The sequence below is a fragment of the Oncorhynchus clarkii genome, chromosome 1 (assembly GCF_045791955.1).
Source record: "Oncorhynchus clarkii lewisi isolate Uvic-CL-2024 chromosome 1, UVic_Ocla_1.0, whole genome shotgun sequence".
NCBI classification, from domain to species: domain Eukaryota; kingdom Metazoa; phylum Chordata; class Actinopteri; order Salmoniformes; family Salmonidae; genus Oncorhynchus; species Oncorhynchus clarkii.
This window is the reverse complement of record NC_092147.1, coordinates 53,273,780-53,345,868: the sequence shown is the minus strand read 5'-3', so window position 1 is coordinate 53,345,868 and position 72,089 is coordinate 53,273,780. Positions and strand designations below refer to the sequence as shown.

Here is a 72,089-nt window from a genome sequence, read left to right as displayed (position 1 = left end):
GCAGAGTTTTAGACTGATCCAATGAACCATTGCATGTCTGATACATTTTGTAACAAGACTTCCCAAATGTCCCTAATTTGTTTATTAATAACTTTTCATGTTCAAAATTGTGCACTCTCCTCAAACAATAGCATGGTGCTATCTCACTGTAATATCTACTGGAAATTGGACAGTGCTATTAGATTAACAAGAATTTAAGCTTTCTGCCAATATCAGATATGTCCTGGGAAATTGTTGTGTCACTTACTACCTCATGCTAATCATATTAGCCTACATTAGCTCAACCGTCCCGTGAAAGGGACACCGATGCCGATCAAACACACATACGTTTGACTCATCATTGGTACTTTGTGTCAACTCGGGAAACTGTGTGTGTGTGTTTTTCTAACCTCAATACAGATGTGTTTGTCGTGGTATCTCCTGTAGAACATGGACCTGTTCTCAGGGTGTCGTCCTCACATCGCAGTATACAAACCTGTTGCTACACAACACAGATACATACAATACAATTAGTCTAGATTTCGATGGAAAGATGGTTTGTACTGAATAACATCAGATGTGATTAGATGATGCAGGTACAACCACTTAAGTCCATGGTAGGCAGGATAGATTTCTTGACAACTTGAAAGACATTAAACAAAGTTACATTTCAAATAAAATCTAACTTTTTTTGCCACATGCGCCGAATACAACAAGTGTAGACTTTACCGTGAAATACTTACTTACAAGCCTTTAACCAACAGTGCATTTCAAGAAGAAGAAAATATTTACCATATAGGCTAAAATAAAAGTAATAATAATAACACAATAAGAATTACGAGACTATATACAGGGGGTACTGGTACCCGAGTCCGTTGCAGGGGTACAGTCTAGTTGATGGTTTAGCTGTAGAACCTTTTGAGGATCTGGGGACCCATGCCAAATCTTTTCAGTCCCCTGAGGGGAAAAGGGGTTTGTCGTCCCCTCTTCATGACTGTCTTGGTATGTTTGGACTTTGATAGTTCGTTGATGATGTGGACACCAAGGAGCTTAACTCTCGACCCGCTCCTCTACAGCCCCGTCGATGTTAATGGGGGCCTGTTCGGCCTGCCTTTTCCTGTAGTCCTTGATCAGCTCCTTTGTCTTGCTCACATTGAGAGAGAGGTTGTTACTGCCAGGTCTCTGACCCCCTCCCCATAGTCTGTCACATCATTTTCGGTGATCTGTTGTGTCGTCAGCAAACTTAATGATGGTGTTGGAGTCTTGTTTGGCCAAGCAGTCGTGGGTGAACATGGAATACAGGAGGGGACTAAGTACACACCCCTGAGGGGCCCCAGTGTTAAGGATCAGCGTTGCCTACTCTTACCTCCTGGGTGTTGCCTGTCAGGAAGTCCAGGATCCAGTTGCAGAGGGATGTGTTTATTCCCAGAGTCCTTAGCTTAATGATGAGCTTCGTGGGCACTATTGTGTTGAACACTGAGCTCTAGTCAATGAACAGCATTCTCACATAGGTGTTCCTTTTGTCTAGGTGAGAAAGGGCAGTGTGGAGTGCGATTGATTTTGCGTCATCTGTGGATCTGTTGGGGCGGTATGCAAATTGGAGTGGGTCTAGGGTGTCAGGGATGATGCTGTTGATGTGAGCCATGACCAACCTTTCAAAGCACTTCAAGATGTGAGTTCCACGGGGTGGTAATTATTTAGGCAGGTTACCTTCGTGTCCTTGGGCACTGGTGGTCTGCTTGAAACATGTAGGTATTACAGACTCGGTCAGGGAGAGGTTAAAAATGTCAGTGAAGACACTTGTCAGTTGGTCCGCGCCTGCTTTGAGTACACATCCTGATAATCCGTCTGGCGCAGCGGCTTTTGTGAGTGTTGACCTGTTTAAAGGTTTTGTTCACATTGGCTACCGAGAGCGTTATCATACAGTCATCCAGAACAGCTGGTGCTCTCGTGCATGCTTCAGTGTTGCTTGCCTCAAAGCAAGCATAAAAGGCATTTGGCTCCACTGGTAGGCTCGCGTCACTGGGCAGCTTGCTAGCAAAACTGTTCTGTCGTGTAGAATCTGCTTCATCTGACCACTTCCGTATTGAGCGAGTCACTGGTAATTCTTGCTTTAGTTTTTGCTTGTAAGCAGGGATCAGGAGGATAGAATTATGGTCAGATTTGCCAAATGGAGGGCGGGGGAGAGCTTTCTATGCATCTCTGTGTGTGGAGTAAAGGTCGCTGTTATGGTTTCTGTAACCAACTGCAATTGTGGCAATCACTCACCTCCTTCCAAGACGTTATTTGAAAGTCAATGACCCTTGTGAAAAAAATGTACATCTTCTCATTTTTGTATTTCACTCCTACAGCCAGTATCCTTAGTCCTCTTAGATTTCCGTCATTTAGCAGACGCTCTTATTCCATCCTTCTTGCACCCACCTGTTCTTAGGATGTCATCCTCACAACAGATCAGCGCATGCAAACCTGGTGCTACACAAAATAGATATAGACAATACAATTGGTCTTGATTTCAATGGAAAGATGGAAACCAAGGTTTCTACAGAATAAGATCAGATGTGATCAAATCAATGTGTATTGGTCACATGCACAAGATACAGGATGTAGGCTAAACAGTGCAGTGAAATGCTTACACATGGGCTCTTCTAAACATCCACCATTACCTAAGGTGGCAATATCTGTTAATGATAATGTAATAACAATGTCCCAGTGATGTGTATACCTGTCTGTTTAGGCTGAGTCCAGAGGACAGTGGTCACTAGAATGGGCTGGGGAAGACACTGTAATTTATGATGCAGAGACATGTAAGTTTGTGTGTATAAACTTGTGTGTGACCTGGCAAAAGCTAAAGGGTTTCCCTTTGAAGTCTGATAGTCCTGTCCAGCTGGTCTGGAATCAGCTCAGGTATCTGCCACTATAAAGATATAACCTCATAAGAATGTGTCATGACATCATGTGTTGCCATGCACAAATTACAGTATTGTGATAATCAGATTCCATAAGAGACTAAGTTATTCACCAGATGCAGTCTTTACCAGTGTATACAGGTAACAAGTGGAGGACAGAGGAGCCTCTTAAAGAAGAAGTTACAGGTCTGTGAGAGCCAGAAATCTTGCTTGTTTGTAGGTGACCAAATACTTATTTTCCACCATAATTTGCAAATAAATTCATTAAAAATCCTACAATGTGATTTTCTGGCTTTTTTTTCTCATTTTGTCTGCCATAGTTACAGGCCTCTCTCATCTTTTTAAGTGGGAGAACTTGCACAATTGGTGGCTGACTAAATACTTTTTTGCCCCACTGTATATGCGTGCTGCCAATTCTCAAACTGTTGGAACAAATTGTGTTTGACCAAATTCAATGTTATTTCTCTGTAAACAAATTAACAACAGACCTTCAGCATGCTTATAGAGAAGGGCACTCAACATGTACAGCACTGACCCAAATCACTGATGATTGGTTGAAAGAAATTGATAACATGAAGATTATGGGAGCTGTACTGTTAGATTTCAGTGCAGCCTTTGATATTATTGACCATAACCTGTTGTTGAAAAAAACGTGTGTTATGGCTTTTCAACCTTTTCCATATGTGACTCACCACCTGGATTCGGTCTTATGTGGCAACGTTTGAATTTCTGTTTTTTACATTGGGATAAAAGCAGAGACTCAGAGCTACAAAATGGTATATCATACACTGGATTTTAGGAAACAATGGGAAAGTAATTCTGCTTTGAAAATTGATCAACTTGTAAACTCACTTTTGAGAAAACCGCCTTTCAATGTTTTGGTACTACTATTGGAGAGCCCTTCTTTGTCTACACCCATCTCTTTAACCTTTCTAGCACAGGCGTTCTGCACTTCGTCCAGACAAAAACTTGAAAAGTTCCATTACAGGTCGTAGAAACAAGTCAAACGATGTATGGAATCAATCTTTTGGATGTTTTTAACATAAAACATCAATAATGTTCCAACAGGAGAATTCCTATGTCTGAAGAAAAGCACTGGAACGAGAGCTAACTCTGTCGGGAGCACGCGTCACGAGCCTGAGACACTCTGCCAGACCACTGACTCAAACAGGTCTCATGAGCCCCTCCTTTATAGCAGAAGCCTGAAACAAGTTTCTGAAGACGGTTGACATCTAGTGGAAGCCGTAGGCCAAGCTTTGAAAAACTACAAACCTCAGATTTCCCGCTTCCTGGTTGGATTATTCTCAGGTTTTCGCCTGCCAAATAAGTTATGTTATACTCAGACATCATTCAAACAGTTTTAGAAACTCCATAGTGTGTTCTATCCAATAATAATAATATTATGCATATATTAGCATCTGGGACAGAGTAGGAGGCAGCTCACCCTGGGCACGCTATTCATCCAAAAGTGAAAATGCTGCCCCCAATCCCAAAAAGGTTTTAAGGGTTGATCCGTGTGTTTTGTACTAAATTGCCAGCTACTTCCAGACATCTGAGAGAGAGAACATGACTTGCCATAGCAGTTCTGATTAGGCTGTTACAGTATGTTATCCAGAGCGTTGGTGACTATAACAGTGCTGCTGGCAACAATTGAATTACGCTTTGTTGCCGACGTTTATTGACACTGGACATTCAACGGGTGTTGGGCATTCACATATTAATCAGTTATTTTGTGCTCTGGCACACTAAGACGAGCATCTTTTGTTAAGACATGTAGCTAGATAGCTAGCTAGGTAACCAATGAATCCCAACGCATTACGTAACGTTAGTTAGTTGGCGAGCCAGCTAGCTAACAGTACACTAACTTCAAATGAAAATACTTTGTCATAATCACAACTCATGACGTTACTACCCTGCATGAATCAACCAGGTTCTATGAAAGTGATGAGCATACACATAACGTTAATTATCAAAACAGCCAGCTAACGTTAGCTAGCTAACAGTACACTTTCACTTGCATAGGTTTATGCAGTTTTACTACACAATATTTTTTTTTTAAATGAGATTACCTAGACATACTTACCAGCTCCAATATAGAGGTACATGCTATATGGCAGACCAATCCCAACTAATCTCTCGGCATGTCCAGTCCACTCATTATCTCAGCCAATCATGGCTAGCAGGAAGGTTGCCGGCTTTTTCTGTGGCTAAATCAACCAGGCTCGTAATTTAACAATTGTGTTTGTATTTACAGATGGCATACAAGTTTGATATTAAGGCACATGAAAGTTTACATGTGCGAGAAGGCATTTCTGCAACAAAAAAAACGCATTTTGATAAAAAAAAGAAAAAAAGTTTTACTTTCAAATGGCTCTCCTGTGAAGTTGTGACTTGCGACATTCACCTAGTTTCCTGAATTGGGTCACATATTGTGGATTCAGAGCTATCTAGCTAATAGAACTGAAAGGGTTTTCTTTAATGGAAGATTCTCTAATGTCAAACATGTCAAACATGTAAAGTGGGGTGTACCGCAGGGCATATCTCTAGGCCCTCAACTCTTTTCTATTTTACCAATGAACTGCCATTGGCATTAAACCAAGCATGTGGGTCCGTGTATGCTGATGATTCAACCATATATGCATCAGCAACCACAGCTAATGAAGTCACTGAAACCCTTAACCTCTCTGGGATATGTGGGACGGTAGCGTCCCACCTGGCCAACATCCAGTGAAAATGCAGAGCGCCAAATTCAAATAAATTACTATAAAAATTACACTTTGATGAAATCACACAAATATACCAAATTAAAGCTACACTTGTTGTGAATTTCAAAAATGCTTTACGGCGAAAGCAAACGATGCTATTATCTGAGGATAGCACCCCAGTAAACAAAGAGAGAAAAGCATATTTTAACCCTGCAGTCGCGACACAAAAGGCAGAAATAATAATATAATTCATGCCTTTGACGAGCTTCTTTTGCTGGCACTCCAATATGTCCCATAAACATCACAAATGGTCCTTTTGTTCGATTAATTCCGTCGATATATATCTAAAATGTCCATTTATTTGGCACGTTTGATCCAGAAAAACACTGGTTCCAACTTGCGCAACGTGACTGCAAAATATCTCAAAAGTTACCTGTAAGCATTGTCCAAACATTTCAAACTACTTCTGTAATACAACTTCAGGTATTTTTTGACATAAATAATCGATAAAATTGAAGACGGGATAAACAGTGGTCAATACAGGATGATAACAAAGTGTAGCGAGCATTTCTGGTCACGCCAGAACAGTACAGTACACTTCAAGTAACCCTCGTTCTGGATGGCCGTACTACTTCATTACACAAAGGAAAAACCTCAACCAATTTCTAAAGACTGTTGACATCCAGTGGAAGCGATGGGAACTGCAACTCTTAACCAAGAGAGACTGGCATGCATAGTATTTATATCAGCCCTCTGATTACAATGAAGAGCAAGACGTGACGCTCTGTTCTGGGCAGAACTTATTTGGCAGGCGAAACCCCGAGGACACTCTCTTATAATTCTATATTCCCAATGAAAAAAGAGTGAAAAGAGAGTGTCCTCGGGGTTTCGCCTGCCAAATAAGTTCTGTTATACTCACAGACATCATTCAAACAGTTTTAGAAACGTCAGTTTTTTTCTATCCAAATCTACTAATAACATGCATATCCTGGCTTCTGAGCCAGAGTAGCAGGCCGTTTACTTTGGACACGCTTTTCATCCGGACATGAAAATACTGCCCACTGTCCCAAAGAAGTTAACAAAGAGTTGCTGTCTTTTGGAATGGGTGGACAGTTATAAACTGTCCCTGAACATCTCTAAACCTAAGAGCATTGTATTTGGTACAAATCACTCCCTAAGTTCTCGACCTCAGCTGAATCTGGTAATGAATGGTATGGCTGTTGAACAAGTTGAGGAGACTAAATTACTTGGCGTTACCTTAGATTGTAAACTGTCATGGTCGAAACATATAGATTCAATGGTTGTAAAGATGGGAAGAGGTCTGTCCGTAATAAAGAGATGCTCTGCTTTTTTGACACCACACTCCAAAAAAGAAAGTCCTGCAGCCTGTAGTTTTGTCTTACTTCATTATTGTCCAGTCGAGTGCTGCAAGGAATGAACTAGTTAAGCTGCAGCTGGCCCAGAACAGAGCGTCACGTCTTGCTCTTCATTGTAATCAGAGGGCTGATATAAATACTATGCATGCCAGTCTCTCTTGGTTAAGAGTTGAGGAGAGACGGACTGCATCACTTCTTCTTTTTATAAAAAAAAATGAACATGTTGAATATCCCAAATTGTTTTGCATAATCAACTTACACACATCTCTGACACACACTTACCCCAACAGACATTCCATCAAGTGTATTTTCACAGTCCCCAAATCCAGAGCAAATTCAAGAATGCATACAGTATTATATAGAGCCATCATTGCATGAAACTCTGTTCCATCTCATATTGCTCATGTGAACAGCAAACCTGTTTTCAAAAAACAGATAAAGCAACACCTTACGGCACAACGCCTCTCTCCTATTTGACCTAGATAGTTTGTGTGCTTAATATGTAGGCTAAGTGAGCCTTTTGTTAAAAAATAATAATAATCTGTCCTTGAGCTGTTCTATTAATATTCTGTATTATGTCATGTTCCATGTTTTGTGTGGACACCAGGAAGAGTAGCTTCTGCTTTGGCAACAGCTAATGGGTATCCTAATAAAATATCAAATTCCCAAATTACACTTAAATGGCGACAGAACCATGTATTAGAAATCTGGTCGCTGTGATTTTATTGTTGTCTTTGTGTCTTGTCTGTAGATTGAGCAAGATTTAGCACTGATGTTTGGTGATGCAATTTCCTCAAAATTCCTGGGGAAATGGCCTACTGTCTTCAAATAGAAGGTCATCCTGCAGGGTCATAGACCAACAACCGAGCTGATATACAACGAGTTCACAGCTGAGGTGGAAAATGGTACAGTCATACCACTTTATACTGTAATATGATGTTCTACGATGAGTATGTGGGAGGCAGACATGTTTTGAAAGTTTTCTGTCAGAATTAAAATGTGTGTTTCTAGGCTGGGAGAGTGACAAGTAGTCCATTCTCCTCCTCGTCCATCTTCTGCCTCCCCACGCTCAATGCCGCAACAAGCTGGGAAAAATTAACATCTTGTGAAACAGCTGAATATCTTGTGAAGTTCCTATGGGTCAGGCTACAATTCAACACAAATGTGTTATTGATCCCCTCCTTCCCCATCTTGCCCTTCACCCCTCAAATGTATTAACACTTACCCCAACAAAGAACACTATCATCAGCTCTATTGCTATAATACCTCTTACTAGTTACACTATAATTTTAGCAGTATAAAACTGTAATGCACATCAGAATCACTACTATCTGGTTTGTGAGACTTATATTAGATGTTTTGAGCTTTTGACGAGCTTTCAAAGCTCACTTTGTTTTTGGTACCTCATACAGGTACACTTTTCTACAAACAGCAATCTACGACATACAACTAAGGCGAATATAAGGGTAGCAGAGCTGAGGGCCAGAATGTTGCATTTAACATATCTGTTTGAGACACAGAAACGTTTTGTTTTGCTTGCAAACGCCACCAGGCAAATGCCAATAGCCTTGTAAAACATATGAAGTTAATCCAATGTCTTTGTCTAGGGAAATCTCTGCATTTGAAGTGTGGTCAGGTTGGTTGTTCACATGTATTTGGCACTTTTTCTGGATGTAAAAAGCATCTTAACAAGGCACATGAGGAGCGTACCGAAGCATTTTCTGATAATGATGGTGAAGGCTCCTCTACAGCTGCTAACAGTTTTGCAGCAAACAATGTTGGTGATATGCCAGCACCAAGCTCACATTGTGATTCAGCTCTGTATTAGAAGAGTGTGGTGGATAATGGTGCCACAACAATAGCTCAACTCAAAGCAGCAGGAGTTGGTGAAACAACAGTGAACACTTTAGTCAGTTCCATGGGAAAGATAGTTGATGATATCCACAGTCAAGCTAAAGAGTCAGTGAATACGTTTCTGACTTTACAGGAAACTGGCAACAACGATATTGGGTGTAAAATTTTATCAGTGTTTTGGGCAAATAGAAAATCCTTTCAATGTATTGAATTCTGAAACCAAAAGGTTTAAATATTTCTGAAGAGAAGTGGGGAACTGTAGATCCAGTTGAATATGTTCTTGGCAGAAGATATGACACGCGATGCAATAGAACCACTGGAACATATGACCAGGTTATTGTTAAAGATAAATTAATGTACAAATGAATGCACATACCCATCCATACGTGAAGTCTATTTATAAAAATGCGCACAAACAAAAATTTGCAGCCTTGTGGATGGTTCCAAAGAAAGTCTACTTTATGACTTTCGTGGTGGATTTGTTTTAAAGAATCATGCTCTATTCTCAAAAGGGAAATATGCAATACAAATTCAACTCCTCTGTGAAGACTTTGAAACAGCTAATCCTCTTGGATTGAGGTGTGGCATACATAAATTGGGTGCCCTTCACTTTAAGAAATGTCTCTCCAAAGTTGAATTCCTCTCTGCTCAATATTCACCTGGTTTCTCTATGTCATACTCAATATATAAAAACCTCTGGGTTTCACTCACTACTTGACCCAATTGTACGAGATGTAAACATTTTGGAAAGTGATGGAATGAAGGTTCCCTTGTACGAACATCAAATTCATTGAACTATTGTCCAAGTAACAGGTGCAATCTTGGTATTCATGGTTTATTTAATTTTGTGGAATCTTTTAGTGCAAGACATAGCTGCCGTTTCTTTCTTGCTGAGAAAGATGACTTTCAGACAGAGTTTAGTGAAGACAATTCCAAGATAGTATTGCGAACTAAAGAGATGCATGTGACATGCACATTCAGAGCTTTCACTATGGTTATATGGAAAGAAACAAGTTACTTGAGGGTTCCAATGATTTGGGCTTAAATGCCATTCAGTCTTGTTTTCTACTGCGCAATCTATTTGAAGCACTTGATTGCAGAAACCCACAGATGTTTAAGCATTTGTTTCCTGGAAAAAGGTTGTTACCAAAGCAACGTTTTATGGTGCATTATCCGTGATGTATTCAGAAAATCAGGTTGATTCTCCATAGCTGGTGTATGTGCTGCGAAGCAAAACACAATCCAAAAAAATATAAATACAATGAAAAGCTTTAAAAACATAACGAAAACATTGACTGAGAAACACCAAAGTGGCATGACATACAACTGCCAAACATTTGACCTAGGTAGATTGGATATTGGTCCAGGGAAAATGGTGTCCTTAAATTTAATGGAAGGAGCTCATTAGGTGGCAAATGCACTCTGTGTGCCATCTTCCACTAAGGTTTTGATTGTTAAATGGGCCAAACATCAAGGGAATGTCTACCGTTCAAATTTGGTTGTTTGTATTAAAGTTAATTGTGAGATGCCAATATTTCACGCAATCCAGTCTATTCTTGTAAAAGATAACTAGCAGTATGTTGTCATCTTTGCTTTAAACACACTGTTTCTTTGTGAACATTTTAATGTGTTTGAAGTTGTACAGAGAAGAAAGGGACCCCATGTTGTTGACTTTAAAGATCTTTTTTTATCACAGATCATTCGACATACAGATGTCCTGTGGTGGTGATGATTCAAGTTAGTTTGTGGTCCAGTACTGCTTCATATGATTTCATTTCCACGCTTGTACACAGTATCAGAACCATTAAGACATTTCCCCACGGAGGCACGGGCTTTCAATTCATACTGTCCCTATTGCTTTATTTTATTTCAAAGATTGTACACCATGCAAGAACTGTTTGGGCTGTTTTTGGCATCTCATGTAATAAACAAATGCTGTTATGCAATATTTTGTGTTGACTGATTTATGGTAGTAATTACATTTTTCTGCGTTTACCCTGATCAAGGTCAATTTATTTAGTATTATGAGTCAGAGTAAATGTGTGATGACACTGGTAGGAGTAAACATTACACTCAACAATTAACTGTAGAATACTGAACAACACTGCAGAGTAAAAAACGTGAAATGCAATGACGTAGGAGTTACATTTCTACACCAAGTTGAGCAAATACAACTCTGAAAAAATAATTTGCCAGAGTACATTTTACTCTTTGGACTGAGACCAAATGTTATCTTTGGCAGAGATACATTTTCTTTAAATAGAGTTAAATTCACTCCTGTAATTTTTACTCTGTACTTGTCTTGAGCCTCTTCGTGGTATACGTACACCTAACCACATGCAAAAAGGGTTTTCTATTATTGGGGTTTCTATTATTGACTGCAGGTCGGTGGTGGGGTCATCTTTCTTACGCAGGCAAGACGATGAGCCACCACACACACACCCTACATTACCTGTGGTGAAGGCTTGACCTAAAAAAAACTGCCACTGTATAGAGTACTGTAGATGTGGTTCTGGATTCTCCTCTGATTTTCATGAACTCTAAAACATTATAAACTATATAAGTGTCCCCACCAAGATAATAATAGGCTCACCAAATCTGCTTTCATTCAAAAGATGTGAAGCTTCAAAGTTGATATGTTGAATTTCTACACGGCTGGATCGCCTATTTTTACTGAAACAATCAATTACTGTAAGTATTTAGCCTAATGACATACAGTAACAGCAGCATAATAACATAGTAAGGCACAAAAAAATGGGACCTGAGGCTCCCTAGTTTTTCACCACTTCTATGAAGCCACACTGATGCTTACCTAACTTTTAACACTGAAGGGACGAGCAGGAGAGAGAATAAGAGAAGTTATACCCCTTACAAACCAAGACGAAAACCTGCCAACTTTAGCATGCTGGCAACTTTTTTCCGTCTTTTCTATGTGTCTGTCTGAAAGGTGTTGCTGGTATCAAAGCCCAAACATTTATTGCCCCCAACCGACCTAGTCATAATTGCGGTAAAATTCTGCCTACGGCTTAGTAGCCATAAAGCTGATGTGGCATTGGCACGAATTACATTTTAAATATTCTATTGTTGTCAGACATCACACTTGTTCTTGTCAATCACAAAGCTTCACAGAAATGCTTTTAATGCATTTATTCTCTCCATTTAAATGTGTGTAGTTCTGTCCTTGAGATGTTCTAGTATATTGTCACATAAATGCTTTGGCATTTAGCCTGGGGGAATGCACACTGCAATTTCATATATTTAAAAAAAAATATTTGACAGGTAACTATTTAAATGCTCTTATATTTATCTAGTAAATGGTAGCTTGATCTGCATGTGTTCAACTTAGCCTACTAGTGATGTGTAGTTTATCTGTCTTCAGACAAAATAGCCCATGTGGACTGGGGAATTTGAAAAGAGAGCACGTGCACGATGGGGTCACATCTAACATGGATCAGAAAATGTTTTCTCAAATCCAGGTTAGATTTTGTTGTTTAACATGATCGGAAAGAGCAGATTTAGTATTTTTATAAAAATTAGGACATGGGCTGTTTCAAAATACTACTTTTAAATTAGCCTAGGCTATATGACAGTGGTTCCATATATTCCATAGCACTCAAGTTGTGTGGGAAAAATATGATTTATATTTTATATTCCATTATATCTAAAATATGTGTGTTGACTGTGATCAAGGCAGGGGAATTTAAGTGTCTTGTCTGTTAAATGAACAAGAGAAGAACTATTGATTGAATTTGCATGGCTCAGCCTTGTAGCCTAAAGGTTGCACAGACCAGTGACATAGTTAAACTCAAAATATATTATTTTATTTTGAAAATACATGTTATTAGTCTTTTGTTAGTCATGACCTGACTAAATGAATTAGTAATACAGATAATGGAAACACTTATCGAGTGATGCAAATGCTTCCACACAGGTGTGGTTCCTGTGTCAAGCAATTAACATACCATCATGCTTAGGCTCATATATAAACATGCTGGTCAGGCCATTATTTTGGCTACCATGGCTATGCCCTCATAGGATGACAATGCCCCCATCATCAGGGCACGAGTGGTCACTGAATGGTTTGAAGAGCATGAAAACCAATGCAAATCATGTATACCATGGCCGTCTCAGTCACCAGATCTCAACCCAATTAAACTCCTATGGGAGATTCTGGAGCGGCGCCGGAGACAGCGTTTTCCACCACCATCAACAAAACACCAAATAATGGAAATTCTTATGGAAAAAGGGTGTCACATCCCTCCAAAAGAGTTTCAGACACTTGTAGAATCTATTCCAAGGTACATTGAATCTGTTCTGGCTCGTGGTGGCCCAACGCCCTATTAAGATACTTTATGTTGGTGTTTCCTTTATTTGGGCAGTTACAGTACCTGTAGATGTCTTTGTGATGGTGTATATTCAATGGATTTATTAGACGCCCACTCACATCGACACACCCCTACCACACTCAATGTGCCAGCATGCTTACGGGATATGGTCAGGTTAACTCTTTTATAGGGTGGTATCAGTGGTCAGGGTGGGAGTCAGACAGGAGGGTGGACGCACGGCTCCATCTATGACTGTTGGCAACTCTGTGAACTATGTATTCAACACGTGTGACACTCTCTCTGTGGTTACTTTGTAAACAGGAAGCTGAAGAGTAAAAACCACATGTTGAGGAAGGAATCAACAAACTGATTCATGTTAGTGTAACTATATTCAATGTAAAGGGTGAGCTCATTATTTATTTGCTTTTAATGACTCATGCATGAGCAAAGTTGGCTACTTTCTTAATTTTGTGAAGTTAAATTGAAGGCCTTTAAAAATTATATTATCGTGTTCTTGAAGAGAACAGTAAGAACAACATGAAATTTAACATTTAAAGTATTATGTTTATGAATTGCAATAATTATTGCAGAGAAAAACATGTTGCAGTGGCCTATCATTTAACAAACTGTACAGTATGACTTTTTTTTACAGACATGAAAGAGGAATTAAGCCACCGCACGGTGGGGATCTACCACGCCTTCACAGCCAATCGCGTGGCCGGTCACTGACACACATCCCGTTCTCTCACACGCACAACGGGACAGACAAGAAGACGGCCAACTGTTCTCTCCACCTTTTACACCAAAAAGTAAGTATTTGTTTATTTGTGGGGTTATTAGATATTAGTTAATATTAGATAAAGTCACGAGGTATTTTGATAACTCTAATGATAGTCAGCACGCTATATAGCTAACTTAGTATGGCTAGCTAGTTTACATTTCTGAATAGAGCTAAAGTTATCTGGTTTATAAATGAGCCATACGCTAGGTAGCTGTAGCTAGCTATTAGTAATTTACTGTGAATAACATTTGATAGGGAAATGTGCTAGCCAAAGTGGTACTTCCCATCACATCCCGAAGTTATGGACAGCTGTCAAGCCTCCTCGGGAAGATAGAAAAACGATGAGTGAGCGCTAAGCGCCCTGGTTGAATTTGGTGATTAGAAAGAAAGTTGTAGGAACATTTTCCCTCTGGCTGTATGTATAACGTTAGCTACAATACAATAACGTTTGGTCGATTTGTGAAGTTCACAGTTCTTGCATTGAATAGCTGACACAATCTATAAATTGTGTTTTTTTCATTTGCTTTGGCCTTGGTCTGGAGAGATGGACCCATGAATGTTGTAGCTCCTGGCTTGGTGCAATACAACTTGGTGTAAACGGATTCTGTGTCCATGTGTCTCCTCCATTTTTCCTGTGAGCTGACAGTTGTTGTTAAACGGAGAACGCTGGGGACCCATAACAAGGTACTAAAATATTTAACCCCAGAGGGAGGGCTGTACCATGCCAGGGTAATGGACTCACAGATGTGAATAGTATGGATGTGACAAATAGAAAAACATGTATTAACGTTTTAACGCCTTCAATCGGTTTTCCGTTAAAACGTTGAGAAAATTCATAAAATTCAACATGCACTATGCATAATCTGGTTCTATTTCGTATGACCGCTAGGGGGCAATTAAGTTCTATCAACACTTAGAAAAAAGGTTTCCAAAAGGGTTCTTCTGCTGTCCCCATAGGAGAACCCTTTTTGGTTCCAGGTATAACCTTTTATTTTCTAAGAGTACCACAGTCATAGGCTGAATTTAATCTGAAACCAAACAATTGGACATTAAGCCCTTTATAAAGTGGCCACTTGAGTCTGCAAGTGTTTTGGCCAAAATGAGCATTGAGACATTGCACACTCCACTTCCCAACTGACACTTCCATTTGTGTCAGTTGGAAGACAATCCATTTGCGAGCATTGTGTTCCGCTACCTGTCTTGTGCATGACTCACTCACTGTGAAACACGGGTACTGGGGCAAAACGAAGCATCAGCTGATTTAGCTTGTTGTAGCCTGCCTGCTGCTAGCTAGCTTCAATGACAAACACATGGATTTAATTTGAACTAGCTAGCTAAGGATGTTGGGCACTGCACACATACATTTGTCACTTATTTACAATAGTTTGACAACTTGCTGATGAAGTTGTGGACATGTTCCCAGCAGTCAGTCAGGACTTCAGCTTGTTTCCAAAGCACCAACATCATTGTAATGTTGAGTCAGCTAAAAGCACAATGTAGCAGCAGACTCGACAGGGGCAGAGCAGGTTGTTCGCTGCTGTCGCTTTGCCTTTCTGTATAATTTTTCCAGCTTAACGACGATGATGTGCGGTGTGCTATAATAATAATTTGAAAGATGCATATCGCCTAACGTTACAGCATTGTTGCATTACATGTTGACCAGACCGCGCGTGCGTCCGTCCGTTCATGTTGATTTTGTCCTCCCATACCATATGCAATCAGGTGGTTGAAATATCAAAACCAACTCTGAACCAACTACATTCATTTTGGGACAGGTCGATAAGCAAACATTTATGGCAATTTAGCTAGCTAGCTTGCTGTTGCTAGCTAAATTTCCCTCGATCCTGACTAGTCTCCCAGTCCCTGCCGCTAGGGAGCCAATCAGCTAATGTTAGCTAATTGGCTAACAGTACACTAGCTTGAAATGGAACCACTTTCTGTCAAAATTAGAAAAGTGTAATATCTGAAAAGTAGCTAGCTAGACTATCTATCATGCATGATGGACGCATCTTCTTGTCATGGATGCCATGCCACGGTTGCCCTTGGATTGAAGACGTAATCCGGAGACAGGTGTTTTCTCCTTCTCTTTAGCTATCATACTCTAATTCCACTGATTTCAAAACTCTATCCTCCAGAAAATGGAGAGCAACACATATGCAGCTCCATTACTTGATACATTTTTTTTTAAAGGTTCGTTCAACGGGATTACCAACACAGACTGACCAGCTCAAATAGAGAGAAGCCATCTATATGGCAGACCAATCCTCTCTCGGCAAGTCCAGCCCACTTATTATCTCAGCCAATCATGGCTAGTGGGAAGGTTGCCAACTTTTTCTGTAGCTTAACAAACAAGGCTCTTAATTTAACAATTTTATTCATATTTACAGATGGCATACAAGTTTGTTATTAAGGCACATGAAAGTTCACATGTTCCAGAAGGCATTTCTGCTCAAAAACGCATTTTGATACAAATAAACGTTCAAATGGCTCTCCTGTGAAGTCGTGACTTGCAACATTTTTTGGTATCGTTTTGATATCGAGTATTGTTCTTTCAAATTCTGCCCTCTAGAGGATTTAGCAGAAAATAACACATGGCACTTTGAAATCGGCAATAAATACATATTGCACTTCCCATTTCTGTGACCGAGTCCAAATCAATGTAAGAACTGGTGTTCAACCCAGGGTTTCCGTTAGCTGGTAATAGCCTGATTTTGGCCCCCCAAAAAATAGAAAAATTGATAAGTAAAATTGCCGCCTGACAATTAAGAAGAAAAAATACCATTACGAAATAATGCTTTTTAGCCTATTCATTTACTTAAATACCAGTCGATGGAAATACATTTGACAGGTCATGCTTATCGGTCTATAGGGTAATTAGCATAATTTTGTGAAGTTAAATTGGCGCATGTGTGTACAGTATATTCGTTATGTATCTTATTTATCACATGCGTACAGCATACAGATACAGAGCCTTTGAGCGGAAAATATGTCAGCATCTCAAACACCAAATGCACAGACAATGGAAGGCATGCTTCATCAGCACGTCACACACCACTTTGCAAGGAGCTGGAGGTAGTATGAAAACATATACTTAATCGTTTGAAACCTGAACGTTTTGCTACCTTGCTTTAAAGTAGCCTAGCCAAAATCCGACCATATCCGTGGAGGAAATTATTTTATATAAACTTTATTTTATTTCTTTCACAATCCTAGTCATATTAGCAGCCCATGCTAATTTTTGCATATAGATTTATCTACATCTACATTTCTAACGGATATTTTCATCTCTGTCACACTGTTCATAGACTTCAGTGCAGGACAGGGGTTGAGGTGTTCATAGACTTCAGTGCAGGACAGGGGTTTAGGTGTTCATAGGCTTCAGTGCAGGCCAGGGGTTGAGGTGTTCAGAGGCTTCAGTGCAGGACAGGGGTTGAGGTGTTCATAGACTTTAGTGCAGGACAGGGGTTGAGGTGTTCATAGACTTCAGTGCAGGACAGGGGTTGAGGTGTTCATAGACTTCAGTGCAGGACAGGGGTTGAGGTGTTCATAGGCTTCAGTGCAGGACAGGGGTTGAGGTGTTCATAGACTTCAGTGCAGGACAGGGGTTGAGGTGTTCATAGACTTCAGTGCAGGACAGGGGTTTAGGTGTTCAGGTGCAGGACAGGGGTTGAGGTGTTCATAGGCTTCAGTGCAGGCCAGGGGTTCAGTGTGCAGGACAGGGGTTGAGGTGTTCATAGACTTTAGTGCAGGACAGGGGTTGAGGTGTTCATAGACTTCAGTGCAGGACAGGGGTTGAGGTGTTCATAGACTTCAGTGCAGGACAGGGGTTGAGGTGTTCATAGGCTTCAGGGTGAAAACCCTGTCAAACTGCAGCTACCTTATATTTGTTCATATGAATTATATTTAGACTAGACCAGCAGGGTGTTTCCTCTACCCAGACACAGAGACAACAACTGATAGACAATAGAACTCATATGGCTTGCTTTTTGCATGTTTTCATAGTGCAGGCATATGCAACTGCAGGCCTAATTAAAAATGAACTCAGTCTGTCATCACTATTATGTTGATTGATTAATTCCAGTTAATAATTTTGGATTGAAAAGGTTGAGGCAGTCTAGCCAGCCCAGGTTTGAATATAAACAAAATGTTATAACATTTTCTTCTCACAAACAAATGGACTATAAATACATAATGTCGTTTACCCTGACCAGATGATCAGGGCGCATAGGCTGTATGCAGCTGCTCTTATTTGTAGCATACAGTTGATCAGACTGAAAAATCGTCTCTGTTTCATCCAATACAGCATGTCAGATCTCAAATCTTTAGGTGTGCCTAGGCTGCTGCAACATTTATGGAAATAGTTTTTGCTTGTGTTTGTCTGAAGTGATGATGGGTTATTACCTTTGCTAAATAAATACCGGAGGAAAGTGGAAAGCCTACTTGACCGGGTGTGAAAAAATGCGCTACGTCAACCCCTCTTTTTAATCTCACTTTTAATGGATGACGCAATGGAAGTTATCAAATCTTTTTGAATTGATTTTGACATCCCAGAGAAGACAGTATAAACTTCCATATGCTCAGCAAGTAAATCATAGTGACATGCAATTACTTCTGCAAGTTCCTTATTTTAGTTGTACTCTTTTTGAAAACTATTTTTGGCACTATTGTGCCTAATCCTTATTGTGGCTAGCTTCACAACACATAACTCGGTCCGCTCGAGCCTTACTAGCCAGATGAAGCTAGCTGGCTGCTTATAACGTTAGCTTTGGGCAACAGGGTTAAGTAGCTGGCTAGCTATTTATTTTCATAAACTGAAGTTCAATTTCAATAGGCGAACAACAAGTCGCAACCTAGCTAATACTTACTCACAAGGATTCCTAAATCAAATCAAATGTATTTATATAGCCCTTCGTACATCAGCTGATATCGCAAAGTGCTGTACAGAAACCCAGCCTAAAACCCCAAACAGCAAACAATGCAGGTGTTGAAGCACGTTGGCTAGGAAAAACTCCCTAGAAAGGTCAAAACCTAGGAAGAAACCTAGAGAGGAACCAGACTATGAGGGGTGGCCAGTCCTCTTCTGGCTGTGCCGGGTGGAGATTATAACAGAACATGGCCAAGATGTTCATAAATGACCAGCATGGTCAGATAATAGGTCTGGGACAGGTAGCACATCCGGTGAACAGGTCAGGGTTCCTTAGCCGCAGGTAGAACAGTTGAAACTGGAGCAGCAGTACGACCAGGTGGACTGGGGACAGCAAGGAGTCATCATGCCAGGTAGTCCTGAGGCATGGCCCTATGGCTCAGGTCCTCCGAGAGAGAGAAAGAAAGAGAGAAAGAGTGAATTAGAAAGAGCATACTTAAATTCACACAGGACACCGGATAAGACAGGAGAAGTACTCCAGATATAAAAAACTGACCCTATCCACCCGACACATAAACTACTGCAGCATAAATACTGGAGGCTGAGCCGGGTAGGGGTCAGGAGACACTGTGGCCCCATCCGTTGATACCCCCGGACAGGGCCAAACAGGAAGGATATAACCCCATCACTTTGCCAAGCACAGCCCCCACACCACTAGAGGGATATCTTCAACCACCAACTTACCATCCTGAGACAAGGCCGAGTATAGCCCACAAAGATCTCCGCCACGGCACAACCCAAGGGGGGGCGCCAACACATTGCTAACAATAATGAAAATGTCTCCAGTTTCTACTGGTCATTGTTTTCAGGCTGGTTATATTGGTGCTAGCTAGGTACAAAGCTAAAGCTAGCTACCCCAGAAGTTGCGGTCGGACATATAATGCTTTCTAGCCAACTGTATTGTAAACACATCATTTGTGGCAGATGTTTGCTTGCAGACTTTTTTGTACAGCTTTGAAAATTCTACTGATAGTAGTGGTGGAGCTTGGCTTGCATGTGTAAATTCAGCACACACAACATTCTATAATAGTGTTATTTGACATGTCAAATTAAAAGCTTATTTATCTCATCAAATAGTGTTATTGTCAAATAGTGTTAAAATAGTGTTATAGTATATAGTATGTCGTGAAGCTAATAGCAGTGACTCTATTACTGTGTAACTCCGGTAGGGCAACATCTGAACAATAGCGTACTTGGTAATGTTAGTGTGTACCGGTGCTCGACCAGTCGCTAAAGCCAACATCACCCACAACAGAGAACGGTTGATTGTCAAGGGCAATGAATTCCATTATCTTGGCATTAATGGATTTTGCTTTTGAGTTGTCTCACTGAAAATATCTTACTCTTTCAAATGACTGCTCGATCCACACAGCAGACATTGTGGGCTAGGTTCGGAATGCTGTGTTGCACGTGTAGTGCAAACGTTTACATGGTGTCATTACGTCCTGTACCTACATTATATAGGTATGCACGTTAGCTTAGACATCGGTTTTTAACATTGGCGTTAAACTACAGTGCCTTGCAAAAGTATTCGGCCCCCTTGAACTTTGCGACCTTTTGCCACATTTCAGGCTTCAAACATAAAGATATAAAACTGTATTTTTTGTGAAGAATCAACAACAAGTGGGACACAATCATGAAGTGGAACGACATTTATTGGATATTTCAAACTTTTTTAACAAATCAAAAACTGAAAAATTGGGCGTGCAAAATTATTCAGCCCCCTTAAGTTAATACTTTGTAGCGCCACCTTTTGCTGCGATTACAGCTGTAAGTCGCTTGGGGTATGTCTCTATCAGTTTTGCACATCGAGAGACTGACATTTTTTCCCATTCCTCCTTGCAAAACAGCTCGAGCTCAGTGAGGTTGGATGGAGAGCATTTGTGAACAGCAGTTTTCAGTTCTTTCCACAGATTCTCGATTGGATTCAGGTCTGGACTTTGACTTGGCCATGCTAACACCTGGATATGTTTATTTTTGAACCATTCCATTGTAGATTTTGCTTTATGTTTTGGATCATTGTCTTGTTGGAAGACAAATCTCCGTCCAAGTCTCAGGTCTTTTGCAGACTCCATCAGGTTTTCTTCCAGAATGGTCCTGTATTTGGCTCCTTCCATCTTCCCATCAATTTTAACCATCTTCCCTGTCCCTGCTGAAGAAAAGCAGGCCCAAACCATGATGCTGCCACCACCATGTTTGACAGTGGGGATGGTGTGTTCAGGGTGATGAGCTGTGTTGCTTTTACGCCAAACATAACGTTTTGCATTGTTGCCAAAAAGTTCAATTTTGGTTTCATCTGACCAGAGCACCTTCTTCCACATGTTTGGTGTGTCTCCCAGGTGGCTTGTGGCAAACTTTAAACGACACTTTTTATGGATATCTTTAAGAAATGGCTTTCTTCTTGCCACTCTTCCATAAAGGCCAGATTTGTGCAATATACGACTGATTGTTGTCCTATGGACAGAGTCTCCCACCTCAGCTGTAGATCTCTGCAGTTCATCCAGAGTGATCATGGGCCTCTTGGCTGCATCTCTGATCAGTCTTCTCCTTGTATGAGCTGAAAGTTTAGAGGGACGGCCAGGTCTTGGTAGATTTGCATTGGTCTGATACTCCTTCCATTTCAATATTATCGCTTGCACAGTGCTCCTTGGGATGTTTAAAGCTTGGGAAATCTTTTTGTATCCAAATCCGGCTTTAAACTTCTTCACAACAGTATCTCGGACCTGCCTGGTGTGTTCCTTGTTCTTCATGATGCTCTCTGCGCTTTTAAATCAAATCAAATCAAATCAAATTTTATTTGTCACATACACATGGTTAGCAGATGTTAATGCGAGTGTAGCGAAATGCTTGTGCTTCTAGTTCCGACAATGCAGTAATAACAAGTAATCTAACTAACAATTCCAAAACTACCGTCTTGTACACAGTGTAAGGGGATAAAGAATATGTACATAAGGATATATGAATGAGTGATGGTACAGAGCAGCATAGGCAAGATACAGTAGATGGTATTGAGTACAGTATGTACAAATGAGATGAGTATGTAAACAAAGTGGCATAGTTTAAAGTGGCTAGTGATACATGTATTACATAAGGATACAGTCGATGATATAGAGTACAGTATATACGTATGCATATGAGATGAATAATGTAGGGTAAGTAACATTATATAAGGTAGCATTGTTTAAAGTGGCTAGTGATATATTTACATCATTTCCCATCAATTCCCATTATTAAAGTGGCTGGAGTTGAATCAGTGTCAGTGTGTTGGCAGCAGCCACTCAGTGTTAGTGGTGGCTGTTTAACAGTCTGATGGCCTTGAGATAGAAGCTGTTTTTCAGTCTCTCGGTCCCAGCTTTGATGCACCTGTACTTACCTCGCCTTCTGGATGATAGCGGGGTGAACAGGCAGTGGCTCGGGTGGTTGATGTCCTTGATGATCTTTATGGCCTTCCTGTGACATCGGGTGGTGTAGGTGTCCTGGAGGGCAGGTAGTTTGCCCCCGGTGATGCGTTGTGCAGACCTCACTACCCTCTGGAGAGCCTTACGGTTGAGGGCGGTGCAGTTGCCATACCAGGCGGTGATACAGCCCGCCAGGATGCTCTCGATTGTGCATCTGTAGAAGTTTGTGAGTGCTTTTGGTGACAAGCCGAATTTCTTCAGCCTCCTGAGGTTGAAGAGGCGCTGCTGCGCCTTCTTCACGATGCTGTCTGTGTGAGTGGACCAATTCAGTTTGTCTGTGATGTGTATGCCGAGGAACTTAAAACTTGCTACCCTCTCCACTGCTGTTCCATCGATGTGGATAGGGGGGTGTTCCCTCTGCTGTTTCCTGAAGTCCACAATCATCTCCTTAGTTTTGTTGACGTTGAGTGTGAAGTTATTTTCCTGACACCACACTCCGAGGGCCCTCACCTCCTCCCTGTAGGCCGTCTCGTCGTTGTTGGTAATCAAGCCTACCACTGTTGTGTCGTCCGCAAACTTGATGATTGAGTTGGAGGCGTGCGTGGCCACGCAGTCGTGGGTGAACAGGGAGTACAGGAGAGGGCTCAGAACACACCCTTGTGGGGCCCCAGTGTTGAGGATCAGCGGGGAGGAGATGCTGTTGCCTACCCTCACCACCTGGGGGCGGCCCGTCAGGAAGTCCAGTACCCAGTTGCACAGGGCGGGGTCGAGACCCAGGGTCTCGAGCTTGATGACGAGCTTGGAGGGTACTATGGTGTTGAATGCCGAGCTGTAGTCGATGAACAGCATTCTCACATAGGTATTCCTCTTGTCCAGATGGGTTAGGGCAGTGTGCAGTGTGGTTGAGATTGCATCGTCTGTGGACCTATTTGGGCGGTAAGCAAATTGGAGTGGGTCTAGGGTGTCAGGTAGGGTGGAGGTGATATGGTCCTTGACTAGTCTCTCAAAGCACTTCATGATGACGGATGTGAGTGCTACGGGGCGGTAGTCGTTTAGCTCAGTTACCTTAGCTTTCTTGGGAACAGGAACAATGGTGGCCCTCTTGAAGCATGTGGGAACAGCAGACTGGTACAGGGATTGATTGAATATGTCCGTAAACACACCGGCCAGCTGGTCTGCGCATGCTCTGAGGGCGCGGCTGGGGATGCCGTCTGGGCCTGCAGCCTTGCGAGGGTTAACACGTTTAAATGTCTTACTCACCTCGGCTGCAGTGAAGGAGAGACCGCATGTTTTCGTTGCAGGCCGTGTCAGTGGCACTGTATTGTCCTCAAAGCGGGCAAAAAAGTTATTTAGTCTGCCTGGGAGCAAGACATCCTGGTCCGTGACTGGGCTGGATTTCTTCCTGTAGTCCGTGATTGACTGTAGACCCTGCCACATGCCTCTTGTGTCTGAGCCGTTGAATTGAGATTCTACTTTGTCTCTGTACTGGCGCTTAGCTTGTTTGATAGCCTTGCGGAGGGAATAGCTGCACTTTTTGTATTCGGTCATGTTACCAGACACCTTGCCCTGATTAAAAGCAGTGGTTCGCGCTTTCAGTTTCACACGAATGCTGCCATCAATCCACGGTTTCTGGTTAGGGAATGTTTTAATCGTTGCTATGGGAACGACATCGTCAACGCACGTTCTAATGAACTCGCACACCGAATCAGCGTATTCGTCAATGTTGTTATCTGACGCAATACGAAACATCTCCCAGTCCACGTGATGGAAGCAGTCTTGGAGTGTGGAGTCAGCTTGGTCGGACCAGCGTTGGACAGACCTCAGCGTGGGAGCCTCTTGTTTTAGTTTCTGTCTGTAGGCAGGGATCAACAAAATGGAGTCGTGGTCAGCTTTTCCGAAAGGGGGGCGGGGCAGGGCCTTATATGCGTCGCGGAAGTTAGAGTAACAATGATCCAAGGTCTTTCCACCCCTGGTTGCGCAATCGATATGCTGATAAAATTTGGGGAGTCTTGTTTTCAGATTAGCCTTGTTAAAATCCCCAGCTACAATGAATGCAGCCTCCGGATAAATCGTTTCCAGTTTGCAGAGAGTTAAATAAAGTTCGTTCAGAGCCATCGATGTGTCTGCTTGGGGGGGGATATATACGGCTGTGATTATAATCGAAGAGAATTCTCTTGGTAGATAATGCGGTCTACATTTGATTGTGAGGAATTCTAAATCAGGTGAACAGAAGGATTTGAGTTCCTGTATGTTTCTTTCATCACACCATGTCACGTTGGCCATGAGGCATACGCCCCCGCCCCTCTTCTTACCAGAAAGATGTTTGTTTCTGTCAGCGCGATGCGTGGAGAAACCCGTTGGCTGCACCGCTTCGGATAGAGTCTCTCCAGTGAGCCATGTTTCAGTGAAGCAAAGGACGTTACAGTCTCTGATGTCCCTCTGGAATGCTACCCTTGCTCGGATTTCATCAACCTTGTTGTCAAGAGACTGGACATTGGCAAGAAGAATGCTAGGGAGTGGTGCACGGTGTGCCCGTCTCCGGAGTCTGACCAGAAGACCGCCTCGTTTCCCTCTCTTTCGGAGTCGTTTTTTTGGGTCGCTGCATAGGATCCACTCCGTTGTCCTGTTTGTAAGGCAGAACACAGGGTCCGCGTCGCGAAAAACATATTCTTGGTCGTACTGATGGTGAGTTGACGCTGATCTTATATTCAGTAGTTCAGTAGTTTAACGGACCTCTGAGACTATCACAGTGCAGGTGCATTTATACGGAGACTTGATTACACACAGGTGGATTGTATTTATCATCATTAGTCATTTAGGTCAACATTGGATCATTCAGAGATCCTCACTGAACTTCTGGAGAGAGTTTGCTGCACTGAAAGTAAAGGGGCTGAATAATTTTGCACGCCCAATTTTTCAGTTTTTGATTTGTTAAAAAAGTTTGAAATATCCAATAAATGTCGTTCCACTTCATGATTTTGTCCCACTTGTTGTTGATTCTTCACAAAAAAATACAGTTTTATATCTTTATGTTTGAAGCCTGAAATGTGGCAAAAGGTCGCAAAGTTCAAGGGGGCCAAATACTTTCGCAAGGCACTGTAGACATCGGGGCTATACCGATGTTGGCATTTTTAGCTAATATCGTCCGATTCCGATATGTTCACCGATGTATTGTGCATCCCTATTTTGTACACCTAGTGTATGTAAAAACAAAAAAGTGCCTTCTCCCAACTGCTGTTTCAGATCTCTCCACAAGTTTTCAGATCTGGCCTCATTGCTGGCCACTTCAAAACAGTCCAGCGTTTTGTCTTTAACCAATCCCGGGTGCTTTTCGAAGTGTGTTTGGGTCATTGACCTTATATGGAGACCGAGTTTTCAGACACTGTGTCCGACATTGTGTTCCAAAATGCCTTGGTATCAGTGGAGGCTGCAGAGGGGAGGATGGCTCATAATAGTGGATGGAACTAAGCAAATGGAATGGCATCAAACATATGGAAACCATACCTTTCCACTTATTTCGCTCCAGCCATTATCACGTGCCCGTCAAGGTGCCACCAACTTCCTGTGCTTGGTATTCTCCTGATTTCATGATGTCATGCACATGTTCAAGGCACCCATTGCCAGAGGCAGCAAAGCAACCCCAAAACATCTCTGAACCTCCTACATATTTGACTTTAGGGAAGGTGTTCTTTTCTTTTAGGGCTTTATTTTGTTTTCTTTAGAAATAGAGATGGTGTGCTTTTCCAAAAATATGCAAATTGCAGTCAGCCTTTCTTCTGTCTCTCTCTCTCTCAGTAATGGGGTCCTCCTGGGTCTCCTACTATATAACCCCTTTTCAAAAAAATTACATGCCCTCCTAAAACTGGTTAGAACTCCAGTTCAGTTTGTGATATTAAGATTCTAACAATGACTGTGTGTTATATCGACATATTTAGAAAAAGTCAAGGACAGAGGGGGCCATGACTTTAAAAATGGCAGAGTAATAAGATCATTTGATTAATGAGCAGTCCAAATGGCTGCTTTAGCGGTTCTAGTGTTAAGGATTATGTGCTTTGTGTAGTAGACTATAGTATCTGCTGCTACTGTACTTAGGCCTACTTGTTTTTATGTGCTCGACTAGGATATCTGGTTCTGATCAATCCTGTCCTTACACGTTAATAATGTGAGGGCAGATGCTGGAGATGAGAAGCAAGTACAGGGAGTGAACATTTAATTAACAATGGGCATGGAACAGGACAGGACTGCGTCTGGAAATGAAAACATAATGACAATAATGCTGACACGGGGAACCAAAGGAGGAATAGACAGAGATAGATGGGGCAATCAACAAGGTGAAGGAGTCCAGGTGAGTCCAATGAGCACTGATGCGCGTAATGATGGTGACAGGTGTGTGTAATGAAGGGCAGACTGACAGTGACGTGACAGTACCCCCTCCCCTCTAGGGGCGCCACCCGGCGTCCCGCCTGGGCGAGCCTGACGGGCTGGCGGAGGCATGGGCGCTGGACAAGCCGGCTGATGTGTAGAAGCCCGACGAGCCTGCAGATGTCGTGGGAGTCGACTGAGGCATGGGAGCCTGACAATCCGGCTGAGGCGTGAAAGCCTGACGATCCCACTGAGGCGTGAGAGCTCGACGAGCCGGCTGAAGCATGACGGGTGCCTACAGAGGCAAGAAAACCTCTTGAGCCAGCCAAGACATGGAACCCCGACGACCAGCTGAGGCACTCTCGGTTCCATTGGCGACGGCACCCAGACCCAACGTCAGCAACAAAAACAAAAAAACGAAAACTCCCTCATGCTTCACATATTGGTGTCAGCATTCTGTGAGGGCAGATGCTGGAGACGAAAAGCAAGTACAGGGAGTGAACATTTAATGAAACACGGACATGAAACAGAACACGGACAGCGTCTGGACAGGGGAACAGGTAAACGACAATAATGATGATGCGGGGAACACATGGAGGAACAGACAGAGATAGATGGGGCAATCAACAAGGTGAAGGAGTCCAGGTGAGTCCAATGAGCGCTGATACGCGTAATGATGGTGACAGGTGTGCGTAATGAATTGCAGCCTGGCACCCTCGAGCGCCAGAGAGGGAGAGCGGGAGCAGGCGTGACAAATAATTAGGCCTATGTAATAACCACTAATGGTGTGTGTGTGTGTGTGTGTGTGTGTGTGTGTCATCCTACCTTGCTGAAGTAGTGTGAGTGTGTGTGTGTGTACTGTATCTGGTCTCAGTGTGAGACTCAAACTGACACTACATCCTGCTCATATTAAGAGCTACGACACAGTAGTGCCTTGCAACGATTGCTCTGCCATGTGAACAGAGGGAAGGGATCGTGCAGGCAAACAAGCAGGGTGGACTGAGAGGAGCAAAGCATATGTGCGTGTGTGTTAAAACCCATGAGAAGCCTTGATGATTCAATGTAAACTTGGCCTTATTCACGGTATGCCGACGGATGTATATAAACGCTGAAAGTGCCATGCAGATGTGCAAGATCAGGAACAGGCCGCATATCTGGCATTGGTCAGCGCTTAAAGCTGGGCACTGTGCCCAGTTTGACTAGGCTACTGATATTCCATGGGGTTACTCGGCATGCAAAATCACTTGTAGATCAATGACTATCAACACAGTTACATGCTTAGTTTGACATTGAAGGAGAGGACGCATCAGTCGTCACTTTAGGTATTTTCAGAAGGTAGAAAGAAAGTAATATGAACAAAACATTTTAGTGAATTGGCAATGCCTAACAGTTTTAATTGATTTTCTGACCAATGCATTCTACATTTGGATCGGTTTGGGGTCCGCAGACTGATGCATTCTGAACTTAAACATTTGAATCTGCGACCAATATGGGTGAATCCCTACACACTGTAAAAATAGGTTGTTGTTGATGTTATCTAGAAGTGGAGATGACAGTATAATTGCTATATAGGCTCTAACACAGGGCTTGGGATATTAAGGACTGGGGGTGAAACACCACTACAGGGATAGGCAGTATACCCTCTTTTGCTATATACCAGTATTGCTGCATGGACCAGTTTGGGTTTTTATTTTACTTTCTGCAATGGTATTTCAATGTTTGGTTTGTTAAATGTGATACGCCACTCCAACGCTGTTTTTATATTTCACCTCATATGCTAGATGAGTTGTCTCTCTTCCTCTCCTCCTGCTTGACACTTTCCCATGCACTTCCCACACCCAGCCCTTTCCCCTGTCACTGTTACTGTAATTTAATTATGCCAATGTGCTTTCATTAATTGAAAACCCTTAAAATTTAAACCCTTGAATTTGTAAGATTCTTGTTTGCATAAAATAGACGGAGACCAGTCTTTTTAATAATAGGTAACAGAATTTATTCTCGGAGCGCGCTGCCACCTCACCACGAGCAACAGTTTATATACAAATCATGACGTCATTTCATTGTTTTAACAGAATCCCCTCCTCTCGACCGGGACAAAGTGAGGTGAAAAGTTCATTCTAACTTACTAACACACTCCCAGGTAACTTTTGACCCCTCAACATTATCGATCACCACTGAGCTGACAGTTCTAATTAACAGAAAACTTAGGAATGCACTCACTGTCTTATCTAAAAAACCCCAGAGCTCAGTTCCGTAGGTTCAACCATAGGTTAACGACCTTATCTGTTTACACAGTCCACAACCCATTAGTTTCTTCCTAGTTGGAATGGTGTTCATTAACTTAAATTACTCATTGTCTGTGTCACACAATCCCATCGTATGAACTCATATTGTTAATCAGATATAATAAAACAGAGTATAAGTTTACTTAGTTACAATTCCATTTAAAATGATTTGTTCAGTCATTTGATCATAACTTTCCCAACAGTCATTCAAGGAGAGCAAGTTGTTGCTCGACCTCGGAGTCAGGGGCACTTACCGACAAGTTGCAGTTTACTCTGTCTGCATGGTTAGATGCAACAGGACAATGATGCTGCTTTTCACTTTGCTTCTCATTATAAATCTGCAAGTGTTCTATTATTACGCTATTTGTTTGTGTATCTTACTGTCTACGAACAGATAGTTTGTATTTTCTTAGCAAGTTATGGCTAAAATAAATAGTGTTAGCTGGCTAGCTAAATGTACTGAGAGTCAGCGCAAACATAGCTAGGCTCATAACAGTGCTGATGTAGGCTTAGATCAGCATTTTGTTTGCGCAACTACATCTTCTAAATCAGAGAGGAATAGGCTAGCATTAATATGTTAGCTAGCTAGCTACATGAAGTAAGAGAAAACTAAAATATAATATATAATTAGGATCAGCTGGGAAACACTGACCAACATTTTGGTTCCTAACCTGTCACAATAATTCCTCCCTGGCTTTTTCATTTGTTGTCATTCGTTGTCATGCTTGCCTCCTGGCTACCCCAACCCCGGCCAACAGCTACGCACCTCCTCAGCTACTTGCCCAAGCCTCCCCAGCTTCTCGTTCACCCAAATTCAGATAGAAGATGTTCTGAAAGAGCTGCATAACCTGGACCCGTACAAATCAGCTGGGCTAGACAATCTGGACCCTCTCTTTCTAAAATTATCCTCCACCATTGTTGCAACCCCTATTACTAGTCTGTTCAACCTCTCTTTCGTATTGTCCGAGATTCCTAAAGATTCGAAAGCTGCCGCGGTGAACCCCTCTTCAAAGGGAGTGACACTCTAGACCCAAACTGTTACTGACCTATATCCATCCTGCCCTGCCTTTGTAAAGTCTTTGAAAGCCAAGTTAATAAACAGATCACTGACCATTTAGAATCCCACCGTACCTTCTCTGCTGTGCAATCCGGTTTCCGAGCTGGTCACGGGTGTACTTCAGGCACGCTCAAGGTACTAAACGATATCATAACTACCATTGATAATTGACAGTACTGTGCAGCCGTCTTCATTGACCTGGCCAAGGCTTTCGACTCTGTCAATCACCGTATTCTTATCGGCAGACTCAACAGCCTTGGTTTCTTAAATGACTGCCTCGCCTGGTTCACCAACTACTTCTCAGATAAGAGTTCAGTGTGTCAAATCCTGTTGTCCGGAACTCTGGCATTCTCTATGGGGGTACCATAGGGTTCAATTCTCGGGCCGACTATTTTCTCTGTATATATCAACGATGTCGCTCTTGCTGTGGGTGATTCCCTGATCCACCTCTACGCAGACAACACCATTCTGTTGGTGTGGCCCTTCTTTGGACACTGTGTTAACTAACCTCCAAATGAGCTTCAATGGCATACAACACTCCTTCCGTGGCCTCCAACTGCTCTTAAACGCTAGTAAAACCAAATGCATGCTTTTCAACCGTTCGCTGCCCGCATCCACCCGCCCGACTAGCATCACTACTCTGGACGGTTCTGACCTAGGACATGTGGACAACTCCAAATACCTAGGTGTCTGGCTAGACTGTAAACTCTCCTTCCAGACTCATATTAACTTCTTACGGCTGAGATCCTGTGAAAGTGCAGGGCGCCAAATTCAAACAGAAATCTCATAATTAAAATTCCTCAAACATACAAGTATTTCACACCATTTTAAAGATAAAATTGTTGTTAATCCCACCACCGTGATCGATTTCAAAAAGCACACCATCTGATTATGTTAGGTCAGTACCTAGTCAAAGAAAAACACAGCTATTTTTTCAGCCAAAGAGAGGAGTCACAAAAAGCGTAAATAGAGATAAATTTAATCACTAACCTTTGATGATCTTCATCAGATGACACTCGTAAGACTTCATGTTACACAATACATGTATGTTTTGTTCAATAAAGTTCATATTTATATCCAAAAATCTCAGTTTACATTGGCGCGTTACGTTCAGTAATGTTTTGCTTCCAAAACATCCTGTGATTTTGAAGAGAGCCACATCAATTTACAGAAATACTCATAATAAACATTGATAAAAGAATCAAGTGTTATGCATGGAACTTTAGATAAACTTCTCCTTAATGCAACCGCTGTGTCAGATTTCAAAAAAGCTTTACCGAAAAGGCACACCGTGCCATAATCTGAGTACAGCACTCAGAGACCAAAACAAGCAATGAAGATATCCGCCATGTTGTGGAGTCAACAGAAGTCAGAAATAGTATTATAAATATTCACTTACCTTTGATGATCTTCATCAGAATGCACTCCCAGGAATGTCAGTTCCACAATAAATGTTTGTTTTGTTCGATAAAGTCCATAATTTATGCCCAAATACCTCCTTGTTGTTTGCGCGTTTAGTTCAAAAATCCAAATTCACGACACGCAGGCCAGACAAAAAGTTTTTAAAAATTCCTCTACAGTTCGTAGAAACATGTCAAACGATGTATAGAATCAATCTTTAGGATGTTTTTATCATAAATCTTCAATAATGTTTCAACCGGAGAATTCCTTTGTCTTTAGAAATGCAATGGAACGCAGCTGCCTCTCACGGATGCGCGCCTGACCAAGCTCATGGCCTTATGGCAGACCCCTTACTCAATCAGCTCTTATTCTCTCCCCCTTCACAGTAGAAGCCTGAAACAAGGTTCTAAAGACTGTTGACATTTAGTGGAAGCCCTAGGAAGTGCAATATGACCCCAATGACATTGTATATTGTATAGGCAAAGACTTGAAACCTAAAACCCTCAGATTTCCCACTTCCAGGTTGGATTTTTTCTCAGTTTTTGCCTGCCATATGATTTCTGTTATACTCACAGACATCATTCAAACAGTTTTAGAAACTTCAGAGTGTTTTCTATCCAAATCTACTAATAATATGCATATCTTAGCTTCTGGCCCTGAGTAGCAGGCAGTTTACTCTGGGCACCTTATTCATCCAAGCTACTCAATTCTGCTCCTCATCCATAAGAAGTTAAACATCTCCAATCCAAAATCAAATCTAGAATCGGCTTTATATTTTGCAACAAAGCATCCTTCACTCACGCCGCCAAACTTACACTAGTATAACTGACTATCCTACCGATCCTCGACTTCGGCGATGTCATCTACAAAATAGCTTCCAATACTCTACTCAGTTCTCTGCTGCCAGTGACTGGAATGAATTGCAAAAATCGCTGAACCTGGAGACTTATATTTCTCTCACTAACTTTAAACATCAGCTATCTGAGCAGCTAACCGATCGCTGCAACTGTACATAGTCCATCTGTAAATAGCCCACCCAATCTACCTACCTATTTACTTTTCTGCTCTTTTGCACACCAGTATCACTACTTATACATCATCATCTGCCCATCTATCACTCCAGTGTTAATCTGCTAAATTGTAATTACTTCGCTACTATGGCCTATTTATTGCCTTACCTCCTCACGCCATTTGCACACACTGTATATAGACTTTTTTTCTATTGTGTTATTGACTGTACGCTTGTTTATTACATGTGTAACTCTGTGTTGTTGTTTGTGTCACACTGCTTTGCTTTATCTTGGCCAGGTCGCAGTTGTAAATGAGAACTTGTTCTCAACTATCTTGCCTGGTTAAATAAAGGTTAAATAAAACAAATAAAAAGTAGCCTTCATCTAACCTAACTGTTTCTTTCTCTCAGTTGCAGAGTCGTAACCATGGGGAAGGGATGCATCACGGCAACTAAGTACTTCCTGTTCCTCTTCAACCTCCTCTTCTTTGTAAGTGACATCACCACCTTCAGCCCTAGCCTGCTATCTATGTCAATGGATATCTATGTCAACCCCAGCCACTGTAGCCTTCATTTGCATCAAATCCATCTGACTTAAGAGAATATTACTCTGTGTATAATGACTAGTAGTTATTGAAGATCATTAATAGAAAATGTGTGTGTCCAGTGCCCACTGACCAGTTTCTGTTTGCTGTTCTTTCCATGTTGTTCCTGTTTTCATTATCATTTGAATATGGTAGGCTGTTTATTGAAATATCCCAGAGATTAGCAGAGTACGTGTTACTTTCCAAAGTGAAAAGTGTTGTAGTACTGTACTGTAGCAACACAGTCAGAACTGGTGGTTTTCATCTTCCAACCTTTATTCAAAAGACTTCACCTGGCAGAGATTTCACTCTTCAAACGCAACCTACAAGTGTGTTTGATCAAAACCCAGACAGTCCATCCTGAAACTGACACAACAGCTCCTATATTAAACCTTCACTGATGATGTCCAACCTGACTCTTTACCTCCTTTCCAATTTACTCACTGTGTGTCTGTGTGTAGTAAATGTGACTCAGGCTTTTGATGTGAACACTCACCGCCCTTAATGGAAAGCATCTGTGGACAGAGGCTAGTAGTGGACTACATAGTACTAGTTTATATGGACCTAATGAGGTTGAAAAAGACCCTCTAGTCTAAATGAAGAGGTCTCAATTACGTTTCCATTTCCAAGCCAAGGGAAAGTGGTGAATTAGGAACCTCTCATCTTTTGGGTTGACCCCCCCCACTACCAGACATGGTCCCTATAAACTCCACACTGCACTTTAGGCTACATTTTTACATTTGAGTTATTTAGCAGACACTGATATCCAGAGAGACTTACAGGAGCAATTAGGGTGAAGTGCCTTGTTCAAGGGCACATTGACACATTTTTCATGTTGTCAGCTCAGAGATTCAAACCAGCGACCTTTCGGTTACTGGCCCAACGCGCTAACCGCTAGGCTACACTTTATAGACTCGTTACCAGATAATTGGCAGATAATCTGGCTGTCTAACACATCCGTTCGTTGCTGGAGGTGAGTGTCAGAAAAGGCAGTGGTCTGGACCGGAAATTAAAATTAAACAAGAAACTCTGATCAGGTTCAGACCTTTTGGTTCTGGCTCCTCTATTGGCTAGTTCCCTTTCAGAACTTTTCAATCTGGCCCTTTATGTGTTAGGTTAGTCTGTATGGGAGGTCTCCGACGGATCTGTTACAGTAGAGAAGGTGTGGTTTAGACCAGTGGTTCCTAACCTTTTTTGAACCGTGGCACACCTTGATGGGATATAAAAATTCTGCGGCACCTAGCATTTTTTGATTAATTCATTTCATGGTAATGAACTCCATCTCATCTAATTCATACTGCAAAATCATACATGTTCTCTTAAGATGTATTTTATAGATAGGTTTTATTTAAACTATTTTTCCTTACTCATGATGATTAATTTGTGTGTACCCCTTTAAGAGAGTCCAACGAAACCATACTAGAAGTAATTTTATTTTGCTCCGGTAAAATAGGTCTTTAGTTTTGAACGGTTTGAGCTAGAGAGAGGTGGTTTTCTGCATTGTAAAGGTGCAACCATGGACACAAAGCCATACTCTCTTTGTTTCTATGTCAGAGCCTGTGGTACAGCTAAGCCTAGCCACTTGCTAATAGTTCTCCCAGGCAAAGTAAAATGATACAAACGATACCAATGTAACAACAGGCTGAGTGCACCAGACTTGAAAAAGAAGAGAGAAAGAGAGGGAGCAGACATACTATAATTTCTTATTTTAGAGACACACCGTTTTTTAAGTTGTCTCTATTTGTTATCTCACTGATCTGGTTTGCAATGAGCCCAACATTTTCAGTAAGAATCTACCTTCCTCTATTGTATTGTACTGGTCCAGGACAATTGTTGCTATCTGGCTCTATGGACCATGAAAATGAGTGCCACCTTGTAACTCAATTCCTTTTCCCTCTGTAGATCTTTGGAGCATTGATCATGGGCTTTGGACTGTGGGTTCTCCTGGATAACCAGAGCTTCATCGCAGTTCTGCGTAAGTAAGAACACAGGCACACACACACCCTTTGTGATCTTGCCTGATAGTTGTTGATACTGTCTATCTTTGCTCAAGTGTTCTATGCACAGGGGAAGCCAAAAGTAGAGATTGGAAATTGTGCTTGTCAGATCCCAAAGTGTTACTACTGTTACTACCTCAATCCATGTCCAATCCTAAACCCTTAGCCCAGTCTGTGCAGTTAAAGTGGCTCTCATCTTACTTGTCTCATTCCCACAAACACCAACCCAAGGGAAGAGGGCCATAAGTAAAGAGCAGATGTAAGCACTAAAACAAAAATGTGATAGATAGCATATGGTACTCCACTAGAAACAGCTATCTGGTTCGGCAGGCAGGCATGCATGCACCCACACATGCATGCGCAAATGCAAACACATACAGGCGGAAGTGACAGATCACTAGCGATAGGTTGGTGATTAACATCTGAAGTAGTTTCATACTGTGTTAGAGGATGACAGCTTACTTCAACCCTTCAACACTAACTTTGCCGTTCACACACAGCATGTCACCTTATTTCCTATATTGTCTCCATATGTGACCGACCACCTTAATTTGGTGTTAAGTAGCAACATTTGAAACTGTGTTTTTTGCATTGGATAAAAGCAGAGACACAGGGCTACAAAATGGTTTATCTTACGCTGTATTTGAGGAACAATGGGAAAGTAAATCTGCTTTGAACGTTGATAAACGTGTAACCTCACTTTTGAGAAAATGGCCCTTGAATGATTTGGTACCTACTGGAGAGCTCTTCTTTGTCTACACCCATTGTTCACACCCTCTTAAGCCAGCCCCACCCATTTCTTTAAGGATTCACATGTGAGGTCATGTGCTACACACATTAAGACTAAGAGGTAAAAGTAGTAGCCTACAATAAGGAAAAATTCCAGTTAAACAGATAAAAATATTTTATAAATATTAGATGACACTTGTCTAAATTGATGGGTCATGTAAAAGAAATGCTATAATCCCACAGCCACATCTTGTTAAGTGGATGGGTCTCTACAGGAGGAGTAAACGGTAAAGCGAAATGGTTACTTGCATAGTAGCAATATCAAAAAGAGATAGTGTCAATATAAAGAAAAAAATAACAAGTGTCAATGCCAGTAGAAAAAAAATACAAATAATATACATTATGTTCAAGAACAATATCAATAACGATATCAGTGATGTATGAGGTATGCATACAATCAAGGGAAAAGTGGTTGAGCAGCAGGATAATTTTTTTTAATTGTAGTAGCAATTAGGAGAGAGTCATGTGAATAGAGGCACTGCAGATAGTGTTGATGACTGGGAACTCGCTCCAAGTCCAAACCACGTATTAACAAGGGAATCTATATTCGGAGAGCCTGTTTCTGTGCTGCCATTGACTTTGGTGCAGGGCATGTGATGTCCATAGCCTCTTTGTCGCAAAACTCCCTGATATTGTCAAAAATATATGTTTGTCTAGCTGTGTCCAGTCAAGGTGGTGCTTGTACAGGCTGACCATCAATGGGAGGAAGGATGTCAGCATTGCACAGCAGCTAAAACCTGGTCACGACTGAGTCCAAATGCTCCTTGGAGACAACAATACCAGGCTCCAGAGCATCGAAGCTGTAAAACAGGAAATAACAAAAAAAATTGAGAGGACATTACAACCTTGCGTAACATCAATTCATCTCCCAAGTTTAGATAAGAAGAATAACCTCATACAATGCAGTGAAAATAATATTCACCTGGAGTGCTGGTACTGCTTGATCTGTGGCAGCGGCCTGCACTACGAAATCAGGTGTTGTTGCAAGCCATAGCTTTCCACCAGGAAGTGAATGTCCAGACTATGGGGGGTTTGTGCATGGTCCGCCAGGCACAATACCAGAGCACAAACGTTTTCTTGTTTTGACCACTGCAGACCGACTGCTCACTGTAAAGAATTGCTTGCTTGAGCCAGCTCTCTTTTTGATGGGAGGCATTAGATCATTCTCCTTGTATGACTGGTGGAAGAGAGTCAGGCTGAAAGTCAAATTCCAGATACAAATATTTTAACATTATAATACAATAGATAGCCGTAATCACCATCAGACACACCTGTCAACTTGATGGGTCATGTAATCAATCCGATCTTTTGTTTAGACATGCTAGCTAAACAATGAACCATAATCCTAATCCATAGAGTACTAGCAATACAAATTGATTGTCATAGCTAGCTAAAGTTAACCAAATAAAATTCAATGTTAGCTAGTTCCTGTCTAGCTAACATTAGGCTACAACTAGCAATGCAAATGGATTTCTGAGATAATATTACTCCAGATCATACACATAATGTTAGCTAGCGAGCTAGCCACCTGGCGTCAGTTTTTCACAATGCCTGACATTTACTCCTAGTAAAAATTCCCTGTTTTAGGTCAGTTAGAATCACCACTTTATTTATATCCACATAAGTTCCGCCTCATGATGCCATCTATTTTGTGAAGTGCACCAGTCCCTCCTGCAGTGAAACACCCCCACAACATGATGCTGCCACCCCCGTGCTTTTACGGTTAGGTTAGTGTTCTTCGGCTTGCATGCCCCCTTTTTCCTTCTAACATAACAATGGTCATTATGGCCAAACAGTCCAATTTGTTTGTCATCAGACCAGAGGACATTTCTCCAAAAAGGACGATCTTTGTCCCAATGTGCAGTTGCAAACCGTAGTCTGGCTTTTTTTATGCCGGTTTTGGAGCAGTGGCTTCTTCCTTGCTAAGTGGCCTTTCAGGTTATGTCGATATAGGAATGGTTTTAATGTGGATATAGATACTTTTGTACCTGTTTCCTCCAGCATCTTCACAAGGTCCTTTGCTGTTATTCTGGGATTGATTTGCACTTTTCGCACCAAAGCACATTCCTCTCTAGGAGACAGACAGCGTCTTCTTCCTGAGCGGTATGACGGCTGCGTGGCCCCATGGTGTTTATACTTGCGTACTATTGTTTGTACAGATGAACATGGTACCTTCAGGCATTTGGAAATTGCTCCCAAGGATTAACCAGACATGTGGAGGTCTACAATTGTTTTTTCTGAGGTCTTGCCTGATTTCTTTTGATTTTCCCATGATGTCAAGCAAAGAGGCACTGAGATTGAAGGTTGGCCTTAAAGTACGTCCACAGGTACACCTGCAATTGACTCAAATGATGTCAATTAGCCTATCAGAAGCTTCTAAAGCCATGACAGTTTCTGGAATTGTCCAACTTTTTTTAAAAGCACAGTCAACTTAGTGTATGTAAACTTCTGACCCACTGGAATTGTGATACAGTGAATTATAAGTGAAATAATCTGTCTGTAAACAATTGTTCAAAACATTACTTTGTCATGTACAAAGTAGATGTCCTATCCGACTTGCGAAAACTATAGTTTGTTAAGTTCTCTAGGATAGGGGGCAGCATTTGGAATTTTGGATGAAAAGCATGCCCAAATTCAACTAACTGCTACTCATCCCCACAAGATAAGATATGCATATTATTATTTTCATGTCCGGATGAAAAGCGTGTCCAAAGTAAACGGCCTGCTACTCTGGCTCAGAAGCCAGGATATGTATATTATTAGTAGATTTGGATAGAAAACACTCTGAAGTTTCTAAAACTGTTTGAATCATGTCTGTGAGTATAACACAACTTATGTAGCAGGCGAAACCCTGAGGACAAACCATTCAGATTATTTTTTTTGAGGTCACCCTCTTTTCAATGGATTTTCATTGGGAATCCAGATTTCTAAGGGACTTGGTTGCAGTTCCGCTGGATGTCACCAGTCTTTAGAAATTGGTGGAGGTTATTCCTTTGTGTGATGAAGAAGTACGGCCATCTTGAACGAGGGTCACTTCATGTGTACTGTTTGATAGAGGCACATGACCAGAAAGCATGCTTCAGTTTGTTGTCTTCCTGTATTGAACACAGATCATCCCGTCTTCAATTTTATCGATTATTTACTTTAAAAAATGCCTAAAGTTGTATTCTTAAAAATAGTTTGAAATGTTTTGGCAAAGTTTACAGGTAACTTTTGAGATATTTTGTAGTCACGTTGCGCAAGTTGGAACCCGTGTTTTTCTGGATCAAACGCACCAAATAAATGGACATTTTGGATATATATGGACGGAATGAATCGAACAAAAGGATTATTTGTGATGTTTATGGGACATATTGGAGTGCCAACAGAAGAAGCTTGTCAAAGGTAAGGCATGATTTATATTTTTATTTCTGCGTTTTGTGTCGCGCCTGCATGGTTGAAATGTTTTCTCTCTTTTGTTTATGGAGGTGCTATCCTCAGATAATAGCATCGTTTGCTTTCGCCGAAAAGCCTTTTTGAAATCTGACATGTTGGCTGGATTCACAACACGTGTAGCTTTAATTTGGTATCTTACATATGTGATTTCATGAAAGTTTGATTTTTATAGGAATTTCTTTGAATTTGGCGCTCTGCATTTTCTCTGGCTTTTGGCCAAGTGGGACGCTACCGTCCCACATATCCCAGAGAGGGTATTAACAAGAAATTTGTGAGGTGGTTGAAAAACATGTTTTAATGACTCCAACCTAAGTGTATGTAAACTTCCGACTTCAACTGTATGTATAATATCTGTAGCTAGACTCTTACCCGTATACATGGATGAATGCTTCACAGCAGACTGCAAACCCCTTTCATTAAATAACACGTCCTGTGTCATTTCTGTTTTGTTTGTACAGCTTGCTTGGCCTGTTGTGTCAAGTCACTCTGGTTCACATTGTCTGATTTCATTTTCTGAGTCAGAGAGAGTGAGTATGGTACGATTGTCTTCCTGAAAGTAATCCATCACAACGTTTTCCCACTGACCTTTGTCGATAGTGCCTGATAAATTCAGGGCAGCAATGTTAGAGAGAAGTAGCAACACATTTGTAGTACTCCATGGCTAACATTATATCTTTATAAAAAACTGCAGTAGAAAGGCTTATCGACTCATAACGAGCAGCTCATTTTATAGACAGAAGATGCTACACGGCAGACCAATCCGAAACTCATCTCTCGGCATGTCCAGCCCATTCATTAACTCAGCCAATCATGGCTAGCGGGAAGGTTCCTGACTTTTTCTGTGGCTAAATGGCACAGATGGCATTCACGTTTGTTATTAACTTCTTCGATATAGGGGGCGCTCTTTTAATTTTTGGATGAAAAACGTTCCCGTTTTAAACAAGATATTTTGTCACGAAAAGATGCTCGACTATGCATATAATTGACAGCTTTGGAAAGAAAACACTCTGACGTTTCCAAAACTGCAAAGATATTGTCTGTGAGTGCCACAGAACTGATGTTACAGAAAAAAAACAGATAAAAATACAATCAGGAAGTGCCGCATTTTTTGAAACCGCCTCATGGCAATGACTCCTTATATGGCTGAGGAGGAGATAGGAGTCAGCTTACCTTTTCCACGTTTTCCCCAAGGTGTCTGCAGCATTGTGACGTATTTGTAGGCATATCATTAGAAGATTGACCCTAAGAGACTACATTTACCAGGTGGTCGCTTGGTGTCCTCCGTTGCAATTATTGCGTAATCTCCAGCTGCAGTACTTTTCCGTTTGCTACTGAGGAGAAACCCAACTGCCACGAAGGATTTATCATCGAATAGATATGTGAAAAACACCTTGAGGATGATTCTAAACAACGTTTGCCATGTTTCTGTCGATATTATGGAGTTAATTTGGAAAAAAGTTTGGCGTTGTAGTGAATGAATTTTCGTTTTTTTTCTTAGCCAAAAGTGATGAACAAAACGGAGCGATTTCTCCTACACAAATAATCTTTTTGGAAAAAATGAACATTTTCTATCTAACTGAGAGTCTCCTCATTGAAAACATCCGAAGTTCTTCAAAGGTAAATATTTTATTTGAATGCTTTTCTTGTTTTTGTGAAAATGTTGCCTGCTGAATGCTAGGCTTACTGCTATGCTAGGCTATCAATACTCTTACACAAATGCTTGTGTAGCTTTGGTTGAAAAGCATATTTTGAAAATCTGAGATGACAGTGTTGTTAACAAAAGGCTAAGCGTGTGTTTCAATATATTTATTTCATTTCATTTGCGATTTTCATGAATAGAAAAAGTTGCGTTATGCTAATGCGTTATAGTTGAAGTATTTTTCTGTCGATTTCTCAGCCAAGCAGGATGAACAAACGTGACGTTTTTCGCCTACAAAAATATTATTTTGGGAAAAAAGGAACATTTGCTATCTAACTGGGAGTCTCCTGAGTGAAAGCATCTGAAGTTCTTCAAAGGTAAATGATTTAATTTGGTTGCTTTTCTTATTTTTGTGAAAATGTTGCCTGCTGCCAGCACAGCCTAGCATAGCATTATGCCATGCTAAACTTACACAAATGCTTGTCTAGCGTTGGCTGTAACGCATATTTTGAAAATCTGAGATGACAGTGTTGTTAACAAAAGGCTAAGCTTGTGTTTGAATATATTTATTTCATTTCATTCGCGATTTTCATGAATAGGAAACTTTGCGTTATGGTAATGTGCTTGAGGTTATGATTACGCTCCCGGATACGGGATTGCTCGTCGCTAGAGGTTAAGGCACATGAAAGTTCAAATGTTCAAGAAGGCATTTCTGCCCAAAAACCCATTTTGATTTTAAAAAATAAAACATTAAAGTTGAAGCCTCTCCTGTGAAGTCGTGACTTGCGACATACGCCTAGTTTCCTGAAACGAGTCATATATGCAGGTACAAACACTTTGTACGCACGCGCAGAAGCAGACACGCGGACACACATTTTTTTGTGAAGAATCAACAACAAGTGGGACACAATCATGAAGTGGAACGACATTTATTGGATATTTCAAACTTTTTTAACAAATCAAAAACTGAAAAATTGGGCGTGCAAAATTATTCAGCCCCCTTAAGTTAAAACTTTGTAGCGCCACCTTTTGCTGCGATTACAGCTGTAAGTCGCTTGGGGTATGTCTCTATCAGTTTTGCACATCGAGAGACTGAATTTTTTTTCCCATTCCTCCTTGCAAAACAGCTCGAGCTCAGTGAGGTTGGATGGAGAGCATTTGTGAACAGCAGTTTTCAGTTCTTTCCACAGATTCTCGATTGGATTCAGGTCTGGACTTTGACTTGGCCATTCTAACACCTGGATATGTTTATTTTTGAACCATTCCATTGTAGATTTTGCTTTATGTTTTGGATCATTGTCTTGTTGGAAGACAAATCTCCGTCCCAGTCTCAGGTCTTTTGCAGACTACATCAGGTTTTCTTCCAGAATGGTCCTGTATTTGGCTCCATCCATCTTCCCATCAATTTTAACCATCTTCCCTGTCCCTGCTGAAGAAAAGCAGGCCCAAACCATGATGCTGCCACCACCATGTTTGACAGTGGGGATGGTGTGTTCAGGGTGATGGGCTGCGTTGCTTTTACGCCAAACATAACGTTTTGCATTGTTGCCAAAAAGTTCAATTTTGGTTTCATCTGACCAGAGCACCTTCTTCCACATGTTTGGTGTGTCTCCCAGGTGGCTTGTGGCAAACTTTAAACAACACTTTTTATGGATATCTTTAAGAAATGGCTTTCTTCTTGCCACTCTTCCATAAAGGCCAGATTTGTGCAATATACGACTGATTGTTGTCCTATGGACAGAGTCTCCCACCTCAGCTGTAGATCTCTGCAGTTCATCCAGAGTGATCATGGGCCTCTTGGCTGCATCTCTGATCAGTCTTCTCCTTGTATGAGCTGAAAGTTTAGAGGGACGGCCAGGTCTTGGTAGATTTGCAGTGGTCTGATACTCCTTCCATTTCAATATTATCGCTTGCACAGTGCTCCGTGGGATGTTTAAAGCTTGGGAAATCTTTTTGTATCCAAATCCGGCTTTAAACTTCTTCACAACAGTATCTCGGACCTGCCTGGTGTGTTCCTCGTTCTTCATGATGCTCTCTGCGCTTTTAACGGACCTCTGAGGCTATCACAGTGCAGGTGCATTTATACGGAGACTTGATTACACACAGGTGGATTGTATTTATCATCATTAGTCATTTAGGTCAACATTGGATCATTCAGAGATCATCCCTGAACTTCTGGAGAGAGTTTGCTGCACTGGAAGTAAAGGGGCTGAATAATTTTGCACACCCAATTTTTCAGTTTTTGATTTGTTAAAAAAGTTTGAAATATCCAATAAATGTCGTTCCACTTCATGATTGTGTCCCACTTGTTGTTGATTCTTCACAAAAAAATACAGTTTTAGATCTTTATGTTTGAAGCCTGAAATGTGGCAAAAGGTCGCAAAGTTCAAGGGGGCCGAATACTTTCGCAAGGCACTGTATCCCCACCATCTTTTCTGCTTTAGTTTTATTGGTTTCTTATAGACACTGCAAGTCAGTAGCAAGCCCAGTCTCACTCTGTAGCCTAAGGAGAGAGCAGGCCATCAAGGGAAACATGGATGGAAAACCACCTTTGGAGCTACAGAAGAGCATAAAGTTGATCCTCTCCCTTCAATGATTCTTCTTTTGATTTTCATCTGGAAGTCATACATATCCAACTTTCTATTTGAACTGCTCTTGGAAATGTACTTCTCTTGGCGTGTAGGATTTTTTTCCTGCATAACTCTGAACTTAATTCTAGTTGATTCCAACTCCGTCAACGAGTTGTATTGCTGGAGCGACCAGTGAGATCTCTCGCAGAAGGTTAGGTGGAGTAGTAGATAGTCTATATTTAGTCTGGAGAGAGTATTAACTGGCCAGAACTGGAAGTGTTTCCCGGACCTCTCTTCCCTGTGACACATACACACACACACACACACACACACACACACACACACACATAGAAACTTAACATGTTTCCCGGACCTCTCAGGTCTGGCCTGGGTCTTCCCTCCTCTCTTCCCTGTGGTCATCATTTTCCACTGGGTTTCCTTTAAAAAAATATGACTCATCTCATGGGACTTCATGGCTAAATAAAGGCTAAATTAAATACATCACTGAGGGATGGAGATTCTCGATTCGGCATTTCCCTCTTGATGTTTTCCAAGGTCACTGAATGTTGATTGATGACTGCTGCTTAGCCTAGGCGATCATCCCACTCTGCTGATCTAGGATCTGCCATATAATCTTATTCATTATTATCTAAAAGGCTTACCCAATCCTAAATCAGCACTACTAATACTCTGACACTCATTGTGAATATGGGATACTGAACCACCATCTGTTCTGACCAAGGTCGGGTGTCCGGGACATAACACAAAGCACAGCCCTGGCCCCAGTCTCTTTATCATGCATTGTTTTTATTATCCAGCTGTTCTACAGATAGCTCAGATCCTGTATCCTCCCCCTATTCCCTCGCACCATACCCTTACCTTTTTCTCCCAGGACCCCCTTTTTCACATAAAAAAAAAAAAAGCCCCCAACCTAGGATATACAGTTAGGAGAACAAGTATTTTTAATACACTGCCGATTTTGCAGGTTTTCCTACTTACAAAGCATGTAGAGGTCTGTCATTTTTATCATAGGTACACTTCAACTCTGAAAGACGGAATCTATAACAAAAATCCAGAAAATTACATTGTATGATTTTTAAGTAATTCATTTGCGTTTTATTGCATGACATAAGTATTTGATACATCAGAAAAGCAGAACTTAATATTTGGTACAGAAACCTTTGTTTGCAATTACAGAGATCATACGTTTCCTGTAGTTCTTGACCAGGTTTGCACACACTGAGGCAGGGATTTTGGCCCACTCCTCCATACAGACCTTCTCCAGATCCTTCAGGTTTCGGGGCCTGGCAATACGGACTTTCAGCTCCCTCCAAAGATTTTCTATTGAGTTCAGGTCTGGAGACTGGCTAGGCCACTCCAGGACCTTGAGATGCTTCTTACGGAGCCACTCCTTAGTTGCCCTGGCTGTGTGTTTTGGGTCGTTGTCATGCTGGAAGACCCAGCCACGACCCATCTTCAATGCTCTTACTGAGGGAAGGAGGTTGTTGGCCAAGATCTCGCAATACATGGCCCCATCCATCCTTCCCTCAATACGGTGCAGTCGTCCTGTCCCCATTGTAGAAAAGCATCCCCAAAGAATGATGTTTCCACCTCCATGCTTCACGGTTGGGATGGTGTTATTGGGGTTGTACTCATCCTTCTTCTTCCTCCAAACACGGAGAGTGGAGTTTAGACCAAAAAGCTCTATTTTTGTCTCATCAGACCACATGACCTTCTCCCATTCCTCCTCTGGATCATCCAGATGGTCATTGGCAAACTTCAGACGGGCCTGGACATGCGCTGGCTTGAGTAGGGGGACCTTGCGTGCGCTGCAGGATTTTAATCCATGATGGCGTAGTGTGTCACTAATGGTTTTCTTTGAGACTGTGGTCCCAGCTCTCTTCAGGTCATTGGCCAGGTCCTTCCGTGTAGTTCTGGGCTGATCCCTCACCTTCCTCATGATCATTGATTCCCCACGAGATTAGATCTTGCATGGAGCCCCAGACCAAGGGTGATTGACCGTCATCTTGAACTTCTTCCATTTTCTAATAATTGCGCCAACAGTTGTTGCCTTCTCACCAAGCTGCTTGCCTATTGTCCTGTAGCCCATCCCAGCCTTGTGCAGGTCTACAATTTTATCCCTGGTGTCCTTACACAGCTCTCTGGTCTTGGCCATTGTGGAGAGGTTGGAGTCTGTTTGATTGAGTGTGTGAACAGGTGTCTTTTATACAAGTAACGAGTTCAAACAGGTGCAGTTAATACAGGTAATAAGTGGAGAACAGGAGGGCTTCTTAAAGAAAAACTAACAGGTCTGTGAGAGCCGGAATTCTTACTGGTTGGTAGGTAATTGAATACTTTGTCATGCAATAAAATGCAAATTAATTACTTAAAAATCATACAATGTGATTTTCTGGATTTTTGTTTTAGATTCCGTCTCTCACAGTTGAAGTGTACCTATGATAAAAAATTACAGATCTCTACATGCTTTGTAAGTAGGGAAACCTGCAAAATCGGCAGTGTATCAAATACTTGTTCTCCCCACTGTATATAGACTTGTTTTAAGCTTATTACCTGCAATTCTATGTAGTTTAACAAGACTCAAGACAATAATAATGAAATGTATAATAATTGATAAGGAAAATAAAATCTAGACCCCAATTTTCCCAAATATTATTCCAATACCAAATGTTTTATTATGATAATCTATATGAACCCTCAATTTAATTATACATATTATTTTTTACAGAAAGTGAATTGATCAATTGATAGCGACAGTCACACATTGTATAAGATTACTTCCCAAGTCAATTTGTAATGACTCCTCGACTTTAAAAGGTTGTAGCTCAGCTCCTGAATGTCATAGAGAGAAACCATGTGCATCAGAGTCGTGTCTTCCTCTGGCATTTTACCGCTTGCTTCTAGCCTAAAGCATCATGGATTTATGCGTCATTTTATATCTACCCCTCAAATCAAGAAGGTTGGGAACCCTTAGGATATCCCCTCTTCCTTCTCGAGGGGCTCATTATACTCATTCTCCTTTTTCTCCCCCTTCCTCCTCCATGGGGACCGACTCTCTGAGTCCAGCTGTTCCACCATGGGAGTAGCTACTGGACTACTGTTCTCTCTCTATCAGTGCCACTCTGTTAGTAGCTCACCATAGTGACGCGCACGATACACCGTTCATCATTGGAGTGCTCGCGAAAACACAGCTTGACATATATTTAAACAAAAGACCTTGGCCTTGGTGAGGGAGATCTGCGATCTTGTGCCAAAACTCAGTGTGAAATTATGATCTGCAAGGCTATACTTCAGTTAAGATGAGAGAAAGATTATAGCTCATAGAAAGATTTTTTCAATGTACACAAACACACACTTTGAGGTAAAAATATGTATTTTATATATATATATATATATATATATATTATAAAAACGTGATATATTATATCCGTCTTACAGATTGAATTTGAGTTCAATGTGGAATCACTGTGTTTAAAATGAGAATATGAACTCCATTTGATGCGTTCATTCGGTATTTGAATACAGACTAAATATGTTGCCCTAGCTGGAAATGTTTATACATTGAACCCTGCTATGCCAAATAATCCCCCTAAGTCTGAGCAGCTGCTGGTTTCCAAATGGCACCCTATGGGCCCTGGTCGAAGGGAATAGGGTGTCATTAGGGACGCAACCTTGAAATAAACTCTTTAAATGTACGTTTCTGTGGAAACCACCAGAGGAACAATTTTGGAAGTTCCAGGGGAAGAAGACCTACTTGGAAATGTGCCATAGTACAAGACAGAGTAGAGCAGAGAACACATCCTGACTACAAGGAAAAGTTGTGTTTTAGCTACGCTACCACTAGAGAATACAGATGTGTTACACGGAGCGACACAGGGGAACCCAAGAGCAGACTCAGATGAGGAAACAGGGATGAATGAACCAAAATATTTATTGTTACACAGAGAGATATGGAGTGCAGATCCGGGGAAGCTCAGATGAGTTGCAGAAAAACCAGATGTGGAGACTGAGGTTGGATTTAGCTGAGTAGAACAGGGTAAGCAGATCCTGAGGGGAATCCAAGGTAGTTGGGTGGTGAATGTGGAACAGGAGACAGGAGCCAGAGACAGATCGGTAAATGCAATGAGAGGATAAATGGTGTCAGGCAGGGTAACAGGCACAGCAGAGTAACAGGATCTTGAATAATCATAAAAGGCTAGAATCGTGAACTGACTGAGCAGAGATTATGATCTGGCAGAGTGGAAGTGGCAGGACTGAGTATTTGTAGAGGTCTTTATTATGGAACAAGTTGCAGCTGGTAGGGATCTGCTCTGACTCCAGCACACCTGTCTCCAACCACACAATCACACAGAGAGGGAGAGGGAGAGAGAGTGTACAGGGGGAGTAACTGCAGGTCAAGAAGACACCGGATGAACACCAGAGGGCGTAGCAGGAGCAGATGTGACAAGATGTGCATTCAGAGAGAAGTTACTAATCTGAAGGCCTTGAGATCCTGCTTTTAGAAAGTATCCAGCTGTGAAATGAAGTCTGCATGCAAGTTTCATTGTTTTGTTTGCTAACTTTTCTGTCACCAATGACCTTGGTCTGAGTTAGGAAGTATTGGGCTGATCTCTGTCAGTCCACTGTGTTCCTTACTTCACGTGCTTTGAGTCTTACAGTATAGTACACTGGTGCTCAGTACAACTGCTCCTCTCTCTCCTCTATATCCACAAAGAATCTGTGTTTTGTAGTGAGAGGCTCCTGTCAGCGGATGCCAAGTGCTGTAAGACAGGTGGAGCTTAGATCTGTGTTTTCTGTGTGTGAGCCCTTTTAACTAGCGTATTTCAGTATGGCTCTGTAGTGTCGTATGTGTGTAACACACACACATGCACATTGGAGAGGGCTTTACTGGATATAGATCAGTGTGTGTGTTACATCCCCATAAATTATAGTCCTGAGCCACATACAGTCTGTCTGTATGGGGTGTCCTGCTCTATACTTAGTAGTAGACCCACCCTGTGAAACCCAGGCCTTTTCATTATCCTATAACCACTGCCACTGACGTATGCATGCATGTAGGTTATGAGTGTGTGTATAAAGTATAAATGTATGTGTTTTTTCCTGTCTGAAGTGGGATAGTGTCACGTTCTAACCTTAGTTCTTTTGTTATGTCTTTGTTTAAGGTTGGTCAGGGTGTGAGTTGGGGTGGGTTGTCTGTGTTCGTTTTTCTATATTGTGTTTTGCGTTTGGCCTGGTATGGTTCTCAATCAGAGGCAGGTGTCGTTAGTTGTCTCTGATTGAGAATCATGCTTAGGTAGCCTTTTCCCACCTGTGTTTCGTGGGTGATTGTTTTCTGTCTTTGTGTATGTCACCAGACAGGACTGTTTCGTTTCGTGTCATTCTCTTTGTTATTTTTGTTTTAGTGTTCTGTGTTTAATAAATTCATCATGAACACATACCACGCTGTGCATTGGTGCTCCGATCCTTGCTACTCCTCCTCAGAAGAGGAGGAAGACGAATGTTACTGATAGCCTATATATGTCTGTCTGTACACAGTACATACACACAGTGATGTACTGTACTACGCTGACTTGGTTTACTTTCACTATAGCTATACTGTAGAATAGATATATGATTATACAGGCATTGTTTATCCTTCATGGGCATGTAGGGTCAATTGCAACGAAAATGCAGAACTTAACGTGCCCCTGCAGGTTAACGCTGTATTTCTTAAAACGATACTAACATGCAACTGCGTGTTAAAACAAACAAAAATTCTTACAGATCAGTTGGTCTCTCATGTTACCTTGCCATGTGATTATGATACTAGACAGCTGCGTCTACGTTCTGGACTCCCGCGGAAACAGTAAGACTTATGAGTGAAAAAATACTTATTAGAGTATAAGAATATAGAAATAGTGGGCTGTTTCACCTTCAATGGAAAAAGAATATGTGTGCTATTTGAAATAACTTTATTACACTACATTTTCACTTGATAAAAAAACATCATTATATAGGCCTAAAGTATCATGATTGACTTCATTTAATACACATTTCGAATATGGACAGTCCAGGGATATTTCCCCCAATCTTGATAAGAAATTACCATACTTTTTAAAGACAACTTTCTTTTAAAATAAATTATAAAATAACAATAGGCTACACAAACAGTAGTTTACCATTCATATAAGGTGACTGGTATTGCCACAGTATAGATTTATCAAAGGCAGGTTCTGAAATTAATATATTCTGCACTCTGAGCCAATACTTTGAAGTGACTTATTGTGTTTTATCTTTAGAGCATTTTGGCTGGTTTGATGTGACTATATTGTGATTGTATTATTCATGGAACAAGGTTGAGTAAAGGTTATCATGCAGTATATAGGACTCTCTGGTTCTTCTGGCTGTGGCCCCAGTGATTTGGAGCCGTGTCCCAGATCCAGAGCTATGAGCCACGCTTAATTTCAGACAGAGATTGGGCCTCTGGAGCTTCTCTGGACCTCCTCCAAGAGAGAGAAAGAGATAAAAGATGAGGTTAGGATCAAGAGAAAAATGAACGAAGCAAAGTACAGAGAGATCCTTGATAAAACCCTACTACAGAACGCTCAGGACCTCAGACTGGGGCAAAGGTTCACCTTTCAACAGGACAACGACCCAAAACACACAGCCAAGACAATGCAGGAGTGTCTTCGGGACAAGTCTCTGAATGTCCTTGAGTGGCCCAGCCAGGGCTCGGACTTGAACCCGATCTAACATCTCTGGAGGGACCTGAAAATAGCTGTGCAGCGACGCTGACAAACCTTGAGAGGATCTGCGGAGAAGAATGGGAGAAGCTCCCCAAGTACAGGTGTGCCAAGCCTGTAGCATCATACCCAAGAAGACTCGAGGCTGTAATCGCTGCCAAAGGTGCTTCAACAAAGTACTAAGTAAAGGTTCTGAATACTTATGTGAATGTGACATTTGCGTTTATTTTATTTTACATTAATTAGCACCAAAAAAAACTGTTTTTGCTTTGTCATTATGGGGTAGTGTGTGTAAACTGATGAGGGGAAAAAATATTTAATTAATTTTAAAATAAGGCTGTAATGTAACAAAATGTGGAAAACAACAAGGGTTCTCAATACTTTGTGAATGCTCTGTATCTCCTCCTTTGCTCTGGTGGAGCATTTAAACTCTTGTAGTACAGAGAATTGCTAGAATGTTTAGAATGCCTCATTTGAGCCCTGGTCTGTGGCAGACCAGATTTTAGCTAGTGGGTAAGATGGATTCTGGTTTAGTGTATGGTCTGTTGTGGGCTGAGAGTTGACCTTTTCCACTATGTCTTCCATACAGAGGAATCCTCTACTACCCTGAAGGTAGTGTCCTACATTTTGATCAGTGTGGGGTCTCTCTCCATGGCCATGGGCTTCCTGGGCTGTATAGGAGCCATCTATGAGATACGCTGCCTGCTGGGCCTGGTGAGTAAACACACACACCGAGTAATATGAAGTGGAAATATGATGTGAACCCTTTGGAATTACCTGGATTTCTGTATGAATTGGTCATCAAATTTGATCTTCATCTAAGTCACAACAATAGACAAACAGTCTGCTTAAACTAATAACACACCAACAATTATACTTTTTCATGTCTTTATTGAACACACCGTATAAACATTCACAGTGCAGGGTGGGAAAAGTATGTGAACCATTGGATTTAATAACTGGTTGACCCTACTTTGGCAGGTATAACCTCTACCAAACGTTTTCTGTAGTTGCGGATCAGACCTGCTCAACGGTCAGGAGGAATTTTGGACCATTCCTCTTTACAAAACTGTCTCAAAACTGCAATATTCTTGGGATGTCTAGTGTGAACCGTTCTCTTGAGGTCATGCCACAGCATCTCAATCGGGTTGAGGCCAGGACTGTTGCATCACCCAACTTCTGTCGAGCTTCAATTGGCGGACAGATAGCCTTACATTCTCCTGCAAATATCAACTTTTATGACCAATTTATGCAGAAATCCAGATAATTCCAAAGGATTCACATACTTTTTCTTTCCACTGTACACACAACACCACTACTAACACGCTAATGCTAAACCTAAAGTTTCACATTTCAAATTACTCAATGACTCTTGGGTCTTCAATTCTTATTTGGCGGCCGTGATTTGTTGTGGAAGTGTGTATAGACTAGATGTCGACCAATTATGATTTTTCAACGCCGATACCGATTATTCGGCCGGTTGATAAATAGATATATATATATATATATATATATATATATATATATATATTTGTAATAATGACAATTACAACAATACTGAATGAACACTTTTATTTTAAGTTAATTTAATACATAAATAAAAATCTATTTAGTCTCAAATAAATAATGAAACATGTTCAATTTGGTAAAAATAATGCAAAAACACATTGTTGAAGAAGAAAGTAAAAGTGCAATATGTGCCATGTAAAAAAGCTGACTTTTAAGTTCCTTGCTCAGAACATGAGAACAAAGCTGGTGGTTCCTTTTAACATGAGTCTTCAATATTCCCAGTTAAGAAGTTTTAGGTTGTAGTTATTATAGGAATTATAGGACTATTTCTCTCTATACCATTTGTATTTTAAATACCTTTGACTATTGGATGTTCTTGTAGGCACTATAGTATTGCCAGCCTAATCTAGGAGTTGATAGGCTTGAAGTCATAAACAGCGCTGTGCTTCAAGCATTGCGAAGAGCTGCTGGCAAACGCAGGAAAGTGCTGTATGAATGAATGTTTACGAGCCTGCTGCTGCCTACCATCGCTCAGTCAGACTGCTCTATCAAATATCAAATCATAGACTTAATTATAATGTAAAAAACACACAGAAATACGAGCCACTATTATGGTCAAATCCGGAAACTATCAATTAAAAAAGAAAACGTTTATTCTTTCAGTGAAATACGGAACCGTTCCGTATTTTTTCGAACCGGTGGCATCCATAAGTCTAAATATTGCTGTTACATTGCACAACCTTCAATGTTATGTCATAATTATGTAACATTTTAAGAAAGGCATTGATGTTTATGGTTAGGTACATTGGTGCAACGACTGCTTTTTTCGCGAATGCGCTTTGTTAAATCATCACCCGTTTGGCGAAGTAGGCTGTGATTCGATGATAAATGAACAGGCACCACATTGATTATATGCAACGCAGGACAAGCTAGTTAAACTAGTAATATCATCAACCATGTGTAGTTAACTAGTGATTATGTTAAGATTGATTGTTTTTTATAAGATTCGTTTAATGCTAGCTACCAAATGACCTTGGCTCTTTGCTGCACTCACGTAACAAGTGGTCAGCCTGTCACGCAGTCTCCTCATGGACTGCAATGTAATCGGCCATAATCGGCATTCAAAACCGATTGCTATGAGAACTTGAAATCGGCCCTAATTAATCGGCCGTGCCGATTAATCGCTTGACCTCTAGTATAGACGCAAAGAGTCCTGTTTGGTCTATGGAGGATTGTTAGTTAAATACCATCATAGGTCAGCAGTATGTGTGGATTTACTGTGATATGAGAGGGTTAAAGGAGGGTGAGGAGGGGTTACAGGGAGATAAACCTGGGAGCTTCAAGGGTGTAGTGAGGGCAGCCATGCTCTGCTTCTACGAAAACATTTCAAATGACTATTTCAGTGTCCATTCAACTTCTGAGATTCCATTTCAGATTGACTTAACTGACTAACATTTCAAGTCAATAACATTGATTAACATTCTCTGTAAAACTTGGTTTGGCCTGTGTTATACAAACTAGACCATTATTGTTTTTAACTGTTATAATGAACCTGTCAAACTCACTTTCCCATGATGCTCTCTGTCTGTCTCTCCCCAGTACTTCACCTGCCTCCTGCTCATCCTCATTGCCCAGGTAACCGCTGGGGTGCTCATCTACTTTCAGAGAGACAGGGTGAGTTATACATTCCTCCCTATGTCCTTCCCTGTTCTTTCTACCCCACACTCTCTCCATCTTCATCTCCCTCTGCCTCACTCTTCTACCACCTCTCTCTTCATCCCTCTCCCACCCCCCTTCATTCTTCCTCTTTGCCTTCCTTGCCCCCCCCCCCCCCCCTTTCCCAATCCCTGCCCCTCTCCCACCCCATCTCCCGAGTCCTGCTCTCCCCCCTTCACCTTCCCTCTCTTGGCCTCGCAGCTGGGACATATCTTGCATTTCCACTCCCCCCTACACAGCTGTACCTTCCCTGACTCCTGGGAAGGCCTTCTCAGAATCCCCCCTCTGACCCCTGACTGTGATGGAATGTACAGTTAGTGTTGGTGTAACAGAAACAGGGTGTGCCAGGAGTGAAGCATTGTTCTGTGATGAGTCAACGATTGAGTGGGGGGGGGGGGTGAGAAAGGTTGTGGAGGGGGGACGATGTGGAAGGCATTTGCTTGTGAAATGTGTTTCCAGCTCTGTCGTGACGGTTGCCAACGCTGAGCGGCTGGTGAAATGACAGCACGGGGATGGAGACGTGTCATCACGGTGTATAATGGCACGTCACCCCCTATAGGTAGGAGAGGGGCACTAGCAGAGCACCACAAGGGTTGGCCAACTGTAAATCTACTGTAACTCTAACATTAAAACAGCATAGATACAAACTTGAGTTTCAGCTATTTGAGTTTTTACCAGAGTCAAACTGCTCAAGCTCAAAAAGGAAGCTTTTATTTAATTGTTTAACACAAAATCGAGGTAGAATAATGATATTCAAGATTTCATAACTTGTTTGGACCTGTGATTCTTGTTTTATAGAAGAAAGAAGAGTAGGCTAATGGGTGAAATTGTGTGTGTGTGTGTGTGTGTGTGTGTGTGTGTGTGTGTGTGTGTGTGTGTGTGTGTGTGTGTGTGTGTGTGTGTGTGTGTGTGTGTGTGTGTGTGTTGTGTTGCGTGTTTTGTTTGAGCCGATCTGACCGGTTTGAGTTCTGTTAGCTCAGCCGTTCCCATGATCCACTTGAATCTCATGACTCACGATAGGTGGGGGTTGCTATGGCTGTATGTGTGTGTGAATGCTTGCTCTCTGTGTTTAGGGTTTACCACAAGCCAGGGCAGGGTGGCACACTTTCCCAGAACAGGGTTGGGCTCCCTCACCACTCCTCCCCTATTAAGGCATGTAGGCTAGGCACAACTCCCCTGCCTCCCTACCATGTGGCCCTGTAATATACACTGAGTGTACAAAACATTAGGAACACCTTCCTAATATTGAGTTGCACCCCCTTTTGCCCTCAGAACAGCCTAAATTAGTCGGGGCATGGACTCTACAAGGTGTCAAAAGCGTTCCACAGGGATCCTGGCCCATGTTGACTCCAATGCTTCCCACAGTTGTGTCAAGTTGGCTGGATGTTCTTTGGATGGTGGACCATTCTGGATAACGCGGGAAACTGTTGAGCATGAAAAACCCAGCCTGGCACCGAATACCATTCCTCGTTCAAAGGCACTTCAATCTTTTGTCTTGCCAATTCACTCTCAATGGCACACAAACACAATCCATGTCTAAAATGTCTCAAGGCTCAAAAATACTTATTTAACCTGTCCCTTCCCTGTCATCTACACTGATTGATTTGGAGTAAACAAGTGACATCAATAAGGGATCATAGCTTTCACCTGGATTCACCTGGTCAGTCTATTCCATGAAAAGAGCAGGCGTTCCTAATGTTTACACTTAGTGTATAGCTTGTTTGTATATAGAAAGGCAATTGAAACATGACATTGTGCTGTTGATGTGTGCATTATTACCCATGCTCTGTGCTATATTCAGGTTTCATAATATTAGTGCATCATGCCTAGATAATATTAGTACCTTTTTTAGTACCTTTTCTTGTCCTAACTTTGAAAGTTAAATTAGCTCATGCATGTATTATTTCCTTTGTCTCCCTATGCAGCTGAAGCATGAGATGTCCAACATCATCAAGGGGATGTTGGTCAACTACACTGGTCAGAACAGGACCACAGAACACACCTGGGACTATGTACAAAGGACGGTGAGTAGCCTTAGTTTCCACTTTGTCAACGTTGATATTTACACTGAACAAAAATAGAAATGCAACATGTAAAGTGCTGGTCCCATGTTTCATGAGCTGAATAAAAGATCCCAGAAATGTTCCATCCGCTAGCGGAACCGCTCGCCAGCAGCCAATGAAATTGTAGGGCGCCAAATTCAGTCAACAGAAATCTCATAAATCAAATTTCTAAAACATACAAGTATTAGGCACCATTTTAAAGATACAATTCTCGTTAATTCAGCCACAGTCTCTGATTTCAAAAAGGCTTCACAGAGAAAGCTCCACAAACGATTATGTTAGGTTATCACCAAGTCACAGAAAATCAAAGCCGTTTTTCCAGCCAAAGAGAGTTGTCACAAAAAGCAAAAATATAGATAAAATGAATCACTAACCTTTAACTTGTTGTAACTCCCATCTGACACTAATTAGCATAACGCAACGGACATAAATATTACTAGAAAATATTCTTATTCATGAAAATCACAAGTGAAATATATTGAAACACAGCTTATCCTTTAGTTAATCACCCTGTCATCTCAGCTTTTCAAAATATGCTTTACAGCCAAAGCAAGACAAGCATTTGTGTAAGTTTATTGATAGCCTAGCAGCCTAACAATTTTTTCAGAATTATGTCCAGCTAGCAGCAGGTAACTTGGTCACGAAAATCAGAAAAGCAATCAACTTAAATCATTTAAGGCCTCCAGGGTGGCGCAGTGGTTAAGGGCGCTGTACAGCGCCAGCTGTGCCATCAGAGTCCCTGGGTTCGCGTCCAGGCTCTGTCGTAACCGGCCGCGACCGGGAGGTCCGTGGGGCGACGCACAATTGGCCTAGCGTCGTCCGGGTTAGGGAGGGCTTGGTCGGTAGGGATGTCCTTGTCTCATCGCGCACCAGCGACTCCTGTGGCAGGCCGGGCGCAGTGCGCGCTAACCAAGGTTGCCAGGTGCACGGTGTTTCCTCCGACACATTGGTGCGGCTGGCTTCCGGGTTGGATGCGCGCTGTGTTTAAGAAGCAGTGCGGCTGGTTGGGTTGTGTATCGGAGGACGCATGACTTTCAACCTTCGTCACTCCCGAGCCCGTACGGGAGTTGTAGCGATGAGACAAGATAGTAGCTACTACAACAATTGGATACCACGAAATTGGGGAGAAAAAGAGGTAAAATTAAATAAAAAAATATATATAATAATAATAGTAATATTAAATCATTTATCTTTGATGAGCTTCGGATGTTTTCACTCACAAGACTCCCAGTTAGATAGCAAATGTTCCTTTTTTCCAAAAATATTAATTTTGTTGGCAAAATAGCTCCGTTTGTTCTTCATGTTTGGCTGAGAAATCGACCGTAAATTGCGGTCACGACAACGCCGGAAAATATTCCAAATTAGCTCCATAATATCGACAGAAACATGGCAAACGTTGTTAATAATCAATCCTCAAGGTGTTTTTCAAATATCTATTCGATAATATATCCACCGGGACAATTGGTTTTTCAGTAGGAGCGAGAGGAAAAATGGCTACCTCTGTATTTTACGCAAGAATCACTCTGAGAGCCATCAGGTGACCACTTGCGCAATGTAGCCGCTTACGGGTATTCTTCAACATAAAGGCGTGAAACTACGTCTCAATGCTGTAGACACCTTGGGGAATACGTAGAAAAAGGAATCTGGTTGATAGCCCATTCACTGCTCAATAGGGACGCATCGGAACGCAGAGCATTCAAAACATGAGTCACATCCGGATTGGATTTTTCTCAGGCTTTCTCAGAACTGCATCAGTTCTGTTATACTCACAGACAATATTTTTACAGTTTTGGAAACTTTAGAGTGTTTTCTATCCTAAGCTGTCAATTATATGCATATTCTAGCATCTTGTCCTGACAAAATATCCTGTTTACTTTGGGAACGTTATTTTTCCAAAAATGAAAATACTGCCCCCTAGTCACAACAGGTTAATGATCTTCATCAGATGACACTAGGATAGGATTTCATGTTACACAATACATGTATGTTTTGTTCGATAAAGTGAATATTTATATCCAAAAATCTCAGTTTACATTGGCGTGTTATGTTCAGTAGTTCCAAAACATGCGGTGATTTTGCAGAGAGCCACATCAATTTACAGAAATACTCATAATAAACATTGATAATAGATAGAACTATCATACATGGAACTTTAGATAAATTCCTTAATGCAACCGCTGTGTCAGATTTCAAAAAAACTTTACGAAAAAAACAATCTTGAGTACGGCGCTCAGACAACAAATCAAGCCAAACAGATACCCGCCATGTTGTGGAGTCAGTATAAGTCAGAAATAGCATTATAAATATTCACTTACCTTTGATGATCTTCATCAGAATGCACTCCAAGGAATCCCAGTTCCACAATAACTGTTTGATTTGTTCGGTAAAGTTCATCATTTATGTCCAAACACCTCCTTTTGTTTGCGCGTTTAGTAAACAAATCGACACTCACGAGGCGCGGGCAATTCCAGCGGAAATGTCGGACGAAAAGTCCAAAAAGTTATATTGCTGGTCGTAGAAACATATCAAATGATGTGTAGAATCAATCTTTAGGATGTTTTTATCATAAATGTTCAATAATGTCCCAACCAGAGAATTCCATCGTTTGTAGAAAAGCAATGGAACGAGAGGTAACTTTCTCATGACCGTGCGTCACGAGCCTGTGGTTCTCTGCCGGACCTCTGACTCATTCCCCTCTCATTCAGCCCCCCTTCATAGTAGAAGCATCAAACAACGTTCTAAAGACTGACATCTAGTGGAAGCCTTGGGAAGTGCAAGATGACCAATATCCCACTGTATCTTCAATAATAGCTGAGTTGAAAAATCACAAGCCTCAGATTTCCCACTTCCTGTTTGGATTTTTTCTCAGGTTTTTGCCTGCCATATAAGTTCTGTTATACTCACATACATCATTCAAACCGTTTTAGAAACTTCAGAGTGTTTCTATCCAATACTACTAATAATATGCATATATTAGCATCTGGACTGAGTAGGAGGCAGTTTACTCTGGGCACTCTTTTCATCCAAAAGTTAAAATGCTGCCCCCTAGCCCAGACAGGTTAAACAGCATGATCATTAACCTCTCTAGGGGGTGTGGGACGGTAGCGTCCCACCTGGCCAACATCCAGTAAAATTGCAGAGCGCCAAATTCAAATTAAATTACTATAAATATTTAACTTTCATGAAATCACAAGTGTAATACATCCAAATAAAGCATATCTTGTTGTTAATCCAGCCGCCGTGTCAGATTTCAAAAAGGCTTTTCAGCGAAAGCACACCATGCGATTATCTGAGGACAGCGCTCAGCACACAAAACATTACATACAGTTGCCAGCCAAGTAGATGAGTCATGAAAGTCAGAAATAGCAATAAAATGTATCACTTACCTTTGATGATCTTTGTATGGTTGCACTCACAAGACTCCCAGTTACACAATAAATGTTTGTTTTGTTCGATAAAGTCCCTCTTTATATCCAAAAACCTCCATTTTGTTGGCGCGTTTTGTTCAGTAATCCAATGGCACAAATGCTGTCACAAGAGGCTGACGAAAATTCCAAATAGTATCCGTAAAGTTCGTAGAATCATGTCAAACGATGTTTATAATCAATCCTCAGGTTGTTTTTAGCCTAAATAATCGATAATATTTCAACCGAACAATAGCGTCGTCAATATATAAGAAAAACAAGAAAGGCGTGCTGTCAGGTCGTGCGCAGGAAACAGCTCTGGGGACATCCCACTATCCACTGACTCAAAGTTGTCATTCTCCCTCATTTTTCAGAATAAAATCCTGAAACAATGTCTAAAGACTGTTCACAACTAGTGGATAGGCTTTCATTGGAAAAACAGCCATTTCAAAATAATGGCACTTCCTGGATGGATTTTCCTCATGGATTTCGCCTGCTATTTCAGTTCTGTTATACTCACAGACATTATTTTAACAGTTTTAAAAACTTTGGAGTGTTTTCTATCCAAATCTACTAATTATATGCATATCCTAGCCTCTGGGCCTGAGTAGCAGGCAGTTTACTTTGGGCACGCTTTTCATCCGGAGGTGAAAATAGTACCCCCTACCCTAGTGAGGTTAAGCATGTGCAGTTTTGTCAAACAACACAATGCTACAGATGTCTCAAGTTTTTAGGGAACAAGCATTTGGCATGCTGACTGCAGGAATGTCCACCAGAGCACTTGCCAGAGAATTGAATGTTAATTTCTCTACCATAAGCTGCATTCAACATCGTTTTAGAGAATTTCCATCACAATCGCAGACCACGTGTAACCACGCCAACCCAGGACGTCCACATCCAGCTTCTTCACCTGCGGTATCGTCAGAGGGTGTGCGGAGGAGTATTTCTGTCTGAAATACACCCCTTTTGTGATGAAAAACTCATTATGATTGTATGGGCCTGTCTCCCAGGCCCACCAATTGCCCAGTCATGTGAAATCCATAGATTAGTGCCTAATGAATTTATTTAAATTGACTGATTTCCTTATATGAACTGTAAGTCAGCAACATCTTTGATATTGTTTCATTTGCGTTTATATTTTTGTTCAGTATAGTTCAGTTGTCAACTGAATGTGATACTGTGATTTCAAAAGCACAAGCGAGAGTGCTTGTTATTCAAAAGGTTTCCACTTTAACATCCCCCTCCCCTGTTCATTCTTGCATATCTGGCTGTCCTGCCAAGCCTATCACCCCAAAATGTTCATGCCAGCATCAGGCAAGGAGTGTTGGGCATCTTTTGCTGTTTGAACACTGTCTGTTTCAGCAAAGAATTTAACTGGTACATATGAATCATGCTTTCTCTCCCTATTTCTCTTTCTTTTGTTCTTCTGCCAATCCCCCCTCTCTCTCTCCCCCATCCTCTTCCCACCTCCCTGTCCTGCCTTCACCCCCTCCCCTCCGCCTTCCAGATGAAGTGCTGTGGTTGGACTGGCCCAGGCAACTGGTCGGAGAATGTATGGATCAGGAACAGTTCTGTCTCCATGTACCCTTGCTCCTGTCGGAACGAAACCCTGCCCGGGACAGACGTCAAGGAGACAGGGCTCTGTGAACACTTGTCCAACATCCTCCCGGTCTACGAAACGGTATGTTGAAGGGGGGAGATAGAGAGAGGGGGGGACAGATATCAAGGAGTAGGCTGTGTGAACACCTGTCTACGGACCTGCCTGTCTACAAAAACGGTATGTTGGAGAGAGGGGGAAGGGAGGGAAAGCTAAAGAGAGAGGATGGGATAGGGGGGACTGACATTAAACCATGCTCTATCGATCTGCCAGTCTACGAAACGGTATGGAGGGAGGGAGGGAGGGGGACAGATGTCAAGGAGACTGGGCTCTGTGAACACCTGTCTGCTGACCTGACTGTTTATGAAATAGTATAGAGGGAGGGAGGGAGGGGGACAGATGTCAAGGAGACTGGGCTCTGTGAACACCTGTCTGCTGACCTGCCTGTATACGAAGTAGTATAGAGGGAGGGAGAGGAACAGACGTCAAGGAGACTGGGATCTGTGTACACCTGTCTGCTGACCTGCCTGTATATGAGCCACACCCTGGCTCTTGTTCATTAGGGCAAACCATAGCTAAACTTCTCTCTTTATATCTAATTTGAACAGTAAATGTATTTTTAGCAGAGGTCTGTGTCATCTCATTACAAATTTATATTCCTATATGAATCTAATCAGACTCCACCTGACTATCCGACAGCAACCTAGTCATGTCCCAGATGGTAATTCAGTACGGCAGGACTACAGTAGTACTTAATCACCCTGCTCACCCTGTTGACAGCAGCAATCCCTGTTGTTTGTGTTGAGTAAAGGCCTCTATTCACACAGCAGAGACACACACAGCAAAGGGCTGATGAATGTTTCCTATGTTTTCCCGTAAGGCTGCTGGACTGTTATTATAGAGGGATCCTTTTTATGTTCTCTCTTTCCAGCCAGCCTCTGGTTATTATTCTATCGCTCTACAGGCCCCGCCAAAGACAACACACACACACACCGGTATGCATGCTGCACTGAGCCTCGTCCAAAGACAACGGTGGTGTTTGAAGAACGCTCTGTGTCCTGACCCGTTGGGATCACCCCTTTATTCTTACCTCTTTCTGCACACCTCTCTCTCCCTCTCTCTCCCTGTATCTATTGCTCTCCCCCTCTCTATTTCTCTCAATCTCTTTCTCTCTTCAGGATAATTCTGAAGAGACTCCGGGATGCTGGCCTTCCAGGCAGAGTTGCAAAGAAAAAGCCATATCTCAGACTGGCCAATAAAAATAAAAGATTAAGATGGGCAAAAGAACACAGACACTGGACAGAGGAACTCTGCCTAGAAGGCCAGCATCCTCTTCACTGTTGACGTTGAGACTGGTGATTTGTGGGTACTATTTAATGAAGCTGCCAGTTGAGGACTTGTTTCTCAAACTAGACACTCTAATGTACTTGTCCTCTTGCTCAGTTGTGCACCGGGGCCTCCCACTCGTCTTTATATTCTAGTTAGAGACAGTTTGCGTTGTTCTGTGAAGGGAGTAGTACACAGCGATGTACAAGATCTTCAGTGTCTTGGCAATTTCTCGCATGTAATAGCCTTCATTTCTCATAACAAGAATAGACTGACTAATTTCAGAAGAAAGGTCTTTGCTTCTGGCCACTTCGAGCCTCTAATCGAATCCACAAATGCTAATGCTCCAGATACTCAACTAGTCTGAAGAAGGCCAGTTTAATGCTTCTTTAAACAGGACAACAGTTTTCAGCTGTGTTAACATAATTGCAAAAGGGTTTTCTAATGATCAATTAGCCTTTTAAAATGATAAGCTTGGATTAGCTAACACAACGTGCCATTGGAACACAGGAGTGATGGTTGCTGATAATGGGCCTCTGTACGCTAATGTAGATATTCCATAAAAAAATCTGCCGTTTCCAGCTACAATAGTCATTTACAACATTAACAATGTCTACACTGTATTTCTGATCAATTTGATGTTATTTTAATGGACAAAAAAACATGGACATTTCTAAATGACCCCAAACTTTTGAACGGTAGAGTATGTACAGTTGAAGTCGGAAGTTTACATACACCTTAGCCAAATACATTTAAACTCAGTTTTTCACAATTTCTGACATTTAATCCTAGTAAAAATTCCCTGTCTTAGGTCAGTTAGGATCACCACTTTATTTTAAGAATGTGAAATGTCAAAATAATAGTAGAGAAAATGATTTATTTCAGCTTTTATTTCTTTCATCACATTCCCAGTGGGTCAGAAGTGTACATACACTCAATTAGTATTTGGTAGCATTGCCTTTAAATTGTTTAACTTGGGTCAAACATTTTGGGTAGCCTTCCACAAGCTTGGGTAAATAAGTTGGGTGAATTTTGGCCCATTCCTCCTGACAGAGCTGTTGTAAATGAATCAGGTTTGTAGGCCTTCTTGCTCGCACACACTTTTTCAGTTCTGCCCACACATTTTCTATAGGATTGAGGTCAGGGCTTTGTGATGGCCACTCCAATGCCTTGCCTTTGTTGTCCTTAAGCCATTTTGCCACAACTTTGAAAGTCTGCTTGGGGTCATTGTCCATTTGGAAGATCCATTTGCAACGAAGCTTTAACTTCCTGACTGATGTTGCTTCAATATATCCACATAATTTTCCTATCCATGATGACATCTATTTTGTGAAGTCCACCAGTCCCTCCTGCAGCAAAGCACCCCACAACATGATGCTGCCACCCCCGTGCTTTACGGTTGGGATGGTGTTCTTCGGCTAACAAGATTCCCCCTTTTTCTATTTCAATTTCATCAGACCAGAGGACATTTCTCAAAAAATTACAATCTTTGTCCCCATGTGCAGATGCAAACCTTAGTCTGGCTTTTTTATGGCGGTTTTGGAGCAGTGGCTTCTTCCTTGCTGAGCGGCCTTTCAGGTTATGTCGATATAGGGACTCGTTTTAATGTGGATATAGATACTTTTGTACCTGTTTCCTCCAGCATCTTCACAAGGTCATTTGCTGTTGTTCTGGGATTGATTTGCACTTTTCGCACCAAAGTACGTTCATCTCTAGGGGACAGACCGAGTATGATGCTGCGTGGTCCCATGGTGTTTATACTTGCGTACTATTCTTTGTACAGATGAACGTGGTACCTTCAGGCGTTTGGAAATTGCTCCCAAGAATGAACCAGACTTGTGGAGGTCTGATTTCTTTTGATTTTCCCATGATGTCAAGAAAAGAGGCACTGAGTTGAAATGTAGGCCTTGAAATACATCCACAGGTACACCTCTAATTGACTCAAATGATGTCAATTAGCCTTTCAGAAGCTTCTAAAGCCAGGATATCATTTTCTGGAATTGTCCAAGCTGTTTAAAGGCACAGTCAACTTTGTGTATTTTATCTTCTGACCCACTGGAATTGTGATACAGTACAGTATGTGAAATAATCTGTCTGTAAACAATTGTTGTAAAAATTGCTTGTCATGCACAAAGTAGATGTCCTAACCGACTTGCCAAAACTATAGTTTGTTAGCAAGAAATTTGTGGAGTGGTTGAAAAACTAGTTCTAATGACTCCAATCTAAATGCATGTAAACTTCCGACTTCAACTGTATGTATAATATCTGAATCTGTAGCTAGACTCTTACCCGTATACATGGACGAATGCTTCACAGCAGACTGCAACCCCTTTCATTTTTTTTGGGGGGGGGGGGCAAAAATGTGGGGCTCAAAGCTGCCCTGAATGACGGTTCGCCACTCTGTACGGTATGTACATTACCTGGATTGTGCCATTCAAGGTTTTCTAAAATTAAAATCTGTCTCTCTCGCTCTCCCCCCTCTTTCTACAGGGCTGCATGCATAGTGTGGAGGGCTGGCTTCTGGAGAACTGTGGAGTTATTCTTGGAATCTGTGTTGGAGTGGCAGTCATTGAGGTATTGCACACACACACAGGCCCTCACACACACATTACATACATGCCCACACACAGTCCCTCATCATGTGAGGTATGAATGTGTATGCATCCTGCACCTTCAAGATTAATAATAGGAGGTCTACTGTGCCCCACCCTGTTTCTGCGCCTGGTGTGGTTGTCTTTGTGTATGCTAGTTTTGGTTTTAATTCTTGTGTGTGTGCTTGCCGTGTGCATGCGTGTGTCTGTCTATCTGTGTGTGCATGCATTGGTGCTTTTGGGCACACGTGTGTGTGTGTTTGTGCGTGTGTGCGTGCTTTTAGCATAACTAACCCAGTTGTTTCGTCCTCCAGCTTCTGGGAATGATCCTGTCTATATGCCTGTGTAAGAGTGTTGTCCAGGAGGACTACACCAAAGTACCCAAGTACTGACTATGAAGACCTGAAGACAGGAAAAGCTATACACCACACAGACATGCAGACACACACTCTGACAGTGAAACACAGACATGCAGACTCACACTCTGACGGTGAAACACAGACACGCAGACACACACTGACAGTGAAACACAGACATGCAGACACACACTCTGACAGTGAAACACAGACACGCAGACACACACTCTGACAGTGAAACACAGACACGCAGACACACACTGACAGTGAAACACAGACACGCAGACACACACTCTGACAGTGAAACACAGACACGCAGACACACACTGACAGTGAAACACAGACACGCAGACACACACTCTGACAGTGAAACACAGACACGCAGACACACACTCTGACAGTGAAACACAGACACGCAAACACACACTCTGACAGTGAAACACAGACATGCAGACACACACTGATAGTGAAACACAGACACGCAGACACACACTCTGACACAGACACGCAGACACACACTCTGACAGTGAAACACAGACATGCAGACACACACTCTGACAGTGAAACGCAGACACACACTCTGACAGTGAAACACAGACATGCAGACATACACTCTGACAGTGAAACACAGACACGCAGCCACACACTCTGACAGTGAAACACAGACACGCAGACACACATTGACAGTGAAACACAGACACAGTGTCCGGACACACACACTCTCTATCAAGCACAACATATGGACCTGTATCTTTTTGGACACACACATTTTGCCTTATCTTTCATCAAATGACTTGGTTTTAGAAGACACTCATCTTTAGGTATTAATGAATTCAACAGTGGGATATAACGTATCTGATGGAGTGAGTGTGAACAAACACCCATATGAATCCAGGATGTTCCTCAGTTCTCATCTGTTATTTTCTGTCTCTTCCTGAAGCGCTTTTCGGGGTTGTTACGTAATTAGTTAGTAAGCTAGCTTTGTTTGTGAGAGCACTTTAGTGACTTTTTGTGAGCTGTTGATCAGAGAAAGGACCTGGACCTGTGCTGATCTATGATCAGGTATCCCCTTTCAATTCTTGTCTATTCATTATTATCTAAAAGGCAACTGATAGTAGATCAGCACTCCTACTTTCTGAAGATGGGCTTTGTGGAGGGGCTTGAAATGCAACACTATGGAACACTGTGGAGGGGGTACTGCAGGAGGGGTATCCCACAGCTGCTATTTGTGGTGCTGGGGTGGGTTTTACTTTTTACTCCACTCTTTCATCAGTCTCTCCACGGAGGCCTTAGTATCTTCTGCCTTCATCTGCCCTCCCTTTTTCTTACGGGTGTGTCTGGTCTGACTGGTTTCCGGAAAACGAGTAGCTACCAAGATGAATTAATAGATTTCATGAAGTATATTATACACTGAGTGTACAAAACCTTAGGAACACCTTCCTAATATTGAGTTGCACACCTTTTTTGCCCTCAGAACAAGTCTCAATTCATCAGGGAATGGACTCTACAAGGTGTCGAAAGCGTTCCACAAGGATGCTGGCCCATGTTGACTCCAATGCTTTCCACAGTTGTGTCAAGTTGGCTGCATGTCCTTTGGGTGGTGGACCATTCTGGATACACACAGGAAACTGTTGAGCATGAAAAACCCAGCAGCGTTGCAGTTTTTGACACACTTAAATTGGTGCCCCTGACACCTACTACCATACCCCGTTCAAAGTCAAATATTTTGTCTTGCCCATTCACCCTCTGAATGGCACACATACACAATCCATGTCTCAATTGTCTCAAGGCTTAAAAATTATTCTTTAACCCGTCTCCTCCTCCCCTTCATCTACACTGATTCAAGTGGATTTAGAGCAGGTTTCCTAATGTTTTGTACACTCAGTGTATATGTGTGTATGATATATTATGCTTGTGTTTTACTTTCTTTTATTATTTTGTTTGTCATATCTTTGTCATTTTTTCATGGGATTTTTAAAAACATATGACTTTACTAAGGGACAAATTAGTGATGGTTTGAGTCACTGAGCATGGTCAGTATTTTATATTGGAAAGAAAGTGATCGCCTCAGCCCGCCTGCTCTGTTTTTGTTTTATTTTCAGAATGCTATTCTTTGTTTCCACTCTTATTGTGTGCACCCCAAATTGCAACCTATTCCCTATATAGTGCACTCTACTTTTGACCAAAGCCCCTATGTATTCCCTTTGAACCCTGGTCAAAAATGGTATACTTTATAGGAAAAAGGGCACCAATTGGCATGCAGACATTGTCTCTTATTAACTACAGAGTCTGGCTGGCTGATGTAGTAGCTTCACTGCTATTATCGGCACTATTTTCTGTGGAATAGGCAGAGAAATTGGGTCCTGACTTTATGTAGCTATTGAAGTCAGACTGTTGGTGAACCTGTTGGTCCCCTTAGGGACATGACTGTCATCACTTTAAGAGGTTGCTACATTTCTAATTTCGGCATTACTTGTATAACTACACATTCAAAAACAGATGTATTATTATTTTATTAAGTTGGCCATTTTCGACACGAAGAAGAGAGTGTTTAATAATAAGCCGAGGCATTATTCGAAAATCAGTGGAGGTATGAAATATCAAATCCCTGTGAAGTCCTCTTTGTACTGCCAAATTGAGACTTTTATAATTGAACTTATATTGTGTTTTGAAAGTTTCTATTTGACTCAATAGAAACATTCTAAAGTCATGTATGCATTTGTTGTATGTTACATGTAGGGGTGTTCCTGGAGTTAGAAGCCATGTTGAAAAGGAAAACTATTTGGTATTTTTTATTCAGTATCAAGGATTGTCAATAAACTGAATCCATCACAAACCATTAGCAGTATTATATTTTTTTAAGAAACTATAAAAGAAAGGATTTATACTGTATTTTTGAGTTGTATTATTTTATTTTATTTTGATAGAGGAGGAAGACTTACAATCTGCAGATTTACAGTGCCTTCGTAAAGTATTCAGACCCCTTGACATTTACCACATGTTGTTATGTTACAGCCTTATTCTAAAATGTATTTAAAAATGTAAAATAATTCTCATCAATCTACACTCAATGCCCTATAATGACAAAGCAAAAACAGGTGTTTAGAAATTTTTGCTAATTCTTTCAAAATAAAAAAGGAAATATCACATCGACATAAGTATTCAGATCCTTTACTCAGCACTTTGTTGAAGCACCTTTGGCAGCGATTACAGCCTTGAGTCTTCTTGGGTATGATGCTATAAGCTTGGCACATCTGGTTATGGGAAGTTTCTCCCATTATTCTATGCAGATCCCCTCAAGCTCTGTCAGGTTGAATGGGGAGCGTCGCTGCACATCTATTTTCAGGTCTCTCCATTGATGTTCGGTTGGGTTCAAGTCCGGGCTCTGGCTGGGCCACTCAAGGACATTCAGAGACTTGTCCCGAAGCCACACCTGCGTTGTCTATGCTTTGTGCTTAGTGTCGTTTTCCTGTTGGAAGATGAAACTTTGCCCCACTTTGAGGGTTTGAGCGCTCTGGAGAAGGTTTTCATCAAGGATCACTGTACTTTGCTCCGTTCATCTTTGCCTCGATCCTGACTAGTCTCCCAGTCCCGGTCTTTGAAAACATCCCCACAGCATGATGCTGCCACCATCATGCTTCACTGTAGGGATGGTGCCAGGTTTCCTCCAGACATGACGCTTGGCATACAGGCCAAAGAGTTCCATCTTGGTTTCATCAGACCAGATAATCTTGTTTCCATTGGTCTGAGTCTTTAGGTGCCTTTTGGCAAACTCCAAGCGGGCTGCTTTTTACTGAGGAGTGGCTTCCGTCTGGCCACTCTACCATAAAGGCCTGATTGGTGGAGTGCTGCAGAGATGGTTGTCCTGGAAGGTTCTCCCATCTCCACAGAATAACTCTAAAGCTCTTGGTCACCTCCCTGACCAAGGCCCTTCTCCCCAATTGCTCAGTTTGGCCGGGCGGCCAGCTCTAGGAAGAGTCTTGGTGGTTCCAAACTTCCATCTAAGAATGATTGATGCCACTGTCTTCTTGGTGACCTTCAATTCTGCAGAAATATTTTTCTACCCTTCCCCAGATCTGTGCCTCGACACAATCCTGTCTCGGAGCTATGAGGACAATACCTTCGACCTTCAATGGAAACAGGATGCACCTGAGCTCAATTTTGAATCTCATAGCAAAGGGTCTGATTTTCTATTTGTTATATATTTGCAAACATTTCTCAACCTTTTTTGCTTTGTCAGTGTGGGGTATTGTGTGTAGATTGCTGAGGAATTGTATTTATTTAATCCATTTTAGAATAAGGCTACAACATAACAGAATGTGGAAAAAGTCAAGGGGTCTGAAATGTGGCCAGGGCAGGATCAGACAGCTGCAATACTGAACACAGCCAGAAGAAAGCAGCATATGCACACAGTTAGTGTCTGTCTGCCACAGCTGAGCAGAGAGTAATGTTGAAAGCCTGGGCCTATATTCATAAAGCGTCTGAGAGTATAAATGCTGATCTAGGATCAGTTTTGTTTATTAGATAATAATGGATTAAGATTACATGGACGGAGTAGTCTGATCCTAGATCAGCACTGCTACTCTGAAACGCTTTGTGGATACTGGCCCTGGTGGAGTACAGGAAAAAGTCAGAGGGAGGATCCTGGTTTGCTTTGTTTAATTGTTGCCCATGTACAGTATCAGAATAGACCATAGATTATAACTTGCATTAATTTCAAACCTAACAGAGGGTATGCCTGTAGCCTATTTGTAAGGTGTGCAGATATACAGTTCTCTTTGTTGGAACATATGCAGGTGCCCTCATCTTCAACCTGTGCCCACCCTGTTCACTATGATAACCTGCATATGGTAGGTGTTAACCCATGATGGAACTGACTGAAGTAGGCTATTAGGATCTCATTCATCACTCAACAATGTTTCAAAGGAATTCTTACTGATGTAATCTGTGTCAATGACAAAGACCCTGCTCCCTTTTAAAGCAAGAGCCTCAAGGGAGAAAACAGAATGAGAAATGCTGACTGTTTTTATTTGGAGTCTATCTCTGTTTTGTGTTACTCTTTCATTTGTCTTTTTGATGGAACTCTGGTTAGTCTCCTGTCTGGTTTGTGTGTATGTGTGTGTCTGAGGGGTTCTGGATGGATACAGCAGCACTCGGCCATGGCCACGAGCCCACTCTCAGCACAACACTGACACGCACCACACACACATACACTCATAAGAAGAAGGAAGGTCTCCTCTCTGTTTCTATCACTAGGGCCAGGAAGTGGGACACAGGTATTGGCTCTAAACGATCCTTCAGACAGAGCATGAGATAATGGGAAGGTTATAGAGTGGTGAAGGCTAGAAGCCTATGAACAGTGTATAATCTACTCTTTTGAGCATGTAGGAACAGTGCTATGGTAGAGGTGTGAATGTAGCAGGTTATATCAGGTTTATAACCAGCGGGTAGATATATTTGATGTAAGCAATGTTAGCAATGCTAAAGTTTTAACATGTAGCTAAAATTGAATCTAGCCAATGGCTGCAAGGGTCAGGGTTAGTTGTAAACAAGCCTAAGGAGATCTGGGTGCAGTGCTGGGAATGCAAATTATGGTCCCACCAAGCCTGTACCCCAGGACTACCATACCACTGTCACAACTGACTGGTTGATTGAACATGTCTAACATTCACTCACTTCTGGCCGCCGGTCCCATAGCTGTGGGTGATAATCCAACCCGGATGTAGGTATAGGGTTAGTGCTGCTGCCTACTACCCCTCTTCCTCTCACACACACACACACTTCCACTCCCACAGCAGGGTCCCTTACTATAGTGCTCACTATAGTGGGCATCCTCAGGCTGGACCCCCCTCACGCCACAGTGGTCACCAGTGGTACCCCACCACCTCCACCTGGTGGACTGAGTATATTGAAAACAAGATCAATGATATAAGAATGATGGGGGTGAAAAAAACTTTAAGAGTACTTTAAATGAAATTATGGGCAGAAAGACAAATTCAACTCCCTCTTTCATTGAATCAGATGGCTTAATCGTCACAAAAACATTTGATGTTGACAACTATTTTTGGAAAAGTGGGTAAACCTAGGCAGGAAATGCCAACATGAACAGTGACACATTGTAATCATGCATAGTAGCAATACCAAAAACAGAAAGTATCCAGATCAAAATATTTTATAATTATAGATTATAGACTCTTACCCGACATACTTGTCTAAATTGATGGGTCATGTGAAGGAAATGCTATAACCACCCCTCACCCACATGTAGTTAAGTGGATGGGTCACTATTGTCTAGACATGTACACATGTTCATGAAATACAATAGAGGGCCTAATCACCCCCAGACACACCTGGCTAATTTTATAGGTCATGTAATAATCCGGCCAAAGTGGAGTCTTTTGTTTAGACAAGTAGCTAGCATAATCCCAACTCATACTGCTACCAATACAAAAATTGTCATAGCTGTAGTATGAATCTGCAGGTTACTAAAGCTAACAAACTAGGTTCAATGTTAGCTAGCTAACATTAGGCTATAACTAGCAATGCAAATACATTTCTGATTCAAGTAATATGACTACAAGTTTGTAGTAATATTACCACAAGCGAGCCAGCAAGCTAACATTCTCTAGCTAACTAACAGTACACTTTAACTTGCAATAAAAATGATTTTCTGACTAAATGTTAAAGTATAACTGCAATTGTAGCAAGACTCTTATCCGCATACATGGATGAACGCTTCAAGGCAGACTGGAACCACTTAATAACTCTGTTTCGTTTGTAGCTACAGTGTGTTTAACTCTGTTTTGTTTGGCCAGCAGTGTGTTAAGTCACTCTGGTTCACACTTACTGTGGCGTGTGCAGAAAGTAGCCCATCACTTTTTCCAACTTTTTCCAGTTAACTGTTGATAGCACCTGCTAAATTCAGGGCATCAATGTTGTTGAGAAAAGTCGCAAAACTTTTGTAGTTCTCGACTAACGTTATATCTTTCAAAAACAGTGCGGTAGAAAGGACTATCAAGGCCTCTCGAGTGGTGCAGCAGTCGAAGGCACTATGACAGAAGCGTCACTACAGACCCGGGTTTGATCCTGGGCTGTGTCACAACCGGTCATCACCAGGAGTCTGAACAGCTCACATTACAGACTACATGCTACATGGCAGACCAATCCAATCTCATCTTCCGGCATGTCCAGCCCATCCATTATCTCAGCCAATCATGGCTAGTGGGAAGGTTCCTACTTTTTTCCGTGGCTACACCAACTAGGCTTGTAATTTAACAATTGTATTTGTATTTAAGGATGAAATACAGGTTTGTTATTAAGGCACATGAAGACATTTCAGAAGGCATTTGCTAAACAAAATGCATTTTGATATAAAAAAAATGTTTACGTTCAAATCCTTCTCCTGTGACGT

At 41.7% G+C, this 72,089-nt stretch overlaps 1 protein-coding gene across 2 annotated transcripts; it reads left to right on the top strand.

The window, feature by feature from the left end:
* The first annotated feature begins 13,886 nt into the window (after window positions 1-13,886).
* On the top strand, window positions 13,887-67,514 carry LOC139408847 (CD82 antigen-like). 2 transcript variants are annotated; one of them, XR_011634325.1, is made up of 10 exons: window positions 13,887-13,954; window positions 32,774-32,852; window positions 34,849-34,921; window positions 50,706-50,830; window positions 53,225-53,299; window positions 55,267-55,365; window positions 60,316-60,489; window positions 64,222-64,305; window positions 64,637-65,425; window positions 65,835-67,514. XR_011634325.1 is itself a non-coding variant. In XM_071153233.1 (9 exons), exons 2-9 carry the CDS (start codon window positions 32,790-32,792, stop codon window positions 64,712-64,714), a joined length of 771 nt encoding a protein of 256 aa, XP_071009334.1. In that variant the 5' UTR covers window positions 13,887-13,954; window positions 32,774-32,789; the 3' UTR covers window positions 64,715-67,514. The 2 variants fall into 2 exon arrangements, 1 of the variants encoding a protein (XP_071009334.1); XM_071153233.1 differs by having other exon boundaries at window positions 64,637-67,514.
* Window positions 67,515-72,089: the final 4,575 nt, after the last annotated feature.

Excerpts from the sequence above, each read along its gene's own strand:
- LOC139408847 (XM_071153233.1), top strand. The coding sequence starts at position 32,790 with ATGGGGAAGGGATGCATCACGGCAACTAAGTACTTCCTGTTCCTCTTC. Across the intron at positions 32,853-34,848 it reads TCTTCAACCTCCTCTTCTTT|ATCTTTGGAGCATTGATCAT; the intron begins GTAAGTGACATC and ends TTCCCTCTGTAG. Across the intron at positions 55,366-60,315 it reads GGGACTATGTACAAAGGACG|ATGAAGTGCTGTGGTTGGAC; the intron begins GTGAGTAGCCTT and ends TCCGCCTTCCAG.